This window comes from Hippopotamus amphibius, chromosome 3 (genome assembly GCF_030028045.1).
Source record: "Hippopotamus amphibius kiboko isolate mHipAmp2 chromosome 3, mHipAmp2.hap2, whole genome shotgun sequence".
Taxonomy (NCBI): Eukaryota; Metazoa; Chordata; class Mammalia; order Artiodactyla; family Hippopotamidae; genus Hippopotamus; species Hippopotamus amphibius.
The window spans coordinates 121,418,651-121,490,739 of NC_080188.1; the positions used below are offsets into that span (position 1 = coordinate 121,418,651).

General features: G+C 41.8%; 1 protein-coding gene and 2 pseudogenes across 1 annotated transcript in view; all 3 read left to right on the plus strand.

Moving 5' to 3' along the window:
• Window positions 1-4,893: 4,893 nt before the first annotated feature.
• LOC130848348 (pregnancy-associated glycoprotein 2-like) lies at window positions 4,894-39,113 on the plus strand (annotated as a pseudogene).
• Window positions 39,114-51,123: 12,010 nt separating this feature from the next.
• On the plus strand, window positions 51,124-52,071 carry LOC130848769 (dystrobrevin beta-like; annotated as a pseudogene).
• Window positions 52,072-69,906: 17,835 nt separating this feature from the next.
• LOC130849973 (pregnancy-associated glycoprotein 2-like) overlaps window positions 69,907-72,089 on the plus strand; it is an 8,598-nt gene continuing 6,415 nt past the window's right edge. The window contains exons 1-2 of the mRNA XM_057729247.1: window positions 69,907-69,965; window positions 71,057-71,207. Of these exons, the coding sequence (XP_057585230.1) occupies window positions 69,913-69,965; window positions 71,057-71,207 (204 nt within the window). The 5' untranslated portion in view covers window positions 69,907-69,912. The remainder of the gene's footprint in view (window positions 69,966-71,056; window positions 71,208-72,089) is intronic.

Genomic DNA, 72,089 nt, shown 5'->3' on the forward strand with positions numbered 1-72,089 from the left:
AGTTGCCCTATGCCTTATTCAAAGCTCCCCTGTGGATGGGCACTTCAGGTATGTTTATAATCATTGGCTTTTACAAACAATGTTGCAGTGAATACCTTTTCTGTATGTCTTTTTGTATTTTTGCCAGTGTATCTTTGGTAAAAATCCCTAGAAGTAGAATGCCTCAGCTAAGTGGTTTTTGTGTATGTCATTTTCTAGGTGCTGTCAAATCCACTCCATAGGGATTGAACCACCAAAACTGAACCTTAGCAATGTGAAAAAATGAGTGGAGGATGCAGCACCCCGTCTATCACCTGCCTGGTAATTAGACCAGTCTCTCATTGTTCTATCCAAGGGACAGGCCCGGATAGATCACATGCAGGAACACCCAGGCCCTGGGAATCCTGGAAGGAGTTATGAAACTCCATTGTCTTTATTTTGGCTGGAATTAAGAGTTTAACAGGTAGCTTGTTCTTCTCAGGCTGAGCAGGAGCTCTGAGTGGTTTTTGTGTCTTTTTTGAGAGATAAGACACTGAAAGATTATTTCTTTCCATTTTTGGTTTCATAGAGAAAATATTTCATGGCATGGATTCTATTGGGGAATTATACCAGATGCCAGCAAGTGAACATTGTTCAATTCAATGGTTTCTAAGACGCTGGTGATTTTTCTTTACAAATGGAAGGAAAATTAATATGCTTAAGTTGCATTCAGTCTCCATTCAACGAACATGAATTGAACCCTCTCTGTCTCCTCTCTATTCCCACTTCTAGAACAGAAATAAACACCTGCACACCCTGCAGACTGACTCCAGTACACTGTTGTTTTAGGTTTGGCTCACACTACATTTTGTGAAGAAGAAAAAAATACCTGATAATATTTAAAATCAGGATATTTTACATAAATATCCAGACTTCTGTGTTCTCTTGAAAACTTGGCCAACCAGGCTGCTTTCCACCATGGTAGTCACTGGTTGCAGCTAAGCAAGGCTTCCCCCACTTATAGAGTATGTGCTGCCTGCCCCATATCCATGATGCCTGCCCAGCCCTTCCATTCATTTATTTTGCCTCCTGGGCCATGAATTTGTGAAAACTGCCCTAGGCTATTGTCTCCCTGAAGACAAGGACCACCAATGTCTTACTTGACTTTAACTTTCCAGCATCAAACTCAGACCCTGGAACCCTGGATGTTCCATATATGTTTGTTGGATGATATGAAGTATCTTGCGGATGCATGCAGCACAGTTCTTCCAATAGTGAAATTCTACAATTGTAATACTACTCTAGCCTAGATTTTTTTTTAAAAGCTCTTTATTGGAATATATTTGCTTTACACTCTTGCACCAGTTTTTGAGGTACACCAAAGTGAATCAGCTGTATTTATACATATATCCCCATAATCCCTCCTTCCCATAACTCCCTCTCCCCCTTCCTGTCCTGGCCCTCTAAGGCATCTCCCATCGACAAGTTGATCTCCTTTTGTGGAACAGCAACTTCCCACTAGCTATCTATTTTACAGTTGGTAGTGTAAATACATCTATGCTACTCTCTCACTTCATCCAAGCTTCCCCTTCACCCCCCACCCCAGCCCTGTGTCCTCAAGTCCATTCTCTACTTCTGTATCTCCACTCTTGCCCTGTCACTGGGTTCATCAGTATCATTTCTTCAGATTCCATATATATGTGTTAGCATACGGTATTTGTTTTTCTCTTTCTGGCTTACTTCACTCTGTATCACAGACTCTAGGTCTATCCACCTCACTACATATACTTCAATTGCATTCCTTTCTATGGCTGAGTAATATTCCACTGTATATATGTGTCACAACTTCTTTATGCATTCATCTGTTGATGGGCATTTAGATTGCTTCCATGTCCTGGCTATTGTAAATAGTGCTGCAATGAACATTGTGGTACATGATTCTTTTTCAATTATGGTTTTCTCTCAGTATATGCCCAGTAGTGGGAATACTGTGTCATATGGTAGTTCCATTTTTATTTTTTTAAGGAATCTCCAAACTGTTTTCCATAGTGGCTGTACCAGCTTACATTCCCACCAACCAGTGCAGGAGAGTTCCCTTTTCTCCACACCCTCTCCAACATTTATTGTTTCTAGATGTTTTGATGATGGCCATTCTGACCGATGTGAGGTGATACCTCATTCTGGCTTCGACTTGCATTTCTCTTATGATTAGTGATGTTGAGCATCTTTTCATGTGTTTCTTAGCCATCTGCATGTCTTCTTTGGAGAAATCTCTATTTAGGTCTTCCACCTATTTGTGGATTGGGTTATTTGTTTTTTTGGTACTAAGCTGCATGAGCTGCTTGTATATTTTGGAGGTTAATCCTTTGTCCATTATTTCATTGGCAAGTATTTTCTCTCATTCTGAGGGTTGTCTTCTTGTTTGTTTATGGTTTCTTTCACTGTGCAAAAGCTTTTAAATTTCATTAGGTCCCATTTGTATATTCTTGATTTTATTTCCATTATTCTAGGAGGTGGGTCAAAAAGGATCTTGCTTTGATGGATGTCATAGAGTGTTCTGCCTATGTTTTCCTCCAGGAATTTTATAGTGTCTGGTCTTACATTTAGATCTTTAATCCATTTCGAGTTTATTTTTGTGTATGGTATTAGGAAGTGTTGTAGTTTCATTCTTTTACACATTGCTGTCCAATTGTCTCAGCATCACTTATTGAAGAGGCTGTCTTTTTTCCCGTTGTATTTTCTTGCCTCCTTTGTCAAAGATAAGCTGCCCATATGTGCTTGGGTTTATCTCTGAGTTCTCTATTCTGTTCCATTGACCTTCCTTTCTATTTTTGTGCCAGTACCACACTGTCTTGATCATTGTAGCCTTATAGTATAGTTTGAAGTCAGGAAGCCTAATTCGACCAACTCCGTCTTTCCTTGTCAAGATTGCTTTGGCCATTTGGGGTCTTTTGTGTTTCCATACAAATCGTAAGATTTCTTGTTCTAGTTCTGTGAAAAATACCATTGGTAATTTGATAGGGATTGCGTTGAATCTGTAAGTCGCTTTGGGTAGGATAGTCATTTTCACAATGTTGCTTCTTCCAATCCAAGAACATGCTATGTCCCTCCATCTCTATCGTTTTTTATTTCTTTCATTAGTGTCTTATACTTTTCTGCATACATGTCTTTTGCCTCCTTAGGTTTATTCCTACTTATTGTATTCTTTTTGTTGCAATGGTAAATGGGAGTGTTTCCTTGAGTTCTCTTTCTGCTATTTCATTGTTAGTGTATAAGAATGCAATAGAGGTCTGTGCATTCATTTTATACCGTGCTACTTTACAAAATTCATCAATTAGCACCAGCAGTTTGTTGATAGCTTCTTTAGGGATTTTTATGTATGAAATCATGTCATCTGCAAAGAGTGACAGGTGTCCTTCTTCTTTTCTAAATTTGATTCCTTTTATTTCATTTTTTTCTCAGATCACATGCAGGAACACTCAGGCCATGGAAATCCTGGAAGGAGGCATAAAACTCCATTGTCTTTACATTGGCTGAAATAACACTTTAACAGATAGCTTCTTCATCTCAGGCTGAGCTGAAGCTCTGAGTGGTCCTTTCTATCTCTTTTGAGAGATAAGACACTGAACAATTATTTCTATGTTTGGTTTGATACTTATAATATTTCAAGGCATGGATCTTTTTAGGGAATTATATTAGATGCTCAGCAAGTGGACATTGTTGAATTCATTGGTTTATATGATGCTGATGATTTTTCTTTACAAATGGAAGGGAAATTAACATGCTTAAGTTGCATTGTCTCTTATTCATACAACAAAGATGAATAGAACCCTCTCTCTGTCCCCTCTCTACTCCCACCTCTAGGGCAGAAATGAAAACTTGCACAGCCGACAGGGTGAATCCAGTATGCACATGTTTCAGGTTTGGCTCACACTATGTTTTGTGAGAAAGAAAAAAAAACACATGCTACCATTTAAAATCAGCGATTTTACATAAATATCCAGACTTCTGACTTATCTTAAAAATGGGGCCATCTAGACTGCTTTCCAGCATGGCAGTCATTAGTTGGAGCTAAACAGAGGTTGTCCCCCAGTAGGGCATGTGTTGCCCACCCCATGTCCATGACGCCCTCCCAGCTCTTGCATTCATTTATCTTACCTCTTGGGGCATGAGTTTGTGAGAACTGCCCTAGACAGTTATCTCACTGAAGATAAGGACCACCTGTGTCTTACTCGACTTTAATCTTCCAGTATCTAACCCATACCCCAGCACACTGGGTGCACCGCAAATATTTGTCAGATAATATGAAGTATCTTGTGGATGCTTGCATCACATTTCTTCCAGTAGTGAAATTCTGCAATTGTAATACTACTCTAGCTTAGATTTTTGATGCAGATTGGAATCATAAATGCCCCCAATCGGTGGTATCTGTCCCACTACATAAAGCCACACACTCATAGGTGACTGGGCTGCCCCTCAAGTCTTCACTTTGTCATTTGACCTCTTTTTTTCTAGAATCTCCTGTCAAATTGAGGACAGCAATGCACAACTCATGAATTTGCCAGGAAGACCACATGAGATCACAAATGTCAAGCATAGACCCCAGTGTTTACTTTTATCACATTATTGCCGGTGTCTTATCTTCAATTTGGCAAGAGTCTTCCCACTCTTAGTTAGTCCATGTGGTCCAGTTTGGTTTTTCAGCAAAGCCCCCAGGAAGAGATTACAGTACAAACCTATGTATTCTGAGAATTTTCTATGTACACACCCCTAGGACACCAGTGGAGGTAAAGATTTTATCGACAGTTTCATATTTCTTCTTAGATCCATTAGTGGCCAAAGGGTACAATTAGGGCAAGTCAGAGCATATATAACTAGCAGCATTTGGCCACCACTGCATGCTCTTTCCTGAGTAACTGCAGCCAGAAAAGAAACATGAAGTGCCTTGGAATCTTCGGGCTGGTGGCCTTCTCAGAATGCCTAGTCATGTAAGTATGGGGATTGTAAGTGGCATCACCTCACTTTCTGTGGCATTTCTTGTCCTCTTATTCTTCCAGCCATCACAGTTAGAAGGAAATATAATCATTCCCTGATAGTCTTCAAGTTCAACTCACAGTTATTGATGAGTACCTTGCCATGGGCACCGAGGAGCCCAAGAATCTTAGGGTTGGCTTGCAGGTTGCACAACTCTGGGGTTCAGTCAAATCACAACCTACTTGAAAATGGCACTCCTTGGAATTGTTCAGTGCACAACACCTGCAACTCTAAGTGTGGTCCAATAGAAGAGCACTTCTCCTGTGATTGCTTTTACATCTTCTCTCTGCTCTCTCTCCGTTTCTGTGTGAATGTGTCTGTCCTTCATTTCTGTATCTCTCTCTTTATCTCTCCATCTCTTTGGCTATCTCTGTGCATGCAGAAATCTCTGAGTTTTTTCCTTCATCTTTTGACTCTTCCTTCCTTCTCTAGCCTCTCCATTTCCTTTTTTATACCACATCTCCTGGGGTCCTCTCTCTACCTTCTCTTCTGCTTGGGCCCTGGAGAAAGATCAGGAAGGCTCCTTTTAGGCTGTTTTACCTCTAACAAGCAGGGTGACCGGAGCCAAGACAAAAACTCCCTGACTTTCAGTTTCTTCCCCTATAAAAAGACTTAGTGATCCCCCTTCTACCACCATCCCATAGCTTCTCTGAAAAAGATACAGTGGGTGGGCAATAGCAATGGTAATAGTTGTCACTGTTGAGACTTCCTACATATTACATCCATTATAACTATCATCTCACTTAATACCCACAATATCCTATATGGGTTTGGGGGTTATTATATTCCACCTTTTTTACCGATGGGGAAACTAAGACTCCAAATGCTCATTTGACTTAACTCACGATTACAGAACGCAACCTGTATTCAAACCCCTGCTCTTTGTAGTGCATCCCAATAATAAGACAATCATAAAAATGCTGTGTAAATACAGAGCACCATTACAATGCAAGATATGACAGTCACACAATAACATGGACCGATCACTGTAGCCCCTTCTTTGTTTCCTTTTCCCAATGCTCGATGAAAGAATCCCCTTAATGAAGATCAAGACCTTGGGAGAAACCCCCAGGGAGAAAATCCTGCTAACTCATTTCCTGGAGGAAAACACAGATGACTGGTCCCAGAATGCCACTGATGACCCCAAATTTTCTCTTCATCTCCTGAGGAACAGCCAGGATGTGAGTGTGTTGGGAGGATGGTGCTCCACAGCGCCCCCTGGTGCTCTGGCCTAGCACTGGGGTTCACTGGGAGGTACCAGGCTGCATGTTGGGGCTGGAGATCTTTCAGGAAGCAGACACAATGGGGAACAGGGCCCTCACTCCCAGAGGAGAAGGCACTCTCATCCTTGGCTCTTGATCTGTGGTGATTGGGCCCAGCAATGACCAGGTGAAAGGTAAACATCCGTTTCTGTGCCAAACATATGTCATTAGTTTGAGGGTGTTGTTCTTTCTGAACTAAGTGAGCCACAGAGCTACAGGTGAAAGGTGAGCCATGTCTGATCAAAAGATAAAGCCAACTGCACATCAAGTTTGAAATCCAAGGCAGGGGAAGATCAGCCTCCACAGATCGAATAAGGACACCAGAAAAAAGTTATTGAGCCCTATGGCCTGTGATGCCACAAAAATCTAACACTCTAGTTATTGTTATTGATTTTAAACAAGGTCTCGTCTCTCCTTCAAGGATGCATATGTCAACCCGAGATACAGGCAAAGAGTAAATACATGTCCAATAAAAGGGCCAACTGTGTGGTGTTGATAGGACATGGTCTAGTTTAGAGGAAGTGCCCTGGGTGACCTAAGAGGGCCACCTGGAGAAGGAAACACTTAGGCTGGGCCTTGAAGGGGAGACTGGAGAGCTCCTCAAATGAAGGCACCTGGATTTCCCTGGAGGTCCAGTGGTTAAGGCTCTGTGCTAATACTGCACTGACACAGGTGCCAACATTGGTTGGGGAAGTAAGATCACACATGGAAGAAAATAAAAAACAAATGCAGGCACCAGCCAGAGCAGAAACTGTGAAGGAGGATGTTTGGAAAGTGATTTCAGGAGACATACCACACCTGGAGGGGTAGAAGTCTGGGAATTGGGGGTGGCCCAGGCAGTCAGGCCTGCCCTAACTACTCCTTCTTGGCCCCATAGCTGATCTACTTCGGAAACATTACCATTGGAACGCCCCCTCAGCATTTCAAGGTCGTCTTTGACACCGGGTCATCTAATTTGTGGGTGTCCTCCATATACTGCTCAAGTCCCATTTGCCGTGAGTACCTGACCTGCTCTCCTGCTCTCACCCATCTTATACTCACTCTCCCGCCCACCATTCCTTGGCACCTAGGGACAATCATCTCTTGTGTGTGCAGGTGCAAAGAAGCTCTTCAACCCTCACTTGTCCACCACCTTCCAGAGCACATGCAGGGGCTTCGAATTGAAATATGGCTTTGGGAGGATTGTTGGATATCTTGGCTATGAAACCATTCGGGTAACTGGAAACCAGAAGCTGAGTCATGACTGGCCCTGGGAGTGACCACTGCTTCCAAAACACATGCAAGACCAACAAGGAGGGCCTGTCTTTCCCAACAGCTGCTAATGGCTGACCCTTGCCCTGCAAAACTTGTCCCTGGGGAGACAGGCTCCTGGCTGACACTCATATTCCCAGAATGGGTAACCCTGAGATTGGCTGGAGATGTGAATTTGCAGCACCTTTGCCCATGAGTAGCTCAAGGTTCATTTTGCTGGGAACAGGGAGAGAGGGAAGAAAAGCACCCACTTTTCTATTCTCACACTGTGCCAGGGACTTTCATGAGTACAACATGTTTAATCCTGCAACAACCCCACACAGCAAGTACTATGATTAGCTCCATTATACAGAAGAGGGAACTGAGGTGCCCACATCCAGGGCCTTGTAAAAGTCAGGCATCTGGTAAGAGGTGGAGCTGATCTGACCAGTCAGGATTCATGCAGGCATGGGCTATATGGGGAGAAAATAAAACTAATCTTGGGCTCTTGGAGGCAACCCAGGGCTTCAGGCATCTGGGCAGGGAAAGCAGGAGACCACAGATGTGGGAGTGGCCTGATAAAATGGATCCCACTCTAGGGGGCTTTTGAGAGTCCAATAAAATCTATGGTCTGTCTCCTCAAACAGTCTGAGTACTCTCTCTCTCTGTGTCTCTCTGCCTCTCTCTCTCTCTGTATCTCTCTCTCTCTCTAAGGTAAATACATCCCCAAAAGCATATTTTCCAGACAGAATTTTCATAAGAACCTTGGTAGTAACACAGCATAATGGGTTTCTGTGTTCCTGGGTAGATGCAGAATCCCCAGTGCATTGCAATAAATTCAGCCCATTTCTGTCATCTGATCACAGTGATGCCTAAGACAGAGATACGTTGCTCTCCACTCATTTTGTCAAGTGGAAACCATTTGGTCCTGTCCTGAGTCTCAGTTTCCCTACTTGTACAAAAGACATGAGTCCAATTTGACTCACTTCTGATGGTGTGTATAGGAGGATCAGGTGTTGGTTAAAATCTACAGCCTTGCACAAATGGAACATGAATTCCTGTCCTAATTTTGTCTAAACATCTGAGGTCAACTCAGGGCACAGCCAGGCCTCAGGTCTTCTCTGCATGCATCATGGCATCTGCACCCCAGACCAGGCCCAACCCCACATCCCAAATTTTACGTGGGAACCCTCTCCTCTCCCACAGATCGGGAACCTTGTCGACCTGGGCCAGGTATTTGGCCTGAGCGAGAAGGAGGTTGGGTTTGATGATGCACCCTTTGATGGCATCCTGGGCCTGGGTTACCCCAGCCTCGCCTTTAAAGGGACCACCCCTGTCTTCGACAACCTGAAGACACAAGGCATCATTTCTCAGGCTGTCTTTGCCTTCTACTTGAGCAAGTAAGTCTCACCTGGACAAGCACGCTCTGTAAATCAGCTGTAAGATCTTCTCAGTTGCATGAAAAATTATAGACTTTATGATCCAGAAGTTTCCTGAGATACTGTCTAGACCAGCATGACTATGGCCCCTGGGCCACATCTGTTCCCACCCCTCCCACGGGTTTGTATAAATAAAGTTTTATGGGAACACAGCCATGCTCATGGGCTCAAGGGCAATGGCTTGGTCCACGATGGGGAGGCAAGAAGAAGAGCAATGGAAGGTGTCAGGATACAGGTTGGAGGAAAAAGCAACAGGATTTGCTGATGAATTTGATATGAAAGGAAGGAGATGGATGGCCATAATGTTTACTTCCTCAGTAGCATTTAACCAGGAGCCCAGGACACAATTGACAGAAGCCAGTGGAAAATAAAAATGTGTGGTCTCCTGTAAAAAAGTATTAGGAATTACAAGACAGGGATAGCAAAGTGTGCGGCCCTGCAGAGTGTGAGTCCCATGAATGGCACAGGTCAAGGCCCATGAAGCCAATCCTGAGTTATCCTGAACCCATGCCCTTAGTGCTTTATGGACTTGGCTTTTCTGAAAAATGACAGGCTACACAAATGGGAGGCCAGAGCCCTCCAGATCGGTGTCCTCTGAAGGTATCTCTGAGGATTATGGTTGCTGGAGATGACAAGTCCCTCTTCAGAAGGGTGAGTGGTCGGAGCTCAGGCAGGCTGCCAAGTTTTGAACCTCTTCTGTGCCATTCATTAGTGAGTGACCTGCCTTGTGGGGTAATCAATAGCTCCATGTCTCAATATCTGCATCTGTAAAATGGGGACCATACTAGTGCCTCTGATAGGTGGATAAGAACAGCCCTCAGACAGTGAGTGGCATTATTCTCTGACAAAGAGCCGTCCCTCTTCCTTCTCTCCCCAGCCAGAAGCAGAATGGCAGTGTGGTGATGTTTGGTGGGGTGGACCACAGCTACCACAAAGGAGAGCTCAAGTGGATACCAGTGTCAAGAACCCAATTCTGGCAGATAACCATGAACCGGTAAGCTTCTCCCTCTAAGGGTCACCCCAAGTTTAATTCCCACATGTGCAGACGGACACATGCAGACACAAACAAATGTATGCAAAGACACAGTCACACACACAGACACATAGGCTACACCCACAAAGACACACATATAAACAAACACAAAGACATATATAAACACACACATTGGCACACCTATCAACATGCACAGGAACACAGATGCACACCCAAACACACACACACAGACAAACAGCCACAAACAGACACAGACAGAGACACACAGATACACAAACACACAGATACACACATGACCCATGGGCTCATATCACCTCAGATCTCCCACCTATGACTATAACTAGCTTCTTGAACAGGGTCCTGAGAGGTATGTGCAGCCCGAAGAGGGCTTCACCCACTGCACTTTGAGGCAGGTGGCATGGTTTGAGGACCATAAAGTGCAACGAAAAGAGGATCAGGGAGAAATTCCCCAGCATAAACAGTGTTGTCATAGGATGGCCAATTGTCCAGGGCTACGCAGAACCAAGGGAGTTCATATTACACAGAACAGCTAGCTTAAAAACAGGGAAATTCATGGACAAACTGGGAAAACTGGTCTCCTTAGGGAGAAGCTTGCCAGCACTGATGAGATGTTGGCTGCCTTCTTGGGACCTGAAAGCAACTCATACAAAGAAACATGCCCCCTACACATTGCCACCCACACCCATATCCCGGGCACAGAGTGGGGCAGGGGCTGTGATAGAGAGAATCAGGAAGCTGGGATCCAGGAGTAGCCTGAGAACAAGGGACAATAACTGATGGGATTCTGTGTGACACCCTCACACAAAAGCTTACATGTGCTTTGGAGGCCCACTGGGCTAGCTTGGACATCGCCTGCCTGGTAGTCTCAGTGTCTCAGCTGGGGAGAGGGCATTGGGGGGAACCAACCTCTCCCAGGGCAGCCTGTTTTTCCCTCCTCTACACTATGAGCATCTGTTGCTCCAGAGAACATTCATCTTCACTGTGTGGGGTGACACATTATTGTTCAGACACCAGACACAGGGCTCTGGTTATTCCTCATTCATTTCTTCACTCATTCATTCATTCACTACACAAACAAGCATTGTGCATGCACTGTGTGCTGGGCACTTGAGGGTGGCACTGCAGATACAATTTGCCCTCACATCTAGTAAGGCAGATATACATGAAACGAGTCACATACATAATGAATTACCACATTGGTACATGCTACAAATAAGGTAGAGTCTACACAGAGTGACCCAGGCAGGAGTCTGATCTAATCTGGGGGAAGACATCCCTCAATAAGTGACATTTATTCTGGAACATGGAAGAGAAGAAAAAAATAGCTAGGTAAAGTGTATCGGGGTCTTTTAGAAAGGGCAACCAGCACATGTCAAGGTCCTGAGTAAAAAAAAGAGCTTGGTGCATTCAAGATTCAAAGGAAGTCAAAGAAGGTGACATGACCAGAGCAAAGGAAAACAGTCAGAGCAGGAGCTGAAGGGTTGTTCTGGAGACAGTTGTGTGTGGGGTGGGGTGGCAGTTGTGGTGGGAAATTTCAGAGTGATCCTGGTGCCCACTTTTTCCCACTCTCTCTCAGCATTACCATGAACGGGATGGTTGTTGGTTGTTTCAATGGCTGCCAGGCCATACTGGATACCGGGACCTCGATGCTGCTTGGCCCACCTAGACTGGTCACCAACATCCACAGTCTCATCAATGCCACATGTTCCGGTCGAGAGGTGAAGGGACATGCCACAGGGTCACTCTGGGACTCTCCACATACCAGGGATCAGCTGGGCCAACCTCTCTCCACTTTCTCTAACAGTACGTGGTTCCATGTAGCTCCATCACACAACTGCCTACCTTCAGCCTCAACATCAACGGCAATGAATATCCAGTGCCTCCTCAAGCCTACATCCAGAAGGTGAGGGGCCAACCCTGGGGGCTGGTTCTCAAATCTGGGACTGGCAGGAACCCTTTGGCTGCTGCTGGGAGGAGGGGAACATCTGCAGGGGAAGCCGCACCCCTGCAGATGCTGCTGAGCCCCTGTAGTTGGTCCAGTGCCTCCCACAAAACTAACCACTTGAGAGCAGAGGGCAGTCTGGTACATCCATCATTCTGGGATAAATGGAGACATCACCCTGTGCTGGCATGGTGTGAGGCACAAGGAGAGGGGAACACTAAGGGCCTCTGCCCTCAGAGATCCTCAGTTCCATCAGAGCCCTCAGATGAATGAACACAGAAAGTCAGCTCAACAATCCCTGAAACAGACCCAGGGGCAAGTGGGGTTGGCAGGTTACAGTCTCAGTGTGTTTTCCCACCATAATGATGAACAGTCCCCCTTCCCATCTGGAAAGTGTCCTGGTGGATGATCAATTACATGATTCCCCTAGACCTCAGCTGTGACTTCTGCTTGCAAAGCCCTAATTCACCATCTGTGAGCTGGGCTTCCAGAGCTCTCTATGGGGAAGTTGGAAGCTCAAATGTGAGTAAGAGGTGCCCAGTGACTGAAAAAGCCCCAGGACGTGGTTGAGGGTTTATGTCAGCTCCTTGTGGGAGTTCAGAGGAGGCTGATGGGCTCAAAGAAGGTTTTGAGGAAGACATGGAAGTCAGTAATTTGAATCCCCCAGCCTCATGGAGGCATGAGGAGGCCTGCTTGGGTTGAGACAAATCTACACTAGACTCCACGCAAATAGAACCTTCGGGTGATGTGTGAAGCAGTGCAGCATCCAGATTAGGGGAAATGAGGGCTACAAACAAGGGGAGCACCAGGGTGAGTTTCCCAACCCAACCTGGAGTGGCCAGGGAAGGAGAGCATGGGTCCGGAAGGCTTCTTAGAGGGGCTGAGCACAGTTTTAAAGAAAATGTTGTGGAAAGAGGCGGAAGAAAAGGCATTCTCTGCAGAGAAAACAGAGAGCATGGGTCAAAAGAAAAGAAACAAGAGAACGATGAGACAGTCTTAATTTTTTTGCACTGTTTTGAAATACAGTTGATTTACAATGTTGAGTTACTTTCTGCTGTACAGCAAAATGATTCAGTTACAGATATATATAAAGATATATAAATATACATATATTGATATACATTCATTTACCTATGCATTTCCATTACGGTTTGTCACGGGATATTGAATATATTTCCCTTTGCTATACAGGAGGACTTTTTGTTTATCCACCCTCGATATAGTAGCTTACATCTGCTAATCCAAAACTCCAATCCTTCCCTCCCCTACCCCTCACCTTCAGGGCAAACACATGTCTTGGCTATTCTTGTTCTTGGATGGGCACCACCCTTCCTCAGTTTCGAAGAGAGCTACTTGGTTCTAACTAAAAAAGGGACATAAAACTAAGAAGTTGTCACCGCTGAATAATCAGGGGGGTGGCAGGTAAGGACTAAGGCTGACTGGGGTGTATTGTCATCTCCCCCAGAATCACCGAGGCCGCTGCCTCAGCACCTTTCGAAGCGAAACATACAGCTCAAAGGAATTGGAGACCTGGACCCTTGGTGCCGTCTTCCTGAGGTTGTATTTCTCAGTTTATGATCGGGAAAACAACAGGATTGGCCTGGCTCCTGCAGCGTAAATGCTGGGGCTGCTTCAGGGATCAATAATGCCCACTTCAAATGCACATTCATTCACACGTAAGGCCCTCCTGCCCAGGGATGGTGGTGGACTGTGTTTGGTGTTCTACAAAGCCCTATTCCCAGTAAAGAATAAAGGATTCCATTCCCAATGCTGCTTATACGAATGGTTGCCTCACTTTGGGTTAGGGAGATGCTTAATAATCGGGCAGGATCTAGAACCTCGTGTGAACCACTAGTGAGAGGAGCCCAACTCCAACTGCCTTCAAGGAAAGGGGAGACTTACTGGAAGGATACTGGGGATCCAGGACACAGAAACCAGAGCAGATCCACACATCTCAGTGACTGGACCCAATAAATCAGAAGCCATCAGCTCACTCTTTCTCTCCCTCCCCATTTCCCTTCTCTCATCTTTGATTCTCTTAGCCTGATAGCTTTCCTCCTTCAGGCTTCTACAAATATGTATCCAAGGGGCCTAACCCATAAGGAAAGAAGCTAAGAAAACATCAGGGTACCAGGGAAGGCTCTGATTGATCCACATCAAACCGCGTGTCCAGCCCTAGAAAAACCATTATGGCCGGGGGCATGGAGTAATATAATTGGCTTTACTTGGTTAATTGTCCATGACCACCATGATTGTCAGTTTCCTCTGGCATCATGGGAATGGAGGTTGGAAGAGGCAGCCCCAAAGGAAGTGGCAGGGGAATGTGTCACACCATGGAGACATGGTGTTGGCACAACCACTCCATCATATCCTCACTTATAGAGATAATAAGGGGTAATAAAAATAGGTTCTATTCTTCCCATCTCAGAGAACCTTTGGCAGTGGGATTCTCCTCTAGGGGGTTTCTGGGTGAGACCCTTCAACCTGAGATAGTTCCCTTTGTCCCCACACCCCACGCTCCAGCTCTCTGCCACCCACTCCTGCAGTGTCCTTTCTAATCCCACTTCACATGTGACAGACCATGTGAATCCCTGAACCAGCCCCACCCCTCCAGGCCCTGGGATGCCCCTTCCCTTTGCCTCCAATGCTACAGGGGAGGATTCCACTCATGTGAAGGGGTCACAGTGTGCACAAAGCCTTCAGCCTTTCTGAGCATCCTCTGGGGCAGAGCTACAAATCATCTGGAACAAGCTGTCATGATTTTGGCACATTTGGAGTAGAATCATCACTTCTTCACTCCTGGAGACTGCACCCAGAAGCCCAGGCTGTGGATAGCAAGGGTCAGAAGTGGAGGGAGACCCAGATGAGAGAAGGAGCAGGAAAGAATACATAAGGTGGAAAACGCACCCCAATGTAATGCATAATATGAACCTTTACTCACGCAAGACCAACATCAGTGAAAGGGACATCTCCCATCCTTCCTCTTCTTTTGATTCAAAACAAATTGCCTGAACACCTACTATGTGCTATGTACTGTGGTGCACCCCAGGGATAGAGGGTTGTTTAGGAACCCACCACTGGTTGAGGGACACAGATAATGAGACAACCCCCAATGAGGAGGGCCAGATGGATAAAGAGAGAGGTGTCTGTAGGAGGCCAGAGGAGTGAGGGCCTTCCTCTTCAGGGAGCCAGGGAAAGCTTGGTTTGAGTGAGGGGGGCATTGACTTCAGTCTTGCCATCCCACCCTGAGACACAGCCCTCTGCCCTGCAGTTCCCATGTGTGTGCAGATCTGCCCTGTGTCCACAATTACATGTGCCTCATCCCTTTGGGATGGCACTGGATTGTGATCAGCTTGAAGGCAGTGACAGAGGACCAGTAGCAGAGCTTATAAAGGGAGGAAAGGTGAGAGCACAACTGGTAATTTTTAATAGTAAATATCATGATCTGGGCTTGATGGAGACTCATGTGAACAGTTACTCAAACTCATTTTCCAAGTGCTCTTCATGGAACCATAAGCCATGTCTCTGTGTTGGTAAGAAACCACCAATAAGAGTATAAGTAATAGCTCTGGTTAATTACATATGCCATGTCACTGTCTCCTCATGAGCCTCTGCAGGAGATGAAGGAAGTCTCCTCCAAACTTCTGGCCCCAGGACTGGTGACAGGCACATAGTAGGCCCTCAATAAATACATGTTGAATAATTGAATGGATGGATTCATAGATGCTTCCACTAGAACACACTGCTGTATCCCTCTGGGGAGGCATATGGTGTCAGTATGGATTACTGCCATAATATCAACCAGAGAAAGTCAGACTTTGCTTCCCTACATGAGCCTAGGGCTGAGGCTAGATCTGTGTCTGTTAATGATCCCACTGTTCCTGAGACTCTGTATTTGTAGCTCATGCTAGCAACATTAGGATAAATTCTGATATTCATCGAATTTTGTTTTTTCTTTTTTTTTTTTTTTTTTTTGGCCACAGCACAATGTGGAATCTAATTTAACTGACAGGGGTCAAACCCACTTCCCCTGCATGCAAAGTGATGATTCTTCACTCCTGAACCACCAGGGAAGTTCCAAAGTCTGATATTCAAAGTAACAATCTTCCCCCATCTTCCACTTTTATCCTTTACCCATTGCAGAACAGAGACATGTATAGCCACTAGTGAGAGAAAAGGTAGGAGAAAAAAAGAAAAAAACAAACATAGATCACAACACTTCTTGACAGAGTGTAAACTGGTACAGTCTTCCTGGAGATGACTCCTTAATATATGGATGGTCTTTGTCTCAGCAATTTTGCTACTGAGGTTTATGCTAAAGCAATGATCAGAAGCACATAAAGACATAAATAAGCAAGGATAGAGTCATCAGTGTCTCTTAAAAAATGGAAAATCTGGGACATCCAAAAGCCCATTAAACATAAAGTTTCCACAGCATAGATAGGTCATCATGCAGACAACTGCCTTCAAATTGTGTTTGAGGAGAATATTTAATGTGAGGAGAAATTGTTCCAATATGACATTGAGAGAAAAGAACAGAATACAAAACAGCATGATCCCAGGTTTGCTAAGCACATGGAAGACAGTGCAGGATACTTACCAGGCATGTATATCCTGGAGCTTTTCTGCCTGGGTTCAGATCCCACCTCTGACACCTACCAGTCATAAGACTTTCATAAGTTCATTTCTGGACATCAGTTTCCTATTCTGTAAACTTGAGATATGAATAGTTCATCCCTCACTAATCATCAGGAAAATGCAAATCAAATGACAATAAGACACCATCTCACACCCATTAGGATGGTCATTATCAAAAACCAAAAGATAACAAGTGTTGACGGGGATGTGGAGCCCTGTACACTGTTGGTGGGGATGTAAAATGGTGTAGCCCCTGGAGAACATAATGGAGATTCCTAAACAATGTAAAAAGACAATTCCGATTTGATCCAGCAACCCCACTTCTGGATATGTATTCCAAAAAATTAAAATCATGATCTAAAAGGGATATTTGTCCTGTGATGTACGTGATCACATCATTCACATTACCCAAGATGTAGAAACAACTTTGATCTATCAACAGTTGAATGGATAATAAAAAGAGGTAGAGACATACAAAGAAATATCATTCGGACATTTTTAAGAAAAAAATTATACATTTATTTGGCTTGCTGGGTTATAATTGCACAACATTGGCTCTTCAGTTGCTGCAGGCAGGATCCTTAGCTGTGCCATGTGGACTATAAGTTGTGACATGTGTGATCTACTTCCCTGGCCAGGGAGGGAAACCAGATCCCCTACATTGGGAGCACGGAGTCTTCTCCACTGCGCCACCAGGAAAGTCCCAGTCACAGCTGTTTATATATCTAATTTCTTTCAACCAATTTAATGTGCTGCTAAAACTGAAACCATGCACCTCAAATTAGGACTGAACCCAGGGGGCTGGGAATCAAACCCAGTGCAAATCCAAATTCTTCCAACTGAGATCACACACCTGGTTTCAGGACTGAATGAAGCTCAGGTTCTTGATATCTCATCACAGAAAGAATTCGGTGAGAGACAAACTGATAGGTAAGAAGTGGATTTATTTACACAGAAATACACTCCACAGTCTATGGGCCATCTCAGAAGGTGAGAGGGGCATCAGGGTATGGGGTTGTCAGTTTTTATAGGGGTGGGTAATTTCATAGAATAATATGTGGGAGGAGTATTCCAGCTATTTCAGGAAGGGGCGATGATATCCAGGAATTGGGCCACCACCCACTTTTTGATCCTTATGATTGTGTGACTGAGGCTTAAGGTCTAGAGGAAATCTACTTTTGCAATATCTTGGACCCATTTGGCTCTACTCAGCTTGTGTCATGTCCTCTGGCTATGTCATTATTTCAAAAGTTGTGCCCAGCCCTATTCCCTCCTCTTTCATTCCCCTCTCAGAGATGTTACTCCCATATTCTTTTCTTTTAATTAATTAATTAATTTATTTATTTACTTACTTACTTATTGGCTACACAGGGTCTCTGTTGGTGTGAGCAGACTTTCTATATTTGTGGGAGTGGGGGCTACACTTTGTTGGAGTGCACAGGCTTTCATTGCAGTAGTTTCCATTGTTGCAGAGCACAGACACTAGGCACAAGTGGTTCAGTAATTTTGGCAAATGGCTTAGTAGTTGTGGCTCATGGGCTCTAGAGCAGACTCAGTAATTGTGGCACATGAACTTTGTTGCTCCACAGCATGTGGGATCTTCCCATACCAGTGATCAAATCCATGTCACCAGCATTGGCAGGTGGACTCAACTTCTGGGCCACAAGGGAAGTCCCTACTCCCATATTCTTATGGGAAGCAGAAGGGCAATGATCCATCCCCTGTAACTATTTCAAGGCTGAGTAGGGGCATTGACCATGCCTGTCAGGGAGTAAAAATCTCTAGATGCCTGATCTAGGGGCCCCCAGGGCAGGACAGCTCCTTGTTTGAAGTCAGTATATGCTGGAATCCTCACATAGCCCTCATCTTGTTGTGGAACTGTTGTAATTACTTCCATAGCCATCTATGAATCTCCTTGATGAAGAAGCACTTTTTCTACCAGCATCAGAGTACAGAAATATCTATAAATGAAAGAATATTTAAAAGGTATGGTTAAACATCTCATTACACTATATTCAATAAACTTGTTAACAATAACCAGAATTATGATATCTCATCGCATCATATGAACTAACCTACCAAATAATCCTAGTTACATATTTCTCTTTAAGATGACTCAGGGGCCCTCTGAGGCATCCCACAGTTAGCTGGAAATCAAGAGAAACTTAATTAAAATTGATATTTGTGAAGTTTGTCAAAAGCTTTTAAAACACTTGGTCAAATATGTTCACGGTTCACTATGAGACAATACTTACTCTGTAACCAAAGTTACAAAAGACCTCAAAAGAAAATTCAGATCAATTAAAGGCAAAGACACTCATACTAGATGTTTTTTTTTTTTTTTTTTTTTTTTATTATTTTATTTTATTTTTTTGGGGGTACACCAGGTTCAATCAATTGTTTTTATACACATATCCCCATATTCCCTCCCTTCCTTGACGCCCCCCCCTCGATTCCCCCCCACCCTCCCTGCCCCAGTCCTCTAAGGCATCTTCCATCCTCGAGTTGGACTCCCTTTGTTATACAACAACTTCTCACTGACTATTTTACAGTTGGTAGTATATATATGTCTGTACTACTCTCCCGCTTCTTCTCAGTTTCCCCTTCACCCCCCGCCCCCTCCCATACCTCGAGTTCTCCAGTCCATTCTCTGTATCTGCTTCCCTGTTCTTGTCACTGAGTTCATCAGTACCATTTTTAGATTCCGTATATGTGAGTTAGCATACAATATTTGTCTTTCTCTTTCTGACTTACTTCACTCTGTATGACAGATTGTAGTTCTATCCACCTCATTACATATAGCTCCATCTCATCCCTTTTTATAGCTGAGTAATATTCCATTGTATATATATGCCACATCTTCTGTATCCATTCATTTGTTGATGGGCATTTAGGTTGCTTCCATGTCCTGGCTATTGTAAAGAGTGCTGCAATAAACATGATGGTACAAGTTTCTTTTGGGATTATGGTTTTCTTTGGGTATATGCCCAGGAGTGGGATTACTGGATCATATGGTAGTTCTATTTGTAGTTTTTTAAGGAACCTCCAAATTGTTTTCCATAGTGGCTGTACCAACTTACAGTCCCACCAACAGTGCAGGAGAGTTCCCTTTTCTCCACACCCTCTCCAACATTTGTTGTTTCCAGACTTTGTGATGATGGCCATTCTGATTGGTGTGAGGTGATACCTCATTGTGGCTTTGACTTGCATTTCTCTGATGATGAGTGATGTTGAGCATCTTTTCATGTGTTTGTTGGCCATATGTATGTCTTCTTTGGAGAAATGTCTATTTAGGTCTTCTGCCCATTTGTGGATTGGGTTATTTGCTTTTTTGGTATGAAGCTGCATGAGCTGCTTGTATATTTTGGAGGTTAATCCTTTGTCCGTTGTTTCATAGGCAACTATTTTTTCCCATTCTGAGGGTTGCCTTTTAGTCTTGTTTATGGTTTCTTTTGCTGTGCAAAAGCTTTTAAGTTTCATGAGGTCCCATTCGTTTATTCTTGATTTTATTTCCATGATTCTAGGAGGTGGGTCAAAAAGGATGTTGCTTTGATGTATGTCAAAGAGTGTTCTGCCTATGTTTTCCTCTAGGAGTTTGATAGTGTCTGGCCTTACATGTAGGTCTTTAATCCATTTGGAGTTTATTTTTGTGTATGGTGTTAGGGAGTGTTCTAATTTCATTCTTTTACATGTTGCTGTCCAATTTTCCCAGCACCACTTATTGAAGAGGCTGTCTTTTTTCCATTGTATACTCGTGCCTCCTTTGTCAAAGATAAGGTGCCCATATGTGTTTGGGCTTACTTCTGAGTTCTCTATTCTGTTCCATTGATCTTCCTTTCTATTTTTGTGCCAGTACCATACTGTCTTGATCACTATGGCCTTGTAGTATAGTTTGAAGTCAGGAAGCCTGATTCCACCAACTCCATTTTTCCTTCTCAAGATTGCTTTGGCTATTCGGGGTCTTTTGCGTTTCCATACAAATCGTAAGATTTCTTGCTCTAGTTCTGTGAAAAATGCCATTGGTAATCTGATCGGGATTGCATTAAATCTGTAAATTGCTTTGGGTAGTACAGTCATTTTCACGATGTTGATTCTTCCAATCCAGGAACATGGTATATCCCTCCATCTGTTTATGTCATCTTTGATTTCTTTCATCAATGTCTTAAAGTTTTCTGCATACAGATCTTTTGCCTCCTTAGGCAGGTTTATTCCTAGGTATTTTATTCTTTTGGTTGCAATGGTGAATGGGAGAGTTTCCTTAATTTCTCTTTCTGCTCTTCCGTTGTTAGTGTATAGGAATGCAAGAGATTTCTGTGCATTAATTTTGTATCCTGCTACTTTACTAAACTCATCAATGAGTGCTAGCAGTTTTCTGGTAGAGTCTTTAGGGTTTTCTATATATAGTATCATGTCATCTGCAAAGAGTGATAATTTTACTTCTTCTTTTCCAATTTGGATTCCTTTAATTTCTTTTTCTTCTCTGATTGCTGTGGCTAACACTTCCAAAACTATGTTGAATAACAGTGGTGAGAGTGGACACCCTTGTCTTGTTCCTGTTCTTAGAGGGAATTCTTCCAGTTTTTCTCCATTGAGAACAATGTTGGCTTTTGGTTTGTCATATATGGCTTTTATGATGCTGAGGTAATTTCCTTCTATGCCCATTTTCTGGAGAGCTTTTATCATAAATGGATGTTGAACTTTGTCAAAAGCTTTTTCTGCATCTATTGAAATGATCATATGGTTTTTATCCTTCAATTTGTTGATATGATGTATCACGTTGATTGATTTGCGTATATTGAAGAATCCTTGCATCCCAGGGATAAACCCCACTTGATCGTGGTGTATGATTTTTTTAATGTGCTGTTGCAGTCTGTTCGCTAGTATTTTGTTGAGGATTTTTGCATCTATATTCATCAGTGATATTGGTCTGTAGTTTTCTTTTTTTGTGACATCTTTGCCTGGTTTTGGTATCAGGGTGATGGTAGCCTCATAGAATGAGTTTGGGAGTGCTCCGCCTTCTGCAATATTTTGGAAGAGTTTGAGAAGGATAGGTGTTAACTCTTCTCGAAATGTTTGATAGAATTCGCCTGTGAATCCATCTGGTCCTGGGCTTTTGTGTGTTGGGAGATTTTTAATCACTGCCTCAATTTCTGTACTTGTGATTGGTCTGTTCATGGTTTCTATTTCTTCCTGGTTCAGTCTTGGAAGATTGTATTTTTCTAAGAATGTATCCATTTCTTCCAGGTTATCCAATTGATTGGCATATAGTTGCTTGTAGTAGTCTCTCATGATGTTTTGTATTTCTGAGGTGTCCGTTGTGACTTCTCCTTTTTCATTTCTAATTCTGTTGATTTGCATCTTCTCCCTTTTTTTCTTGATGAGTCTGGCTAATGGTTTATCCATTTTGTTAATCTTCTCAAAGAACCAGCTTTTAGTTTTATTTATTTTTCTTATGGTTTCTTTCCTTTCTTTTTCATTTATTTCTGCTCTGATCTTTACGATTTCTTTCCTTCTGCTCATTTTGGGGTTTCTTTGTTCTTCTTTCTCTAGTTGTTTGAGGTGTAAGGTTAGGTTGTTTATTCGATCATTTTCTTGTTTCTTAAGGTAGGACTGTATTGCTATAAACTTCCCTCTTAGAACTGCTTTTGCTGCGTCCCATAGGTTTTGGGTTGTTGTGTTTTCGTTGTCATTTGTTTCTAGATACTTTTTGATTTCCTCTTTGATTTCTGTAGTGATTCCTTGGTTGTTTAATAGTGAATTGTTTAGCCTCCATGTGTTTGTATTTTTTGCAGTTTTTTTCCTGTAATTGATATCTAGTCTCATGGCGTTGTGGTCTGAGAAGATGCTTGATATGATTTCAATTTTCTTGAATTTGCTGAGGTTTGATTTGTGACCCAAGATGTGATCTATCCTGGAAAATGTTCCGTGTGCACTTGAGAAGAAAGTGTAGTCTGTCTTTTTTGGATGGAATGTCCTATAAATATCAATTAAGTCGAGATGGTCTAATGTGTCATTTAAAGCTTGTGTGTCTTTATTTATTTTCTGTTTGGATGATCTGTCCATTGATGTAAGTGGGGTGTTCAAGTCTCCCACTATAATTGTGTTACTGTCGATGTCCCCTTTTATAGCTGTTAGCATTTGCCTTATGTATTGAGGTGCTCCTATGTTGGGGGCATAGATATTTACCATTGTGATATGTTCTTCTTGGATGGATCCCTTGATCATTATGTAGTGCCCTTCCTTGTCTCTTTTAATAGTCTTTACTTTCAGGTCTAATTTGTCTGATATGAGTATTGCTACTCCAGCTTTCTTTTGACTTCCATTTGCGTGGAATATCTTTTTCCATCCCTTTACTTTCAGTCTATATGTATCCCTTGGTCTGAAGTGGGTTTCTTGTAGGCAGCATATAGAAGGGTCTTGTTTTTGTATCCATTCAGCCAGTCTGTGTCTTTTGGTTGGAGCATTTAGTCCATTTACATTTAAAGTGATTATTGACATGTGTGTTCCAATGACCATTTTCTGAATTGTTTTGGGTTTGTATTTGTAGGTGTTTTCCTTTTCTTGTGTTTCCTACTTAGAGAAGTTCCTTTAGCACTTGTTGTAAGGCTGGTTTGGTGGTGCTGAATTCTCTTAACTTTTGCTTGTCTGGAAAGCTTTTGATTTCTCCCTCAAATCTGAATGAGATTCTTGCTGGGTAAAGTATTCTTGGCTGTAGGTTTCTCTCTTTCAGGACTTTCAGTATATCCTGCCATTGCCTTCTGGCCTGCAGAGTTTCTGTAGAAAGGTCAGCTGTTATCCTGATGGGTTTTCCCTTATATGTTGTTTGTTGCTTTTCTCTTGCTGCTTTTAACATTTTTTCTTTGTGTTGAATTGTCGTTAGTTTGATTAATATGTGTCTTGGTGTATTTCTCCTTGGGTTTATTCTGTATGGGACTCTCTGTGCTTCTTGGACTTGGTTCATTATTTCCTTTCCCATGTTGGGGAAGTTTTCCACTAGAACCTCTTCAAATATTTTCTCAGACCCTTTCTTGTTTTCTTCTTCTTCTGGGATGCCTATAATTCGAATGTTGGTACGTTTAAGGTTATCACTGAGGTCTCTGAGGCTGTCTTCTAGTCTTTTTATTTTTTTATCTTTTTCCTGCTCTGTGGCGTTTATTTCTTCCATTCTATCTTCCAACTCACTTATTCGTTCTTCTGCCTCAGTCATTCTGCTGGTTAGAGCATCTAGAGTATTTTTAATTTCAGTTATTTTGTTATCCATTGCTGTTTGTTTTTCTGAGTTCTTATGAACTGTTTCTTGTACTTTCTCTATTTTGGTATCGAGATTTTGTATCATTTTTACTATCATTACTCTAAATTCTTTTTCAGGCATTTTTCCTATTTCCTCCTCATTTATTTGGTCTTGTGGGTTTTTTTCCTGCTCCTTTGCCTGCATGGTGTTTCTTTGTTTCCTCATGGTTGTCCAAGCTTTTGGGGTTGCTTGTCCTGGTGATAGAGGTGTTTATAGAAGACTGTCCAAGCCTCAGACTAATGTCCAAGTATTGGATTAAACGAATATTCAGTCAGGCTGAGTGAATTAAGTCTCTCTCCCAGACACAGCATTCGTCAGCAACAACACACTTCAGGCTTGCCTGAACTCTGCTCATAGGTGGCAATCCTGCACATTGTCATCAAAACTAGAATGGCTTTTAGGTAGATTCAAAGCCTCTCTCTCCTGGTATCTGAGTTCAACTGCGGCCTCTCCTGAGCTCTTCCACAGCGAGGACTCTCCTCCTTGCCAGTGTGTTTCAGAACAACACAGAAAGCATCTGCTTCTAGGCCTCAGAAACGCTCGATTTTGAAGACGCTCCTGAAGAACCCTCGGAGGAGCCGTCTGGGCCACGTGCAGACACCGGAGGGCTCAGCAGTTCTCCCGCGCTGGCCTCCTGAGGCGAGCGAGGCGGGCGTCCTTGCAGCCCTGCTTCCTCCGGGCCGCACGCGCTCTCTGCACCGCCCCGCCGGGTCCTCCCTTAGCGCGCGGCCGACACGGGCCGCTCGGGGCGTCGCGTCCCACCGCGCGTGGCCCGCGGGCCTTAGGGCGGCCGGCTCCTCCTCAGACCTGGCTCAGGGCCGCGTCTGCTCTGGGAGAGGCCGGGGCGCTTTTCCTACGCCCCCATCCTTCACCCCGACGCCTGAAGGGACCCTCCCCTCCCCATACTAGATGTTATTAAAAGCTGTATTTCAACAACACTTTCGAGGGAGAAACTAAACTCAATGTTCACTCACATGCTTCCAACAAAATCCATTTACCAAAGTAAATTTACTCCAATGTTAGCAAATCTTGATCATGCACAACTCTTTTCATTACTATTTTCCTCATTCCTTGCACCTTCTTTTACTGAACACATACATCTTACTTTCCTTAAAAGGTGTTTTTTTTTTTTCCATAAAGAGTTACTTTCTGGTAACCAATTAACAACAGAATAAGGTTTTATTTGACCTCTAGTAAAGCTAGGTACAACAAAATTATTATACTCAACATGGACAATTCTAAAGAACACTATATTAATCAAACCAACAAGTTTAAGCCACCTTCTATACTAGATATCTCTTTAGTTCTGAATATTTTCCAGATGATATGAACCTAAAATACGTTCTGACCAGATTATTTTCCATTTCTGAGTATATAAGCACTTAATTTCCTTTGTGTCAATTAAACAGAACTGCTTTCCCAATTGATTGTTGGCAATACCATGCAGTTATGACACACACATAGGTACATATGAACACATAAACACAAACAAACCCTGAGGCCTCTGAGTTCCCATTTGAAAATTTCAATCCTGAGTCAGGTACAATATAAAACCTACCAGCTACAAGAAGTTGGATTCAAATTGGGCTTCTGGCAGATGGAACAAATCAACGTCAACTATCTAGATGGCTACACCCTTTTTACTAGTGTTTACAAAAAAGACACCTAGGATTTCTACTTATCCTGGCCAAGTCAAGTTCTAAATGACTTTACCCTCTTTTTTAAAATTTGCATTGAAAAAGATGGCAGACACAACTATTGAGCCCATGTCTCACAACTACTGAAGCCCACATACCGAGTACCCATGTTCCACAACAAGAAAAGCAACCACAATGAGAAGCCCGCATACCACAATGAAGAGTAGCCCCCACTCGCCGCAACAATGAATACCCAATATAGCCAATAAATAAATTAATTAGTTAATTAATTACTTTTAAAAATCTCAGCCCAATCTTTTGACAAATAATGTTATAAAAATTATTTTACTATATTCACTTATTACATGACCAAATGATTTTTGTTTTTCTTCATAACCCTATTTCTATGTACATGGACACTTCTTTTGGATTGAATCATTATAATACTAATTAACTAATATTGCATATATTGGTTTACTTTAAAATCTTCAAAAAACTATGAGTAGCTCAGGGCAGAATCACATTTTGTCTTTGTGCTGAATCATTTCTTCAGTCAGTAACTAATTCAAAGTCTGGCTTATAATGAGCAGTCATCAGGTAGATAATAAATAAGGAAGTAATAAGCATATGCACACTGAAAAGAAAATAAGATGGCAGACATAAGGGTTCTGAGAAGATCTAATAGGACATTTGCATCTCAAAGTTACAAGCCACTTCCTCCTAGTTTGACTTTGTTTCCCCTTTGTTAATACTTACAAGTCTCTTGAATTCCCCCGTAGTGCAATGGTTAAGAATCTGCCTGCCAATGCAGGGGACAAGGGTTTGAGCCCTGGTCCAGAAAGATCATACGTAATGGGGAGCAACTAAGCCCATGCACCGCAACTACTGAGCCTGTGCTCTACAGCCTGTAAGCAACAACTACTGAGCCCATGTGCCACAACTACTGAAGGCCACCCATCTAGAGTCCATACTCCACAAAAAGAGAAGGCACCACACTGAGACACTTGCACACCACAATGAAGCATAGCCCCCACTCACCACAACTAGAGAAAACCCATGTGCAGCAACAGAGACCCAATGTAGCCAATAAAGAGATAAATAAATTTATTTATTTAAGAGAAACTACTGACAAACCTTTTAAGATAAATAGGGAAGGTTTGAAGTGACGTCAAATGATTGGTGGGCTTTGGATTACATTTGGAGACACACATCTGGTCCTGTAAAGACTACAATTGCAAAAGAAAGACAGTTTGTTTTCTTTTTCAAAGAATTCGGTGGTTACATCAATGATATTGAAAGCCTTACATACCCATTCACCTATGTGGGAAAGTTTCACTTTTCTTCATTTAGTTTTAGGGACAAGGCCTCTTCCAAAATTCCTATCAGGCCCTGAATATCAGATATGGTCAGCTTAGTCAGACCAGTGGCCTCTTATTTTGGTAATTTATTTACAAACATATTTGAGGATCTTACCTATGTTTAAGAGATCTGTACCTTGAAATGTGGGGAGAATAGTGCACCTGCAAAGAGCATGGAAGCTTCGTATCCTATCCCACATATTTTCTTTATGCATCTCTTAAATCTGGCTGTTCCTGAGTTATATCCTTGGGTAATAAATCAGTATTCTACTGCATCAGGAATACACGAAAAGATGCAATAATTCCCACAGAAAAGTGGCTGAACACAAGCAGAAGACCTTGGACACCAGAAAGGACGGCAAAGATCCCAACATAATGCGGTAGGACAGAGGGGAAAAAACAAAAGGTGAAAGAGGAGGAGAAGAAAGGATAGGGACAAGTCTTACACCCTGGGGTGGGGGAAGTTGAAACAGAGGAGAGATTGCTGAATTCGGGGAAACCCCCCTTATCTGACAGGGAAACATCCTCTCCAATGGGAAATTCGATTCTTTCAGAAGGGAGGCATTTGGGACTGTCCAAAGATGGTGAGGTGGCTGATCTTTGGCAGACAGGAAAGAATGAGAAACACACAGAGTGTCCATACCATGGCTTTTCATGTCACAGACTGAGACGTGGGTTCACATTTGTACAGGGGATTTGGGGGTTGGAATGTGTGAAATGGAGAACTTGTTCAGGGTGAGAAAAGTTGTTGGCTGTGGGAACACGTACTGAGGGGACAGGAGGGAAGAAATCTGCAGCAGAGAATGCCCACTGAAGAAAGCTGGATGGCCATGGTGGTGGCGCGCTACTGCTGACCCACATGCAGGGGAGAGGAGCCACTTTTGTAGCCTCTCTTTTGGTACCTGCAACAAACAAAGGGAGGCCCCATCTGGGCCTGGTTATCACAGTCAACAAGGGATAGAAAAAGCCCTCTACTGGGGCTGGTTTGGTGTGCCTGCAGCCAAGAGCCAGAAGAAGTCCACAGAGAAAGATATCTCTGGAGACATTCTTATTACACTCAAGCCCACCAGTTACCCTCTGCAATTGGTGCTGCTGCTGCCTGGGCTCCCAGGAACCAAGCTGGGTACTACTGCTGACTCACACACAGGGGAAGGAACTACTGTTATAGCCTCTCTTTTGGCACCTGCGATGAACACAGGGAGTTCCCCTCTGAGCCTGGCTGTCGCAGTTGACAAGGCATAGAAAAAAGCCCCTGGGAGATGGCTGGCCTGGTGTGCCTGCTACCGAGTGCCAGAAGAAGGTTACAGAGAAGGACATCTCTGGAGACATTTCTATTACACCCAAGCCCACTAGCTTCCCTCTGCAGTTAGCACTGCCTGCACCACCAGGACTCCCGAGACCCAGGCAGGGCACCACTGCTGGCTCACACGCAGGGGAAGGAGCCAATATTTTACCCTCTCTCTCCCCACACACCAGTGTCTACAGACAGGCAATAAAGGAAGCTCTGCTGGTTGCAAAGTAATACAAAAAGCACCCAAGGGCTGCCCATCAGGTGCCTTGCACCAGGCACCAATAAAGAATCACAATAACACCAGAATTCCTATACCCATGGCCACCCACATCCCTGCACATTCAACATCATCCCTGGGGCTCCCAGAATCCAAGCAAGGAACTACTGTTAAGTCACATGCAGGGAGTGGAGCCACTATCAAAGCCTCCCTCTCCCCACACATCTGCATCTGCAGATGAACAATAAAGTAAACCCTCACTGAAGTAGAACCAAGGAACTTCAAGGCAGCCTCAGGACCACATTCTGAGAGTTAGACAACATGCAGAAGCAAGGACAATACCAAAGCTGAGAAAACTCAAACTTGGAAGGCAGCAGAGGATATTTCAATGTAGATAGGGATCTGAGATATCACCGGGGCTTACACTGCCAGATAATGTGGCCCCAATTGGTGGCTGGCTACATCCCCAGCTCTTGCCCTGGGTCAACATGGCTCTGGCGCCCTCATTTTCTCTCCTTGTTAAGAGAGATGGCTGCTGGCTATGATGTTCCTGCGAGGATCGGTCCCTTCACAGAGCTGGACAAGGTCCCTGAAAAGGAACCCAACACAGCACAGCTCCTCAATTGGATCATGGTCTTAAATCAGAGATCCCATCACAGAACCAAATGTGAGAGAAAACCGGATGTGTTCAAAGCCTGCTTTATTTATCCTCCCTGGCTTCTCAAGACATCAGAAAACAGAGACTTGACAATATAAGCTCTCAATTAAGAAAGAAATCTTGAGGGAAAAAAAATGGCAGTGAAATAGAAGGACATGGAAGGCATCTCTCTCCACAGATATATCAGGAATACATCAAAAGGTACAAAAATTCCCACAGGAAATTGGCTGAACACTAGCAGAAGACCTTGGACACCAGAAAGGACCGCAAAGATCCCAACATAACTGGGACAAGAGACCTCTGCAGTATGGATCCCTCAACCAGAAGTCAAGTCAGATGCTTGGGGGAAGAAGCACAGAGTCCAGGATGCTAGACCACTAGAGGGTCCACAGCCACATGGAAGATTACCCACAGAGAATTCTCACAGAGGCCTCTCTCAGACTCTAAGATGCAGATTTGTCTGACTGCCAGCAACTGCCAATGCTGGATACCTGACACCAAACTACAAACAAGACAGGCACACAAATCTACCCATCAGCACACAGACTACCTAAAGCCATATTAAGCTCACAGATACTCTAAAACACACTATCTACACAGCCATGCTAATCAGAGGGAAAAGGCTCAGATCCACACACCAGAAAACAGGCACCAAACCCTCCCATCAAGAAGCCTATTCAAGACACTGGACCAACCCCACCACAGAGGTCAGAGAACAGAAGCAAGAGGAATTACTACTAGGCAGCATAGGGAAAGGAGACAGCAAATACTATAAATTAGACAAGATGAGAAAACAAAGAAACACCTTGCAGGCAAAGGAGCAAGATAAATATCCAGAAGACCAAATATATGAAGAGGAAATAGGAAAATTGCCTGAAAAGGAATTCAGAGTAATGATAGTAAAGATGATCCAAAATCTCAAAAACAAAATAGAGAAAATACAAGAAATATTTAATAAGGACCTAGAAGAACTGAAGAGCAAACAAACAGTAATGAACAACACAATAACTAAAATTGAAAATACTGCAGATGGTATAAACAGCAGAATAACTGAGGCAGAAGAACAAGTAAGTGAGTTGGAAGATAGAATGGTAGAAATAACTGCCACAGAGCAGGAAAAATAAAAAAGAATAAAAAGAATGGGAGAAAATCTCAGAGACCTCGGTGACAACACTAAGCACAGCAATATTCGAATCACAGGCATCCCAGAAGAAGAATAAAAAGAGAAAGTGTCTGACAGAGTATTTCAAGATGTTATAGTTGAAAATTTTCCCAACATGGTAAGGAAATAATTAATCAAGTCCAAGAAGCACAGAGAGTCCCATACAGAGCAAACCAAAGGAGAAACACACCAAGGCACATGTTAATCAAACTAATGAAAACTAAACACAAAGAAAAAATATTAAAAGCAGCAAGAGAAAAGCAACAAATAACATATAAGGGAAAACCCATAAGGATAACAGCTGACCTTTCTGCAGGAACTCTGCAGGCCAGAAGGGAGTAGCAGGATATACTTAAAGTATTGAGAGAGAAAAACTTACAGCCAAGAATACTCTACCCAGCAAAAATCTCATAAAGATTTGACAGAGAAATAAAAAGCTTTACAGACAAGCAAAATTCAGAGAATCAACCACCACTAAACCAGCCTTACAACAATTGCTAAAGGACCTGCTTGAGACAGGAAACACAAGAGAAGGAAAAGACTTACAAAAAGAAACCCAAAACAATTAAGAATATGGTAATAGGAACATACATGTCAATAATGACCTTAAATGTAAGTGGATTAAATGCTCCAACCAAAAGACACAGACTGGTAGAATGGATATAAAAACAAGACCCTTATATATGCTGTCTGCAAGAAATCCACTTCAGACCTGGGGGCACATACAGACTGATACGGGGATGGAAAAAGATAGTCCATACAAATGGAAGTCAAAAGAAACCTGGAGTGGCAATACTCCTATCAGAAAAAAATTAGACTTTAAAGTAAACACTATTACAAGAGACAAGGAAGACACTACATAATGATAAGGGGATCAAACCAAAAATAAGATTTAACAATTGCAAATATCTATGCACCCAACATAGGAGCACCTCAATACATAAGGCAAATGTTAACAGCCATAAAAGGAGAAATTGAAAGTAACACAATAATAGTAGGAGAGATTAACACCCCACTTACATCAATGGGCAGATCATCCAAAGAGAAAACAAATAAGGAAACACAAGCTTTAAATGACATATTGGACCATCTCGACTTAAATGATATTTATAAGACATTCCATCCAAAAACTACAAAATAAATTTTCTTTTCAAGTGCACATGGAACATTCTCCAGGATAGATCATATCTTGATCAAATTAAGCCTTGGTAAAATCAAGAAAATTGAAATCATATCAAGCACCTTCTCCAACCACAATGCCATGAGATTAGATACCAATTACGGAAAAAAAACTGTAAAAAGTATAAACACATGGAGGACAAACAGTACATTATTAATCAACCAAGAAATCACTGAAGAAATCAAAGAGGAAATCTAAAAATACCGAGAAACAAATGATAATGGTAGCACAACAACCCAAAACCTATGGGACGCAGCAAAAGCATTTCTAAGAGGGAAGTTTATACCAATAAAATCCTACCTCAAGAAACAAGAGAAATCTCAAATAAACCACCTAACCTTACACTTAAAACAATTAGAGAAAGAAGAACAAAAGAAACCCCAGAGTGAGCAGAAGGAAAGAAATCATAAAGATCACATCAGAAAAAAACCAAAAAGAAATGAAGGAAACAATAGCAAAGATCGAAAAAACTAAAAGCTGGTTCTTTGAGAAGATAAACAAAATTGATAATCCATTAGCCAGGCTAACCAGAAAAAAAGGGAGAAGACACAAATCAACAGAAATAGAAATGAAAAAGAAGAAATAACAACAGACACCACGGAAATACAAAAGATCATGGGAGAATACTACAAGCAACTATATGCCAATAAGTAGGATAACCTGGAAGAAATGGATAAATTCTTAGAAAAGTATAATCTTCCAAGACAGAACCAGGAAGAAATGGAAAATATGAACACACCAATCACAAGTACGGAAATTGAGGCTGTGATCAAAAATCTCCCAACAAACAAAAGCTCAGGGCCAGATGGTTTCACAGGCAAATTCTATCAAACATTTTGAGAAGAGCTAACACCTATTCTTCTCAAACTTTTCCAAAATATAGCAAAAGAAGGAACACTCCCAAATTCATTCTACAAGGCCACTATCACCCTGATACCAAAACCAGGCAAAGATGTCACACAAAAAAAGAAATTACAGGCCAGTATCACTGATGAATATAGAGGCAAAAATTCTCAACAAAATACTAGCAAACAGAATCCAACAGCACAATAAAAAGCTCATACACCACAATCAAACTAAGGTTTATCCCTGGAATGCAAGAATTCTTCATTATACGCAAATGAATCAGTGATACATCATATTAACAAATTGAAGGATAGAAAACATGTGCTGATCTCAATACCTGCAGAAAAGCTTTTGACAAAATTCAACAACCATTTATGATAAAAACTCTCCAGAAAGTGGGCATAGAAGGAAATTACCTCAACATGATAAAAGCCATTTATGACAAACAAACAGCCAACATCATTCTTAATGGTGAAAAACTGAATGCATTCCATCTAAGAACAGAAACAAGACAAGGATGCCTACTCTCAACACTATTATTCAACATAATTCTGGAAGTTTTAGCCACAGCAATCAGAGAAGAAAATGAAATAGAAGGAATCCAAATTGTAAAAGAAGTAAAATTGTCACTCTTTGCAGATGACATGATATTATACATAGAAAACCCTAAAGACGCTACCAGAAAACTGCTCCCACTCATCAATGAATTTACTAAAGTAGCAGGATACAAAATTAAAGCACAGAAATCTCTTGCATTCCTATACACTAACAATGAAAGTGCAGAAAGAGAAATTAAGGAAACACTCCCATTTACCATCGCAACATAAAGAATAAAATCCTTAGGAATAAACTGGCCTAAAGGGGCAAAAGCCCTGTATGCAAAAAACTCTAAGACACTGATGAAAGAAATCAAGAGAATACAGAGAGATGGAGGGACATACCATGTTCTTGGATTGAAAGAATCAACATTGTGAAAATGACTATGCTACTCAAAACAATTTACAGATTCAATGCAATCTCTATCAAATTACAATGGCATTTTTCACAGAACTAGAACAAGAAATCTTATGATTTGTATGGAAACACAAAAGAACCCAAATAGACAAAGCAATCTTGAGAAGGAAAGACGGGGTTGGTGGAATCAGGCTTTCTGAGTTCAAGCAATACTACAAGTCTACAGTGATCAAGACAGTATGGTACTGGCACAAAAACTGAAATATACATCAGTGGAACAGGATAGAAAGAGCAGAGATAAACTATGGTCAACTAATCTATGACAAAGGAGCCAAGGATATACAGTGGAGAAAAGGCAGCCTCTTCAATAAGTGGTGCTGGGAAAACTGGACAGCTACATGTAAAAGAATGAAGTTAGAACACTCCTTAACACCATACATGAAAATAAACTCAAAATGGATAAAAGACCTAAATGTAAGGCCAGATACTATAAAACTCCTAGAGGAAAACATAGGAAGAACAGCCTTCAATGAAAATAATAGAAAGATCTTTTTTGATCCACCCCCTAGAGTAATGGAAATAAAAACAAAAATAAATAAGTGGGACCTAATGAAATTCCAGAGCTTCTGCACAGCAAAGGAAAATATAAGCAAGACAAAAAGACAACGCTCAGAATTGGAGAAAATATTTGCAAATGAATCAACAGACAAAGGATTGATCTCCAAAATATATAAACAGTTCATGCAGCTCAATATCAAAAACACAAACACCCAAGCAAAAAATGGGCAGAAGACCTAAATAGGCATTTCTCCAAAGATATACAGATGGCCAAGAAGCACATGAAAAGCTGCTCAACATCACTAATTATTAGAGAAATGCAAATCAAAACTACTATGAGGTATCACCTCACACTGGTTAGAATGGGCATCATAAGAAAATCTACAAACAGTAAATGCTGGAGAGGGCGTGGAGAAAAGGGAACGCTCTTGCACTGTTGGTGGGAATGTAAATTGATACAGCCATTATGGAGAACAGTATGGAGTTTCCTTGAAAAACTAAAAATTGAGTTACCATATGACCCAGCAATCCCACTGCTGGGTGTATACCCAGAGAACTCCATAATTCAAAAAGACACATGCATTCCAATGTTCACTGCAGCACTATTCACAATAGCCAGGACATGGAAGAAACATAAATGCCCATCAACAGATGAATGGATAAAAAAGATGTGGCACATATGTGCAATGGAATATTACTCAGCTTCAAAAAGCAATGAAACTGGGACATTCTTAGAGACATGGATTGACATAGAGACTGTCATACAGAGTGAAGTGAGTCAGAAAGAGAAAAACAAATATCATATATTAACATATATATGCGGACTATAGAAAAATGTACAAATCAACCAGTCTGCAAGGCAGAAATAGAGACACAGATGTAGAGAACAAACATATGGACACCAAGTGGGGAAAGCATGGAGGGTTAGGGGGGAAAGAATTTTGAGATCGGGATACCAAATTGTAAACTCTAAATATATGCAATTTATGGTCTGTTAACTCTATCTCAATAAAAGTTCTTAAAAAAAAAAAAAGAAGAAGTTTCCGGAGAGACTGTCTACCACCCCATAACTATGGCCATCGGGCCACATCTGGCCCTGCCACTGGTTTCTCTAAATAATATTTTATTAGAACACAACCATGCTCATGGGCTCAAGGGTAGCGGCTTGGTCCAGGGCTGAGAAGCAAGAAGGAGAGCAATGAAAGGTGTCAGGATACAGTTTGGAGGAAAAGTCAACAGGCTTTGCTGATGGATTTGATATGGCAGAAAGAAGAGGGATGGTGGGAATGTTTACTTCCTCACTAACATTTAACCAAGAGCCTAGGACCAGCTACAAAACTGACAGGAGCTCGTACAAAATGAACATGTAGGACCTGTTCAAAACGTATTAGGAATTTCCAGACAGGGATAGCAAAGGTGTGGGTCCCTCCTGAGAGTGGGGCCCCATGGATGGCACAGGTCACAGGCTCATGAAACCAACCCTGAGTTAGCCTGAATCCAATCCCTTAGTGTCATCCAGCCTTGGCTTTTCTGAAAAAGAAAAGGCTACACAAAGGAGAGGCCAGACCCCTCCAGCACGATGTCTCTGAAGGTATCTCTGAGCACTCTGGTTCCTGGAGAAGACCAGGCTCTCTTCAGAAAGGTGAGTGTTCGGAGCCTGGCCAGGCTGCCACGCTTCAAACATCTTCTGTCCCATTCATTAGTGGTTGACCGGCCTTGGTCAGATAATTAATCTCTCCATGCCTCAATATTCACATCTGTAAAATGAGGACCATATTAGTGCCTCCACTGGGTGGATAAGCACAGCCCTCAGACAGTGAGTGGCATTATTCTCTGACAAAGATTCCTCCCTCTTCCTTCTCTCCCCAGCCAGGAGGAGAATGGCAGTGTGGGAATGTTTGAAGGGATGGACCACAGCTACCACAGAGGATCGCTCAAGTGGATACCAGTGTCCCAAAACCACTTCTGGAAGATAACCATGAACCGGTAAGCTTCTCCCTCTAAGGGTCACCCCAAGTTTAACTCTGACAGGTGTACATGGACACATGCAGACATACACAAATGCACGCAAAGACACACAGTCACACAAAGAGACATACGATCCACGCACAAAGACACACATATAAACACACACAGAGATACATATAAACACACACATTGGCACACACACAGGAACACAGACATACACACAAACACACAGATACACACAGGACCTATTGGCTCATAATCAACCCAGGCCTCCTACCAACAGCCTAGACCAGTGTTCCGAACACGGTCCTGTGAAGTGTGGGCAGCCCGGAGAGGCCTACACCCACTGCGCTTTGAAGCAGGTGGCATGGTTTGAGAATCATTCAGTGAATAGACAAGAGGATCAGGGAGAAATTCACCAGCATAAACAGAGTTGTCATAAGATGAGCAACTCTCCATGGCTACCAGGGATGGAGGCAGTTCATATTACCCAAAACTGCTAGTTTCAAAACAGGTAAATCCTGGACAAACTGGAAAAACTGGTCTCCTAATAGAGAAGCTTGCAGGCAATGGAGAGAGGTGGGCTGCACGCTGGAGACCTGAAAGCCACTCATACAAAGAGACACTCCCCCTGCCCATTGCCACCCACCCCTATGTCCCGACACACAGCGAGGCAGGGGCTGTGACAGAAAGTATTAGGAAGCTGGTATCCAAGAGTGGCTTGAGAACAAGTGGAATAATTGATGGGATTCTGTGTGATACCCTCAGACAGAAGCTCACATGTCCTTTGGAGGCCCCCAGGGATAGATGTATCATTGCCTGGACAGTGGTCTCAGTGTCTGAGCCAAATGAGAGGGCCGTGCTGGGAAAAAAACTTTACCACAGCAGCCTGTTTTACCCTCCTCAACGCTGTGAGCATCTGCTTCCCCAGAGAGAGTTGATCGTCACTGTGTTGGTTGACACGTTACTGGTCAGACACCAGACACAGGACTCTGGTTATTCTTCACTCATTTATTCTCTCATTCACTCAACAAACAAACATTATGCATCCACTGTGTGCTGAGCACTACTTGTGCTGACCATACAAATTGCCCTTTCATCAGGTGAGGCAGATGTACATGAGATGAGTCACACACATAATGAACTACCACTTTGGTACTTGCTACAAATGAGGAAGAGTCTAGACAGAGTGACCAAGGCAGGAGCCTGATCTAGTCTGGGGGAAGGCTCCCATGAAAATGTAACATTTAAGCTGAAACCTGGCAAGGAGGATAAATTAGATAGACAAAGGGGATGGGGGGCTTTTAGGAAGAGCGACCAGCACATACCAAGACGCTGAGGCACAAAAGAGCCTGGTGCATTCAAGAATTGAAAGAAAGTCAAAGGAGATTACATGACCAGAGCAAAGGAAAGCAGAGTCAAGTCATGAGTTGAAGGGCTGTTCTGGAGAGAGTCAGTGAAGCAGCATTCATGGGAGGAGACTTCAGAGTGATCCTGGTGCCCATTTTCTCCCACTCTCTCTCAGAATCACCATGGACAGAATGGTTATTGGTTGTTTCAATGGCTGCCAAGCTATTCTGGGTACCGGGACCTCATTGCCGATTGGCCCAACTAGACTGGTAACCACCATCCAGAAGCTCATCAATAGCACACCTATGGGTCAAGAGGTGAAGGGACATGTCACAGGGTCACTCTGGGGCTCTTCACATACTAGGAATCAGCTGGGCCAACTCCTCTCTTCTTTCTCTAACAGTATGTGGTTCCATGTAGCTCTATCACTCAACTGCCTACCTTCACCCTCAACATCAATGGCAATGAATATCCAGTGCCCATTCCAGCCTACATCTGGAAAGTGAAGGGCCAACCCTGGGGACTTGTTCTCAAATCTGGGACTGGCAGGAATACTTGGGGTGAAGAGGCGACCCTCTACAGGGCAAACCACACCCCGGCAGATGCTGTTGAGCCCCTGTGGTTAGTCCAGTGCCTCCCACAAAACTAACCACTTGAGAATAGAGAGCAGTCTAGGACATCCGTCATCCTGGAATAAATAGAGACAGCACCCCATGCTGGCATGGTGCAAGGCACAAGGAGAGGGGAACATTAAGGACCTCTGCCCTCAAGGAGCTTCAGTCCACCAGCGCCCTCAGGTGGTTGAACACAGAAAGTCAGCTCAAGCAATCCCTGAAATAGGCCAAGTGACAAATGGGGCTGGCTTGGGACAGTCTCAGTGTGTTGTCCCACCATAATGATTAACAGTTCCCTTCCTATATCAAAAGAGTCCTGGTTGGATGATCAATTACCTGGTTCCCCTAGTCCTCAGCTGAAACTTCCCCTTGCTGAGCCCCAGTTCCACCTCTGTGAGTTGGGCTACCAGACATCTTGGTGTTGAGGTTGGATGCTCATGTGAGTAAAGGGTACACAGTGACTGCACAGCCCTGGCACAGGGTTGAGGCTTGATGTCACCTCTCTATGGGAGTACAAAAGAGGCTAAAGGGTGCAAAGAGGGGCTTTAAGGAAGACAGGAAATTTCAGAAATCCAAAACCCCCAGGCTCATAGAGGCATGAGGAGGCCTGCTTGGGTTGAGGCAAATCTACACTGGACTCCCTGCAAATGGCACCCTGGGGGCTGTGCCAGGTGTTGCCAGGTGCAGATTAGGGGTGGTGAAGGCGACAGACAAGAGGAGTAAAAGGGTAAGTCACCCAACCCAACCTGGACTGGCCAGGGAGGGTGAGCATGGGTCCAGGAAGTCTTCCTACAGGGGCAGAGCACAGGCTAAAGATCAGGTTGTGGGGAAGAGAGAAAAGAAAAGGCATTCACTACAGAGAAAACCAGGAGCATGGATCAGAAGGAAAGAATAGGGGAACTAGGAGCCATTCTTCTTTTTTTGGTTTTTATTTGATTGTATTGAAGTATTGTTGAGTTACTTTGTGCTGTACAGCAAAGTGACTCAGTTATACACGTGTGTGTGTGTATATATATACATATACTTTTTTCTCTTCTTTTCCATTATGATTTCTCAAGGGATATTGAATATATTTCCATGTGCTATACAGGAGGACTTGTTTATCCATCCTCTATATACTAGCTTTCATCTGCTAATCCCATACTACAATCCTTCCCTTCCCCACCCCCATCCTTCAGTGCAAACACATGTCTTGGCCATTCTTGTTCTTCAAAGGGCATCCCCCTTCCTCATCTGCTGAGAGCCACTTGATTCTTACTAAAGAAGAGACAAAAACCAAGAAGATGCCAGCTCTGGATACTGATGGGGGTGGCAGGTAAGGGCTCAGGCTGACTGGGGTGTATTTTCAACTCCCCCAGAGTCCTCAGGGCCACTGTCTCATTGTCTTTCAAGGGATCACAGAGCACAGGAAGCAGCAGGAGAACTGGATCCTGGGGCATGTCTTCCTGAGGGTGTATTTCTCCATTTATGATCATGGAAACAACAGGATTGGCCTGGCTCCTGCAGTGTAAATGCTGGGCCTGCTTCAGGAATCAATTAGGCTCACTCAAAACACGCCCTTTCTCAAACGTAGGGCACTCCCACCCAGCAATGGTGGTGGAATGTGTGTGGTGCTCTGCAAAACCCTATTCTCAGTAAAGAATAAAGGATTCCATTCCCAATGGTGCTAATATGAATGTGTGCCTCTCTTTGGGTCGGGGAGGTGCTTCATAATCTGGCAGGATCTAGAACTTTGTCTGAACCACTAGTGAGAGCAGCCCAACTCCAACTGGCTTCAAGGAAATGGAGACTTATTGGAAGGATATTGGGGATCCAGGACATAGAAATCATAGTAGATCCAAAGAGGTCATTGATTGGATGCAAGAAATCAGAAGCCATCAACTCACTCTTTCTCCCCCTCACTCTTTCCATTCCTCATCTTTGATTCACTCAACCTGACAGCTTTCTTCCCCCAGGCTTCTATATGTATATCCCCAAGGGTCTAACATGTAAGGAAAGAAACTCAGAAAACATTAGGTTACCAGGGAGGGCTCTGATTGATCCACCTCAGATCATGTGTTCAGCCTTGGACCAAATATCCTGGCCAGGGTTTGCAGTATTATGATTGGTTTTACTTGGTTATTTCTCCCTGTCCCAGGTGACTGACAGTTTCCTCCAGCATCATGGGACTGGAACCTGGGAGAGGCAGCCAGAAAGAAAGTGGTAGGAGGATGCATTACACCATGGAAGATATGGTGACCGCACCACCAGCTCTACCACATCCTCACTTATCCGGATAATAAGGGTTAATAAACATACTTTCAATTATTCCCATCTCAGGAAATCTTTGACAGTGGCCTGCTTGATGGGAGTTCTGGGTGAGGCCTTTCACCCTGAGATAGTTCCCCTTGTCCCCACACCCCAGTCACCAGCTCTCTGCCACCCACACCTGCAGTGTCCTTTACAGTCCCACTTTCCAAGAGATAGACCATGTGAATCCCTGAGCTAACCCCATACCTCCAGCGCCCAGAATGATCCTTCCCTTGGCCTCCAAAACTGTTAGGGAAGATGCCACTCACGTGAAGGGAGACCCAGGTGCACAAAGCCTTCAGCCTTTCTGAGCCACCCACAGGGGCAGAGCTACAAACCATTTGGATCAAGCAGACATGGTTTGGCACATCTGGAGTCGAAGCATCACTTCTGTCCACATGAAGACCCTAGGAGGAGGCCCAGGCTGGTGATAGCAAGGGTGAGAGGTGGAGGGAGACCAGATGAGAGAAGGAGCAGGAAAGAATACATCAGGTGGAAAACACACCCCAACACAATGCATAGTATGGGCCCTTACTCTGGCAAGACCAACATCAGGGAAAGGGAAGTCCCACTTCCATCATTTTCTTTTCATTGTGAACAAACTCACAGAGCACCGTCTCTGTGTGACATGCTGTGGTGGACCCCAGGGATAGAGGGCTGGGATATGATAGGCTTGGGGCAGTGAAAGAGGACCAGTTGCAGAGCTGATAAACAGAGGAAAGGTGAGAGAAGAACAGTTTTTTGTTTGTTTGTTTTTAATGGTAGAGATAATGATCAGGGCTTAATGGAGACTCAGGTGAACAGTTTCTCAAACTTGTTTTCCAAGTGCTCTTCATGGAACCATAAGCAATGTCTCCCTGTTGGGGAGAAACCACCAATAAGAGTAAGAGTAATAACTCTGGTTAATTACATACACCATTTCACTGTCTCCCCATGATCACCTGCAGGGCACAACCCCCTAATAGAGATGAAGGAAGTCTCCTCCACACTTCTGGCCCCAGGACTGTTGACAGGCACATAGTAGGCCTTCAATAAGTACATGCTGAATAATTAAATGGATGAATCCATAGATACTTCCACTAGAACACACTGCTGCATTCCTCGTGGGCTTCATATGGTGTCAGCATGACTTATTGGATAATATCAACCAGAAAAATCAGGCTTTGCTTCCCTAAATGAGCCTAAGGCTGAGGTTGGGGCTGTGTCTGTTAATGAGTCCTCTGTTCCTGAGACACTATATTTGTAGCCTGTGCTGCCAACATGAAGATAAACTCTAAAGTTTTTCAAAAATTTTCTTTTTTTGGCCACACCACACAGTATGTGGAATCTCAGTTAACTGACCAGGGGTCAAACCCACTTCCCCTGCATTAGAGGCATGTATAATTGACCACTGGACAACCAAGAATGTCCCAAAGTCTGATCTTCAAAGCAACAATCTTCCCCCACCTTCCTCTTTTATCCTTTACCCATTGCAGACCAGAGAGATGTATAGCCACCAGTGAGAGAAAAGGTAGGAAAAAAACAGGAAAAGAGATAGATCACAACACTTCTTGAAACTGTGTAAATTGGTACAATCTTTATGGTGATGACTTGTTCTTAAAATATGTATGGTCTTTGTCCCAGGAATTTTGCTCCTAAGGCTTATTGTAAAGTGATGATCAGAAGCACCCAAAGACACAAAAAAGCAAGGGTGTAGTCCTCAGAATCTCTTTCAAAAGGGAAAATCATGGAATCCCAAGACACATTAAACATGAAGTGTCCATAGCACAGACAGCCATCATGCAGACAACCTCCTTCAAATTGTGTTTTAGGAGAATATTTAATGAGGAGAAATCATCCCAATATGACATTCAGGGAAAAGAACTGCATAGAAAAGAGCACAATCCCAGTTCTGTTAAGTACATGGAAGTCAGTGCAGCACACTTGCCAGGCATGTACATCCTGTAGCTTTTCTACCTGGGTTCAAATCCCACCTCTGACACCTACCAGTCATAGGACCTTCATAAGTTCATTTCTGGACATCAGTTTCCTGTTCTGTAAATTTGAGATCAAGGAAAGCTCCTCCCTCACTAGTCATCAGGAAAATGCAAATCAAATGACAGTAAGACACCATCTCACATCCATTAGGATGGTCGATATCAAAAAACAAAAGATAACAAGTGTTGAGGAGGCTGTGGAACCCTGTACACGATTGATGGGGTTGTAAAATGGTGTAGCCCTGGAGAACATAATGGGGATTCCTCAAGAAATTACAAAGAGTATTTATATTTGATCCAGCAATTCCACTTCTGGATATTTCCCAGAAAATTAAAATCATGATCTCAAATGGATATATGTGCTGTCGTGTACCTTGCAGCATAATTCACAATAGGCAGGATGTAGAAAAAAAAATAGATTCATCAGTGGTTGAATGGATATAGAAAATATGGTTGAGATGTACAAAGGAATATCATTCAGGCTTTTTTAAGAAAAAATGTATACATTTATTTGGCTTTGCCAGGTCAAAGATGCACCGCATGGGATCTTCAGTTGTGGCATGCAGGATCCTTAGTTCCTACATGCGAACTATTAGTTGTGGCATGTGGGATCTTCTTCCCTACTCAAGGATTAAACCCAGGCCCCCTGCATTGTGAGCATGGAGTCTTCTCCACTGCACCACCAGGAAAGTCCCAGTCATGGCTGTTTATATGTTTAATTTCTTTCAATCAATTTGATGTGATGCTAAAACTGACAACATACACCTCAGATTAACACTTAAACCCAGGTGCCTGGGACTCAAATCCAGCCCACACCCAAGGTCTTTCAACTGAGATCACACACATGGTTTCAGGGCTTTATTAAGCCCAAGTTTTTGATATCTCATCGCAGAATGTATTCAGTGAGAGACAAACTGATAGGTAAGAAGTGGATTTATTTACACAGAAACACACTCCACAGACAGTGGCGGGCCATCTCAGAGGTTGAGAAAGGAACCATAGTATGGGGTTGTTAGTTTTTATAGGGGTGGGTTATTTCATAGGCTACTGAAAGGGTGGGATATTCCAGCTCTTTCAGCACGGGGTGGGGATTTCCAGGAATTGAACACCACCCACATTTTTTATCTATTAGAATATAATTGCTTTACACTCTTGTACCAGTTTTTGAGGTACACCAAAGTCAATCAGATGTTTTTATATACACATATCCCCATATTCCCTCCCTTCCTCAACTCCCCCCCACCCTCCCCATCCCACCCCTCTAAGGCATCATCCATCATCAAGTTGATCTCCCTTTGTTATACAGCAACTTCCCACTGGCTATCTATTTTACAGTTGGTAGTATATATATGTCTATGCTACTCTCTCACTTCGTCCCAGCTTCCCATTAACCCCCACCACCACAACTTCGTGTACTCCAGTCCATTCTCTGCATCTGCATCCTTGTTCTTGTCTTGTCACTGGGTTCATCAGTACCATTTTTTTTTTTTAGATTCCGTATATATGAGTCAGCATACAATATTTGTTTTTCTCTTTCTGGCTTACTTCACTCTTTATGACAGTCTCTAAGTCTATCCACCTCATTATATATAGCTCCAACTCATTCCTTTTTATAGCTGAGTAATATTCCATTGTATATATATATATGCCACATCTTCTTTATCCATTCATTTGCTGATGGGCATTTAGGTTGCTTCCATGTCCTGGCTATTGTAAATAGTGCTGCAATAAACAATATGGTACATGTTTCTTTTTGGATTATGGTTTGCTCTGGGTATATGCCCAGGAGTGGGATTACTGGATCATATGGTAGTTCTATTTTTAGTTGTTTAAGGAACCTCCAAACTGTTTTCCACAGTGGCTGTACCAACTTACATTCCCATCAACAGTGCAGGAGAGTTCCCTTTTCTCCACACCCTCTCCAACATTTGTTCTTTCTAGATTTTTTGATGATGGCCATTCTGACCAGTGGGAGGTGATACCTCATTGTGGCTTTGACTTGTATTTCTCTGATGATTAGTGATGTTGGGCATTTTTTCATGTGTTTGTTGGCCATCTGTATGTCTTCTTTGGAGAAATATCTATTTAGGTCTTTCACCCATTTGTAGATTGGGTGATTTGCCTTTTTGGTATTAAGCTGCTTGTATATTTTGGAGATTAATCCTTCATCCATTGTTTTGTTGGCAACTATTTTTTCCCATTCTGAGGGTTGCCTTGTTGTCTTCTTTATGGTTTCTTTCACTGTGCAAAAGCTTTTAAGTTTCATTAGATCCCATTTGTTTATTCTTGATTTTATTTCCATGATTCTAGGAGGTGGCTTAAAAAGGATCTTACTTTGATGTATGTCATAGAGTGTTCTGCCTATGTTTTCCTCTAGGAGTTTTATAGTGTCTGGCCTTACATTTAGGTCTTTAATCCATTTTCAGTTTATGTTTGTGTATGGTGTTAGGAAGTGTTCTAATTTCATTCTTTTACCTGTAGCTGTTCAATGTTCCCAGCACCATTTACTGAAGAGGCTGTCTTTTTTCCATTGTATATTCTTGCCTCCTTTGTCAAAGGTAAGGTGCCCATATATGCTTGGGCTTACCTCTGAGTTCTCTATTCTGTTCCATTGATCTTCCTTTCTATTTTTGTGCCAGTACCATACTGTCTTGATCACTATGGCCTGTTGCATATTTTGAAATCGGGAAGTCTAATTCCACCAACTCCATTTTTCCTTCTTAAGATTGCTTTGGCTATTCGAGGTCGTTTGCGTTTCCATACAAATTTTAAGATTTCTTGCTCTAGTTCTGTGAAAAATGCCATTTGTAATTTGATACGGATAGCATTGAATCTGTAAATTGCATTGGGTAGTAGAGCCATTTTCACAATGTTGATTCTTCCAATCCAAGAATATGGTTTGTCCATTAATCTGTTTGTGTCATCTTTGATTTCTTACATCAGTGTCTTAAAGTTTTCTGCATACAGATCTTTTGTCTCTTTAGGCATATTTATTCCTAGGTATTTTATTCTTCTTGTTGCAATGGTATACGGGAGAGTTTCCTTAATTTCTCTTTCTGCACTTTTGTTGTTAGTGTATAGGGATGCAAGAGATTTCTGTGCATTAATTTTGTATCCTGCTACTTTACTAAATTCATCAATTAGTGCTAGCAGTTAGCTGGTAGAGCCTTTCGGGTTTTCTATGTATAATATCATATCATCTGCAAAGAGTGACATTTTTACTTCTTCTTTTCCAATTTGGATTCCTTTTATTTCATTTTCTTCTCTGATTGCTGTGGCTAAAACTTCCAAAACTATGTTGAGTAATAATGGTGAGAGTGGACACCCTTGTCTTGTTCCTGTTCTAAGAGGGAATTCTTTCAATTTTTCCCCATTTAGAATGATGCTGGCTTTTGGTTTGTCATATATGGTTTTTATTATGTTGAGATAATTTCCTTCTGTGCCCATCTTCTGGAGAGTTTTTATTATAAAGGGATGTTGATTTTTGTTAAAAGCTTTTCCTGCATCTATTGAGATTATCATATGGTTTTTATCCTTCAATTTGTTGATATGATGTATCATGTTGATTGATTTGCATGTATGGAAGAATCCTTGCGTCCCAGGGATAAATCCCACTTGATCATGTGGTATGATTTTTTTAATGTGCTGCTGGATTCTATTAGCTACTATTTTGTTGAGGATTTTTGCATCTATATTCATCTGCGATATTGGTCTGTAATTTTCTTTTTTTGTGACATCTTTGCCTGGCTTTGGTATCAGGGTGATGGTGGCCTCGTAGAATGAGTGTGGGAGTGTTCCTACTTCTGCTATATTTTGGAAGAGTTTGAGAAGGATAGGTGTTAGCTCTTCTCTAAATGTTTGATAGAACTCACCTGTGAATGCATCTGGCCCTGGGCTTTTGTTTGTTGGGAGATTTTTAATCATAGCTTCAATTTCTGAACTTGTGATTGCTCTGTTCATAGTTTCTATTTCTTCCTGGTTCAGACTTGGAAGATTGTATTTTTCTAAGAATGTATCCATTTCTTCCAGGTTATCCAATTGATTGGCATATAGTTGCTTGTGGTAGTCTCTCTTGATCTTTTGTATTTCTCTAGTGTCGTTTGTTACTTCTCCTTTTTCATTTCTAATTCTGTTGATTTGCATCTTCTCCCTTTTTTTCCTGATGAGTCTGGCTAATGGTTTATCAATTTTGTTTATCTTCTAAAACAACCAGATTTTAGTTTCATTAATTTTTGCTACTGCTTCCTTCCTTTTTTTTTTTTTTTTTTCTGCTCTGATCTTTATGATTTCTTTCCTTCTGCTCACTTTGGGGTTTCATGGTTCTTCTTTTTCTAATTGTTTTAGGTGTAAGGTTAGCTTGTTTATTCGATATTTTTCTCATTTCTTCAGATAGAAATGTATTGCTATAAACTTCCCTCGTAGAACTGCTTTTGCTGCGACCCATAGGTTTTGGGTTGTTGTGTTTCCATTGTCATTTGTTTCTAGAGATTTTTTGATTTCCTCTTTTATTTCTTTAATGATTTCTTGGTTGTTTAATAGTCTATTGTTTAGCCTCCGTGTGTTTGTATTTTTTGGAGTTTTTTTTTCCTGTAATTGTATCTAGTCTCATGGTGTTGTGGTGAGAGAGGATGCTTGATATGATTTCAATTTTCTTGAAAATACTGATGCTTGATCTGTGACCCAAGGTGTGATCTATCCTGGAAAACGTTCCGTGTGCACTTGAGAAGAAAGTGCATTCTGTATTTTTTTTGGATGGAATGTCCTATAAATATCAATTATGTTGAGATGGTCTAATGTGTCATTTATAGCTTATGTGTCTTTATTTTCTGTTGGGATTATCTGTCCGTTGATGTAAGTGGGGTGTTCAAGTCTCCCACTATTATTATGCTACTGTTGATTTCCCCTTTTATGGCTGTTAGCATTTGCCTTATTTATTAAGGTGCTCCTATTTTGGGTGTATAGATATTTACCATTGTGATATGTTCTTCTTGGATGTATCCCTTGATCATTATGGAGTGTCCTTCCTTGTCTCTTGTAATAGACTTTAAAGTCTAATTTGTCTGATATGAGTATTGCTACTCCAGCTTTCTTTTGACTTCCATTTGCATGGAATATCTTTTTCCATCCCTTTCCTTTCAGTTTATATGTATCCCTTGGTCTGAAGTGGGTTTATTGTAAGCAGCATATAGAAGGGTCTTGTTTATGGATCCATTCAGCCAGTCTGTGTCTTTTGGTTGGCGCAACTAATCCATTTACATTTAAGGTGATTATTGACATGTGTGTTCCTATTACCATTTTCTGAATTGTTTTGGGTTTGTTTTTGTAGGTGTTTCCCTTCTCTTGTGTTTCCTACTTAGAGAAGTTCCTTTAGCAATTGTTGTAAGGCTGGTTTAGTGGTGGTGGATTCTCTTAACTTTTGCTTGTATGTAAAGCCTTTGATTTCTCCATCGAATCTGAATGAGATTCTTGCTGGGTAGAGTATTCTTGGCTGTAGGTTTTTCTCTCTCAGAACTTTCTGAATACCCTGCTACTCCCTTCTGGCCTGCAGAGTTTCTGTATAAAGGTCAGCTGTTTTCCTTATTGGTTTTCCCTTATATGTTATTTGTTGCTTTTCTCTTGCTGCTTTTAATATTTTTCTTTGTGTTTAATTGTCGTTGGCTTCATTAATATATGCCTTGGTGTATTTCTCCTTGGGTTTATTCTGTATGGGACTCTCTGTGCTTCTTGGACTTGGTTAATTATTTCTGTTCCCATGTTGGTGAAGTTATCCATTATAACCGCTTTAAATATTTTCTCAGACTCTTTCTGTTTTTCTTCTTCTTCTGGGATGCCTATGATTCTAATGTTTCTGTGCTTAATGTTACCACTGAGGTCTCTGAAACTGTCCTCTATTCTTTTTATTCTTTTTTCTTTTTCCTGCTCTGTGGCTGTTATTTCCCCTATTCTATCTTCCAACTCACTTATTTGTTCTTCTGCCTCAGTTATTCTGCTAGTTTTACCATCTAGACTATTTTTAATTTCAGTTATTTTGTTGTCCATTGCTGTTTGTTTGTTCTTTAGTTCTTCTGAGTCCTAATTAACTGTTTCTTGTATTATCTGTATTTTGTTATTGAGATTTTCTATCATTTTTACTATCATTAATCTGAATTATTTTTCAGGCATTTTTCCTATTTCCACTTCATTTATTTGCTCTTGTGGGTTTTTTTCCTGTTCCTTTGCCTGCATGGTGTTTCTTTGTTTTCTCATGGTAGTCCAAACTTAAGGGGTTGCTTATCCCAGCAATAGAGGGGTTTCAAGAAGACTGTCCAAGCCCCAGACTAATGGCAGAATGTTGAATTAAACAAATACTAAGTCTAGGAAACACATACATGTATAAGACACACAATTACTAAATCCAATAGAACATAAGGCACTAGGAAAACCTGACAGAAGAACCCCAGTATGTTATCAGACATTCAAAGAAGAAACCAAAAGAAATTCAAAACCAAAACAGAACAAAACAGAAACAAAAGCAAAAACAAACAAATGAGCAAACAAATAACACCACACACACACAAACACAAATCCAGGAAGATTTTGAAAGTTAGGATCAAGTATAAAAAAGAGCTAGAGTACCACCAGACAGACTGGAGATTCTCAGAAAGAAAATACATAATTATACTAAGAACTAAGATAAAGACAATAACCTAATAATAAATACCAAAGTGGTGTGTCATCTGGAGAATAAAGCAAGGAGACTGAGCAGATAGTTAATGTTGCTTATAAGTATATTAAGATAAAATAAACTAAAAAAGCATAGAAGACAGGGCAACAGAAGAGTGTAGTGTGACTGGAAATATGAAAATAAAAAGAAAGAAATAGAAATGTATAAAAGATAGAGATGAAAAGAACGTAGGACAGATATATATTTCACACTAAAAAAAACTTAGCTAGAAATAGAAGTATATAAAAAGGCTAAAAATAAAAATAGAATAAAAAATATGTTATAAAACTTGTAGATCCCTTAGGACTAAGATTGTGATTAATAAAGGAAAAGAAAAAAAGAAAAAAGTAGAACTGACCCCAGAATGGACCAATTCAATAGAATTAATACTAATATTTCTGTTTCCTTGGAGTCTCTGCTGTAAGTGTTCCTCTACCCGCCTTGGGTTTTTTGTATTATTCTGCAACCATCAGAGCTTCCTTTATTGTTTGTCTGTAAGCGCTGGTGTGTGGGGAGGGAGAGGGTAAAATAGTGGCTCCTTTCCCTGGGTGTGAGTGAGCAGTGGTGCACTGTCTGGGTCACGTCGTTTCAGTCGGGCGTGGAGGTGCCTGTTGCAGAGGAATGCAGGTGGATCAGGTGTAAACAGAATGTCTCAGAATTGGTTGGGCTCTCTCTGGGCTTTTTTCTCTCAGCTGCCCATGCTCTAAGCCAGCCCCTCCCGGGGGCCTGAGGACCTTTGTTATCCCTGAGTGCCTTAGCTTGGCCCACAGGGGTCCCTCCTCTGCCCATTGCAGGCATCAAAAGAGAGAGAGAGAGAGGCTATGTCCACAGCTCCTCCCCCCTTCCTGTGAGCCAGGAGCATCCAGCTGTTATCATGGCCAGGCAGCTCTCAGGGGCAGGCACTCCTTGCTGCGGACCTCTTCCCTCCTGTCCTCTCGGTTCATCTCCCCACTGCCAACAATGTTTCTCACCCTGAACCAGTTTTCCAGTTCCCACGCTCCCGCTCCCATACCCCCTGTTCAGCTCTGAATCGATGTCTCACTCCGGGAATGCTTAGGTGTGGTGCGGACCCTCTGTGTGTTTCTCACTCCCTCCCATCTGCCACAGCTCGGCCGCTTCACCCTCTTTGAGCCGTCATAAATGCCTCCCTATAGGTTATGTTGGGATCCTTGCCATCCTTTCTGGTGTCTGAGGTCATCTGCTGGTGTTCAGTTGGTTCTTTGTGGGAATTACTGTGTCTTTTGGTGCATTCCCATGCATCTGTGGAGAGGGATGTATTCCATGTCCCTCTACATCACTGACATTTTTCTCCCCAGTGCCCACATTTTGATCCTTATGTTTGTATTCCTGAGGCTTAAGGTCTAGTGGAAATCGACGTGTCCACCATCTTGGACCCATTTGGCTCTCCTCAATTTATGTGATATCTTCTGGCTACATGGTTCTTTCAAGGTTGTGCCCTGCCCCATTCCCTCCTTTTCCATCACTCCCTCAACAATTTTACTCCCATACTCTTTTTTTTAATACATTTATTTTTTTTTATCTCTGGGCTGTGTTTGGGTCTCTGTTGGTGCACATGGGCTTTCACAGGTTGTGGTGAGCAGAAGCTACACTTCGTTGTGGTACACAGGCTCTTATTGCAGTGGTTTCCCTTATTGTGCAATATGGGCTCTAAGCACGTGGGCTTCAATATATTTGGCAAATGGCTCAGTAGTTTTGCCTCATGGGGTCTATAGCACAGGTTCAGTAGTTGTGGCACATGGGCTCAGTTGCTCCACTGCATGTGTGATCTTCCAGGACCAGGGATCAAACCTGTGTCCCCTGTAATGGAAGGCAGTTTCTTAACCTCTGGGCCATGAGAGAAGTCCCTACTCCCGTATTCTTATGGCAAGAAGGCAATGATCCATCCCCTGCAACTCTTTCAAGGCAGAATATGACCATTGAACCTAACTCTCAGGGAGTAAAAATCTCTGGATGCCTGACCTAGGAGCCCCCAGGGCAGGACAGCCCCTTGTTTTAAGTCACTATATGCTGGAATCCTCACATAGCCATCCTCCTGTTGTGGGACTGTTGTAGTTTCTTCCACAGCCTGTCTATGAATCTCCTTGATGAAGAAGCACTTTTCCTACCAGCATCAGAGTACAAAAATATCAATAAATGACAGAAGACTTAAAAGGTGCAGTTAAGCATCTCATTAGAGTATAATCAATAGACTTGTTTACAATAACCAGGCTATGAACGATTACACTTAACATACCAAATAATCCTAGTTAAATATTTTTCTTTAAGATGCCTCAGGGGCCCTCTGAAGTACCCTACAGTTAGCTGGAAATCAAAAGAAACAATTAAAATTTGATATTTGCAGGCACCCTCTCACCCCCGCACCTTGGGCAGGCTTGCTACATGCCAGGCCACCTGAGAACGTTCACTGAGGGGGCTGCTCAGGGACCGGCGTGGGTGCCACCACTGCCTCAGCCACGAGGGCTGGGCTGGAGGAGGCAGAGGAGGCTGTGGCCCCCAGAGACCTTCTTGCTGCCCCCAGCTCCAGCTGGGAGGATGATTCAGGAAACAGGGAACAAGCAGAAGACCATGGCAGAGAAGAGGCAGCTGTTCATAGACATGTGTGCTCAGAATTTTGATGTCATATGACTATCAACTTACAGAACAGCTTGCAAATTGTGATTTGTATGATAAAGAAGCAACCTCCATCTTGTTGATATCTGGAACATGAAGGAAGCCTTCTGAGACAGTGGCCTTAATACACAGGACCACACCACTGAGATCAGTGTCTCCCACCTTGAGACCGTCCTCTCATTCATCTACTACCAGCTGAACAAGTGCCTTCCTTCTACTCATCAGATCAGTGTGGAATAGTCCATTAGCCTGCTCCTCAACTTTATGATTGCTGCATATAACAGTGAGGCCTGAGGCAAGTTAACAGCATTTTCAGTTAGAGCTATGTTAGCAACTATGTTTTGTGGAAGAATGCTGGACAAATTGAGATCTGTTTTCTCCCAGATGTCAGATTTGGAATGATAGTTAGCAAGTTTGACCAGTATCTGAAGGAAGTTCTGGAGCTCCCAACAGCTGTTTTTGAATGGGCCATCTTTTCGTTACACAGAGCACTCAGTCCACACCTGTTTTCCACAACATAAAAAGATAATGCTAAATATGTTTTTAGACCCAATGATGGCCAATCTTCCTCCCCAGTGCCTTGTCTGGATACATTTCATGCATAGGCTTTCCCATGTTGAGAATGTCTTCCACCCCGTAGAGTGCTCCTACTGATGGTGTGAGAGTATCATGGGCTTCTGCTACTGATGCCAGAAGTGCCACAAATACCAGCTCTACCAAAATTGCTTTTGGTGTGGCCATGCCAGTGGTCCTCACAACAACCAACTCCAGATGAAGGAGCATTGCTCTTGGGTAACTGCCTTGTGTCTCAGCCTGTGTCCCCAACGGTTTTCTGTTTCATCTGCAACAGCACTAGGGCCACTTTCCTGACAGATGCCTACTAAATAAGGATGTGGTATCAAAAAATATTGACCCACCATAAAAAGGAATGAAATTGAACTATATGTCATGAGGTGGATAGACTTAGAGTCTGTCATACAAAGTGAAGTAAGCCAGAAAGAGAAAAACAAATACTGTATGCTAACACATATATATGGAATCTGAGGAAATGGTACTGATGAAACCAGTGACAGGCAAGAGTGGAGATACAGAAGTAGAGAATGGACTTGAGGACACAGGGCTGGGATGAGGGGCAAAGGGGAAGTTGGGACGAGGTGAGAGAGTAGCATATTTACACTACCAGCTGTAAAATAGATAGCTAGTGGGAAGTTGCTGTATAACAAAAAGACATCAACTTCATGGGAGATGCCTTGGAGGGCCAGGACGGGGAGGGTGGGGGGGAGTCACAGGAGGGAGGGGATATGAGGATATGTGTGTAGATGCAGCTGATTCACTTTGGTGTAACTCAGAGATGGGTACAAAAGCGTAAAGCAAATATATTCCAATAAAGAGTTTAAAAAAAAATATTGACCTTTACATCTATGATGGGGGTTGCAGATATGTTGTGCTTTATCACTTGATTTTTTTTCTTTAAGAATATTTATTGAGATACAATTGACATACAATAATCTGCATATATTTAAAGTGTAAAAAAAGTGATATTTGTGAAGTTTGTCAAAAGGTTTTAAAACACTTGGTCAAGTAAGATCATTGGTCACTGTGAGACAATACTTATTCCTTAACCAAAGTGACAAAAGATCTCAAAAGCAAATACACATCATTTAAAGGCAAATACACTCATACTATCTGTTATTAAAAGCAGCATTTCAAGAAAACGTTGAAGGGAGAAACCAAATTCAATCCTGGTCCAGCTCAAACCCAAGAAAATCCAATTTCCAAGGAAATTTACTCCAATCTTAGAAAATCCTGATTATGCACTACACTTTCCAGTACATTTTTTCTCATTCTTATCACCTTCTTTTACTGAAAAAATATATCTTATTTTCCTTAAAAGTTTCTTTTTTCATATACTGTACTTGTCTGGTTGACAAATTTAAAGCAGAATAAGGTTTTATTTGGCCTCTAGTAAAGGTAGGTACAAGAAAATTATGATACACAATACAGATGACTCTACAGTCACATTGATATTACTCACACCAACAAGTTTAAGCCACTTTCAAAACCAGATATCACTTTAGTACTGAATATTTTCCAGATGACATGAACCTGAAATACATTTCGACCAGATTATGTTCTATTTCTGAGTATTTGTATAAGCACTGAGTTTCCTTTAAGTCAATTAAGTAGAGCTCTTTTACCAATTAATTTTTCACAATACCATACATCTATGACACACACATAGATACATACGAACACACAAACACAAACACTGAGGCCTCAGAGTTCCCATTTGAAAATTTCAGTCCTGAGTCAGGTACAGCATAAAACCTATCAGTTACAAGAAGCTGAATTCAAATTGGCTTCTGGCAGATGGAACAAATCAAGGTCACCTATCTAGATGGCTAAACCCTTTTTACTAGTGTTTACAGAAAAGACACTTAGGATTTCTACTTTTCTTTGACAAGTCAAGTTCTAAATGACTTTACCCTCTGTTTTAAATTTTGCTTTTAAAATGATGGCAGACAGAAGGGCTCCTCAGAAGACCTTTGGGACATATGTAGCTCAAAGGTACAACCCAGATCTTCCAAGTTTGACTTTGTTTCCTCTTTGTTTAATGCAAGCCTCTTGAATTCCCTGGTGGTGCAGTGATTAAGAATTTGCCTGCCAATGCAAGGGACACAGGTTTGAGTCCTGGTCCAGTAAGATCCTACGAATGACAGGGCAATTAAGGCCATGCACCACAACTACTGAGCCTGTGCTCTACAGCCAGTGAGTCACAATTACTGAGCCCACGTGCCGCAAGTACTGAAGCTCACTCTTGGAGAGCCCGGCGTCCACAAAAAAAGAAACCACCGCGCTGAGAAGTCCGCGCACTGTAATGAAGAGTAGGCCCTGCTCAGCAAAACTAAACAAAGCCTGTGGGCAGCGACAAAGGCCCAATAAAGCTAATAACTTGATAAATAAATTTGTTTATTTAAGAAAAATACTTGCAGGCCTCTTAAGAGAAATACGGAAGGTTTGATGAGCGGTCAAAGGATTGTTCGACTTTGGATGACTTTTGGAGCCACATATCTGGTCTTGTAAAGACTACATTTGCAACACAAGGACAGTTTTGTTTTTATTTTTTTTCAAAGCATTGGGTAGTTACCTCAATGATATTGAAAGCCTGACATACCCATTCACCTATGTTGGAATGCTTACTTGTCCACATTTGGCTTTGGGGAGAAGGCCTCTTCCAAAATTCCTATCAGGCCCTGAATATCAGATATGGGTAGCTTTGTGAGACCACTGACCTCCTATGTGGTAATGTATTTACAAATATTTTTGAGGATGTTCCCTAGGTTTAAGAAATCTGTACCTTATATTTAGACACCATACAGTGTCTATGACTCTTTTTACTTAATAATCACTGTATGGATATCCTTGGCCAAGACCGGAACCTTGATATTCCACATTCCAGGGTCATTACTAAGGCTGCTATTTTAGCTTCACATTTTATCCATTCTTTTTGCTTTTTGTTAGAACCATTTGGTGATGAGGGTGTTTCCCCTGCCCCTCAAGAAACACAGTGGCCCCAAACGTATTTAATAAATCTCTTCCCATTAAAGGGATGGGACCTTCAAGCACAAACAGAAAGGAACATAAAAACAGCTGGCCATTGATCTGGCACAAAAGGGGTTCCAGGAAAGTATCCCCTGTCTCTTCCCTACAACCCCATTGTGTTTTCCTTATGACAGCTAAGGTTTCAAATCCTTTGGGTTAAGACTGAGAAGGTTGCACCAATGTCTATGAGACATTCTATCAAGTGACCCACCGCAAAAATGTCCACCGGAGGCTCAACATTAGTTATATACATGGAAGCTCTAGTCAGAGCCACTTTTGGCCATGGGTCACCACAGTCTTCTGATTGCAAAACCATGAATGGCCAAGGGGCCTTTGTCACTCTCTGGTCTCTTGGGCATTCCCTCTTCCAATCCCTGGCTGTTGCCAAAGAGCACATGGATCCCAATCCTCCCTTAGTGTCTCTTTTGTCCACACAGGGTTCACTGGCCTTGTATGGGTACCTGTAGACATTCTGGTCTGCCAGGGCAACACTGGCCCTGAAAAGCCAGCTTTCCCTTTGGTGGATTTTGAGCGGACAAAGCCACAGCCATCATTTGGGCCATTTGCATATTTCTCTGGCTATATTCAAACTTTTGCACCATATCCCTGTAACTGAAAACCAAATTAGCCATTTGGAACAAATTGTTCAAAAGATCTGAGGACTAGCTGTTGTTTCTTGAATTTTGCACCTGAAGTTTGGGGCACACTGGGTTAGGAAAGGCATAGCTAAGAGGGCCTGAACCTCAAGGGAGGAGGGATCAACTATTACTCAGGATCCATGGCCCTGTAGGGTGTGTCAGGTGAACTGTCCTCCTATCCTTTCTGGAGTTATCCCTCTGAGCTACACATGCCTTAAATTCTTTCAGGGATCCATTGCCTAGATACAAGGCCACGAAAAATTGAACATAGGGTACTCAACTCCAATTTAAATTTGTTAATTCATATTGTGGCCAAACATGATGACATCACCAGCTAAGATCTTTCCTTTGAATTCCTGTTATCCAAGTCTTTCCCAATCCCGGGGTATATGGCCCAGAGCAGTACTAGTTGGGTTTTATGCAGCCTGGCCCACTTCAGACAAGCTTGAAGTGACATCACCAACTCCGAGGTATCAAAATTCCCCTCTAAAGTCACAATTAACCACACAATATGGTCAAGCTTGGCACTTACAATTTTAGATACTATTCCTTCCAAGGTAATGTCCCAACCAGGTGTTAGTGCCAAAAAACTCACAAAGAAATGGAACAGGAGATGTCCCCAATGGTGTTAATGATGAGCAGGAGTTAGTCTAGCTCTAGGTTGGGAATAAAGAGTCAGCACTTGTGAGGGTCAGAGTGAGGGGAGTAAAAGCAATTAAAAGTATATGGTGGTGGTCACACAGGTCTTCTGAGGTTAAGAGAAGTATGGAAGAAAGAAAAAAAGGAAGAAAAAAGAAAGAAAAAGAAAGAAAGAGCAAAAGAGAAAGAGCGAAAGAGTGAAAGAAAGAAAGAAAGAAAGAAAGAAAGAAAGAAAGAAAGAAAGAAAGAAGGAAGGAAAGGAAGAAGGAAGGAAGGAAGAAGGAAGGAAGGAAGGAAGGAAGGAAGGAAGGAAAGAAAGAAAGAAAAAGAAAGAGAGAGAGAAAGGAAGGAAGGAAGGAAAGAAAGAAAAAGAAAGTGAGAGAGAAAGAAAGAAAGAAAGAAAGAAAGAAAGAAAGAAAGAAAGAAAGGAAGGAAGGAAGGAAGGAAGGAGGAAGGAAGAAAGGAAGGAAAGAAAGAAAAAGAAAGAAAGAGAGAAAGAAAAAGAAAGAAAGAAAGAAAGAAAGAAAGAAAGAAAGAAAGAAAGAAAGAAAGGAAGGAAGGAAAGAAAGAAAAAGAAAGAGAGAGAAAGAAAAAGAAAGAAAGAAAGAAAGAGGGAAAGAAAGAAAGGAGGGAGGGAGGGAGGGAGGAAGGAAGGAAAGAAAGAAAAAGAAAGAAAGAGAGAGAGAAAGAAAAAGAAAGAAAGAGAAAGGAAGGAAGGAAGGAAGGAAGGAAGGAAGGAAGGAAGGAAGGAAAGAAAAAGAAAGAGAGAGAAAGAAAAAGAAAGAAAGAAAGAGAAAGAAAGAAAGAAAGAAAGAAAGAAAGAAAGAAAGAAAGAAAGAAAGAAAGAAAGAAAGAAAGAAAGAAAGAAAGAAAGAAAGAAAGAAAAAAGAAAGGAAGGAAGGAAGGAAGGAAGGAAGAAAAAAAGAAACAAACAGAAAAAAAGAAATATTGCAAGAATGAATAAGCATGTAAGAATGTAGGAGAAAAACCTAAGAGTCAAGCAGAAGAGTATACACATTACCAATTTTCTCCTGGACCTGCTGTTGAATGTGTACACTCATGAGGGTTGACACATCAGTCAAACATGAGCACACAATGGCAAAGCATCCTTCCCAGCATACCTGGCATGCGACGTACTAAGGTATGAGATAGATGGACTCCAGGCCAGGTATTTACAGCTGTCCCCCTTTTTACATCTCATGAGGCAGAGAAGAAGGTGAGCTCGAGGCCAGACATTCATACCAGCCCCCTGCTTACACTTTCTGAGGCAAGAGACAAATGGGCTCCAGACCTACATATTTATGACCAGATTCCTGTCTATATTTTTTATATCTGCCCTTCGATTTAAGAAACAACAACAGGAATAAGGTAAATAACTGAATATTAGACACTTTTCTGGCATTGGCAGAGAGGGGCTAAACCCTGTTCGGAGATCAAGAAGTGATACACTCTACGTCCTTGAGACAAGGGAGACAGTACACATGCAGAGAAAGGCTCCATGGTGGTCAAAAGGCTCCACCCCATAATAAGTCATGATAAGGCTTTCCCATAGGCCTTTGGGTTGAAATCCATCTTGGAAAAAATGTGTGCACGAGTGATGGGGAGAGTCCTGGCTAGTCAAGTGTGAAGAAATAAACCAGAGATTTGGCCAAAGTAAAACAAATACCAGAAAGCTGCCATATATAAATGACTTAACCACCTCTTACTTTCTTTTTTAAAGATCTTTATTGGAATATAATTGCTTTACAATGCTGTACCAGATTTTGCTGTACACCGAAGTGAATCATCCGTATTTATACTTCTATCCACATATCCCCTCCCTCCTATGACTCCTTCTGCTGCTCCCTATCATACCCCTCTAACTCATCTCCCATCATCAAGTTGATCTCCATGTATTATGCAGCAGTTTCATACTAGCCATCTATTTTATATTTGGTAGTCTATATATGTCAATGCTACTCTCTCCTTTTGTAGCAGCCTCCCTTTTGCCCCCCACCCCATATCCCCAAGTCCATTTGCTACATCTGCATCTTAATTTTGCCCTATCACTGGATTCATCAGCACCATTTCTTTAAGATTCCATATATATGAGTTAGCATACAGTATTTGTATTTTCTCTCTGACTTACTTCCATCCCTATGACAGACTCTAGGTCCTTCCACCTCCCTAAAAATAACTCAGTTTCATTCCTTTCTATGGCTGAGTAATATCACACCATATCTTCTTTATCCATTCATCTGTTGATGGGCATTTAGGTTGCTTCCATGTCCTGGTTATTATAAATAGTGCTGTAATGAACATTGAAATTCATGTTTCTTTTTGGATTATGGTTTTCTCAGGATATATGCCCAGGAGTAGGATTACTGGGTCATATGGTACTTTTGTTTTTAGTGTTTCAAGGAGCATCCATACTGTTTTCCATCGTGGCTATACCAATTTACATTCCCACCAACAGTGCAGGAGGCTTCCATTTTCTCCACACCCTCTCCAGCATTTATTGTTTCTAGATTTTTTTGATGATGGGCATTCAGACGGGTGTAAGGTGATACCTCATTATGGCTTTGACTTTCATTTCTCTAATGATTAGTGATGTTGAGCATCTTTTCATGTGTTTTTTGGCCATCTGCATGTCTTCTATGGAGAAATGTCTATTTAGGTCTTCTGCCCATTTGTGGATAGGGTTATTTGCTCTTTTATTATTAAGCTGCATGAGCTGATTGTATATTTTGGAAATTAATCTTTAGCCAGTTGCTTCCTTGGCAAATATATTCTCTCATTCTGAGAGTTGTCTTCCTCTCTTGTTTATGATTTCTTTTGCTGTCCAAAAGCTTCTAAGTTTCATTAGGTCCCATTTGTTTATTCTTGGTTTTATTTCCATTATTCTAGGAGGTGGATCCCAAAGGATCTTGCTGTGATTTATGCCATAGAGTGTTCTGCCTATGTTTGCTTCTAAGAGTTTTAAAGTTTCTGGCCTTAGATTTAGGTCCTTAATCCATTTTCAGTTTATGTTTGTGTATGGTGTTCAGAATTGTTCTAAGTTCATTCTTTTACAAGTAGCTGTCCAATTTTCCCAGCACCACTTATTGAAGAGGCTGTCTTTTTTCCATTTTATTTCTGCCTCTTTAGGTGCCCATATGTGTGTGGGTTTATCTCTGGGCTCTCTATTCTGCTCCATCGATCTATATTTGTGTTTTTGTGCCAGTAACATACTGTCCTGATCACTAGAGCCTTGTAGTATAGCTTCAAGTCAAGGAGCCTGATTCCTCCAGCTCCAGCTTTCCCTTTCAAGGTTGCTTTGGCTATTCAGGGTCTTTTGTGTTTCCATACAAATCATAAAGTTTGTTGTTTTAGTTCTGTGAAAAATGCCATTGGCAATTTCATAGGGATTGCATTGAATCTGTAATTTGCTTTGGGTAGGAGAGTCATTTTCACAATGTTGCTACTTCCAATCCAAGAACATGCTTTATCTCTCTATCTATTTGCATCATCTTTGAATTCTTTCATCAATGTCTTATAATTTTCTGCATACACATCTTTTGCTCTTTAGACAGGTTTACTCCTACACATTTTACTCTTTCGGTTGCTATGGTAAATGGGATTGTTTCCTTCATTTCTCTTTCTGATCTCTCATTGTTAGTGTATGGGAATGCAAGTGATTTCTCTGCATTCATTTTGTATCCTGCTACTTTGCTAAATACAGCAATTAGTGCTAGCAGTGTTCTGGAAGCTTCTTCAGAGTTTTCTATGTATAGTATCATTTCATCTGCAAATAGTCACAATTTTACTTCTTCTTTTCTAACATTGATTCCTTTAATTTCCCTTTCTTCTCTGATTGCTGTGGCTAAAACTTCCAGAACTATGTTGAATACTAGTGGTGACAGTGGGCACCCTTGTCTTGTTCCTCTTCTTAGAGGGAATGTTGTCACTTTTAACCATTTAGAATGATGGTGGCTGTTGGTTTGTCATACCTGGCTTTTATTATGTTGATGTAACTTCCTTCCATACCCACTTTCTGGAGAGTTTTTATCATAAAAATTTGTTGAATTTTGTCAAAAGCTTTTTCTGCATCTATTGAGATAATCGTATGGTTTTTAACCTTCAGTTTCTTAATATGATATATCACATTGATTGATTTGTGTATATTGAAGAAGCCTTGCATTCCAGTGATAAACACCACTTGATCATGGTGTATGATCTTGTTAATGTGCTGTTGGATTCTGTTTCCTAGGATTTTGTTGAGGATTTTTGCATCTATATTCATCAGGGATATTGGCCTATAATTTTCTTTCTGTCTAAATTACAACTCCCAGCATGCGCCGCGCCCAAACAGTTATTCTTCATCAGCAAGCAATGCTTGGGGAGCCCGAACTCAGTGCCTGCCGCTGTCTGCTACCAATTCCACCCTGCTATGCACCACACGTTACTTCTCCAGGAAGAAAAATTACCTCCCAGGGACCCTATTGCCTCCCAGGGTCTTTCTCCCCAAGCAGCCTGCCAGGCGCGCACCCTGACTTTCACATTTTTTAAAACTGTGATTTTCTAACATACTCTGCTCAGGAAACAAGTTGACTTTTTCACTTAAGCCTTATGTCTCCTTCAATTGTACCTTAGAGGCCGAAAAAACAGGGCAATGGATTTGGAGTTCCTCTGCTGATTAAACTCCCACCTGACTCTGTGTCCAAAGATCCTCTATGGGAATATTCCCATCTCTCAGCCCTCAAATCCTAATTCCCGTGGCACTTTCCATTGTGGTGAACTCCAGCTCCTCCAGGAGCTCTGCCTTCCCTCCAGGCCTTAACAGTCTATAGTCTGTAACAGACTACCTATTGGGCTGGCCACTTCCAAGCAGCCAACATTCTAGGATTTATAGATGCTCAGTCTCCGGTAATACACTCCAGTGCAGTAAGCTCTATAGACAGTGATCCCTCTTAAGAATATTGCTGGCAACTGCTCTGCCCTGGTTCAAAAGCATTCTATGTCCCTGCTGGGTTGGGTGCCTTGGCTTAGGCTTCAATGTGGGTCAGAGATGTCTGGTCAGGATTCAGTGGGCAAATATGCCTAAAACCCCATCAGGTTTGAAGGGAATTAAGGGGTTGCCCCACATCCATTCAGGCACCAGCCTTCTAGTAAACATTTGTAGGATGCTGGATTCCTTTCTAGGAGCACTGTCATGTTCTTGGTTGCAGATTAGTTGACATGCAGGGATCCCCTATCTAAGCCAGCTGGACTGAGAAAACAAAAACAAAAACAAAAACAAAAAAAACATAGATTCAACTGAGTCACTGCCTAGCCTTTATTTACTTTGAAGGATGGAAAACTGGCCTGAAAATGGGTCTCTTTCAGTCAGACCTTCATTGCCACAGGATGGAAAAATGGACTGAGGTTCTCTTTTGCTCAGGACTTTCTCCTATAACCAAAAGCCTAAGGAATGCAAAAAAATCTCCTAACATTCTAAAGAATCCCCTTCTAACTTTGCCCAATGCCCAGTGGTGGGGACCCAGCTTCCCCAACTCCTGAAATTTCTCTTACTCATTCAGGTTCTTCTGATCCAACAAAGATCCCACCTCCCCAGAGGGAAAATCCCTGCTGGGACAACATTTTATCGGCCAGGCTGCCCCTGTTATCACAGCCAATTATTGTACTAGCTGATTAATATTTTAGCTATGAAACCATGACTACAGAAAAAAAATGGATGACTTTTAATACTGTGGACTATTAAATATTAAATTAAATAATTAAAACATACATTTAATTAAATATTCAATCTAAATATTCTTTAGATGCCATAGAAAAATTGTTTAAGATAAAATTTTTTTACATGACAAAACTGATTCCTTTTGCATATTCAGTTAAGAACAGCTTACATGTTAAAGTATCTTTTTCAGAATTCTGACCATGACAGAACCAAAATATGCCTAGGATAAAGCTTAAAGTTAACTCTCATCAGGCTCTTGAGATACAATCACAGCCCACTTTCCCTGAGACTTCACCCTTGGGTTAATTAATACAACTTCAAGCCAAGAAAAAGAAAATGGGGGGAAGAGAGGGGGCCAAGAAGCATTTTAAATCTCTAGCAGAAACTATGAGATCTCTGTCTTTATGGGTATATGTGTATGTCTCAGTATGAGTCTTTGTCTTTGGATAATATTGCTGAGGTTAATTTGTAAATGAGCTCTATTTAATTGGCTTAAAAAAAGTAAGCACTTACTAATCAAACAGCTCTAAATACAACAGAAATTAAGCTGAATAAATTTCAGGTTGACAGAAACTGGGAAATATTCAATACTAAATTAATACCTCGTATTTATTTTTTGTTAATCAAATTAATATAGACATGTTTTTAAAGTCATCAGCATTACGTATAACACTTTTATTGTGCCTAGGTTTAATATAAGCTATCTGTAGCAAATTTGTCAGCAAAAGAACATAGTTCCATGTAAAGAAATTTTCAGGGAAAAATTGCAAATGAGAAAAGCAGCTTAGGGGAAATTTTTAGGAAAAAAACAAGATACTAAAATGTTAGTTACTGAATATTGGCTTCCATTTACACACAAACAAAAGGTTTAAAACTATTAATAAATGTGTTTGGTGCCACACTGAGATGTTTTCTTCTATGTGACTGAGTGTTTTAAACCCTTTTGATATTGTATGGTAATTGTTTGCTAATGTGCATATTCCAGAAATTATATGGAGTTTCTAAAATTCAGAGATGTCCCATTAAAATGTTATCAGTCACAGTTGTAGTTATTATCTAAAAATGTTGTATGTCCCAAGAGTAACCAAGTTACTTCATCAACTGCATTTCAATCAGATTTTAAATACACCTTCTTATGGCTTTGATCAGTATAGGGAGCTATGGTTTCAATCTGATGCCTCTGCAAAGACACCACCTTTTCAAGATCTATAAAAATAATTTTCTAAGATTAAATTCCAGTGAATTCTGTAAATGCATATGTTATTAACAGCACACTGGTACAAGACTGGAGTTTGGCTGTCACTCTCTGTTAAGAAAACAAAGTTTTCTTGAAATTCTGCTTTTGATAACAGACTGTGTCAATTACCAAGCCTTTAAGTGATTTATATTTGCTTTTAAGATCTTTTGTTACTTTGGTTGAGTGAATAAATAGAATTTCAATGATTTATGAAGGCTATGGAATGTGTAGATAAAGTTCATTCTGCTTCTACAAAAATGAACCCCTCATTGTCAGAGTTTTGCCATTCTGATGTCCTTAAAGCATGACAACAGTCTACTCCTAAATCAGGGAATTGAACATGAGTCAACATAGGCTGTAAAGTAAACAGTTAGGGCAATGGGAAATCCAGGAAAGCTGTTTGGTTTTTCCTGGCTCCCTGAAAAACATCATTTTTTTAAAACAATTTTATGAGTTAAAGCCTTTTATGGCTACAGGGCTGATGCACACACAATGAAAAAAGAAATATGGTTAAAACTGTGTTTTCCCCTTAGGGTATGCCTTTTACAATCTCCCGTGATCAAGGCACCCACTTCCCTGGACTCAAACACAACAAAAGTTAATTACATGGCATTAAGCAAACTGCTAACTATGAGATAATTTTTATGAATGTTGTCTGGCATATTGCCGGCTTTTCATCATTGTTTTTATCAGATATATAAAAGCTCTTCACCTCAAGCTACTTATGGTTTACAAGTTGGTAATTCACACCTGTGGGTAAAATTAAAACATTAAATTTTCTCTTGATGTGCACCCTCCTGAGATTAAAACCTCTTAGTTTTTCAGCAGCTTTATCAGCTCCTCTGTGCTGAGAACAATTAAAGCATACTAAGGATCAGTCTAGTTACACTACAAGATTGGGCTTAGTGCCTTATGAACAATAACCATATACAATTTCCCAGAAAAATAAGGATTACTACAGAAGAGACAAGTCAGATAACATGGGTATATACTAGGTTGCACCTGATGGAATTTCTTGACTTAAATTCTTATGAGCTCACGAATACTGCTAGCTATATTATTTTCTAGATCTCCTATTTCAAGAAATTGTTGTTTCTTGCACTACAAAATGTATGATTAAGCCTCTAATAAAATAAGGATATAGTTCCATGTGATATCAGTGATGGTAACAGTGTAACTCTAGATATGAAAAGAGGCAACAAGGCGGAAAATTTTCCTAGACCATAAAAGGCAAAACAGCTTGTCCAGAGGTTTTTGGCTACTGCTGGCAGGGCCAAGTCAAGGAACAGCACATTAAGTGATCTTCAATGAAATTTCACTATACAGAGGAATGAGCCTTCTTTGTACCATGGGATGAAATGGTCATGAAATGCCCCCAATATATGGGTAAACTTGTGACCATGAAGGGGCCCTGCCAATTGGAAACTGACACTTGCCATCCACCTCTACAAGGACTAAATCACGGCCCCTTCAGCTGCTGACTTTTAACACCCCCTGACAGGAGTTCAGTGTAGAAATCAAAAAGGAGGCACTCTATGCTCTGCAAAAACCTGGAAGAACAGGACTCTGAATAGTTAGATACTTTCAGAAAAAGATTTTATGAGCTCAAATTCTTGCATCTTCTCATACACAGAATAATACTAGAATCATTAGCAGTAATATCCGCTTTGGCTATTAATGAAATAATTTTCAGAGCAATATAACCTGTAATCTATGTGTTCATACCACACCAAAGGTTAAAACCTACTCAGATGAAACTAGACAACTGGCTACCTGGCTACATGTTTCCCCAAAGTGCCAGGTCCAGATTAGGTTTCAGGCTTATTCTCTGAAAAACAAAAAAGAAAAATTAGATCTATCTTGTTTATTAATGTTCAGGTGGTCACTCCTCCAACTACTTCAAACTGGGTCTGTTATACCTATATCAATTATACTTGGCTAATATAACAATACATCAAAAATCTATATGACCATGACAAATGGCTCCATTCATTTGTACAGCATATCCCAACCTTTACTACTCCTGCTTGCACCCCTGTTTACAATATGTATTTTTTACTTTACTGATCTTTGGCCCCTACATTCTTAATCTACTTGTCTAGTTAGTTCTTTCTAATGACACAATGGGTTCAAAGACCAGATGATGGTGATGCAGAGATTCCAGCCACTCCTCGGAACAGATCCTCCTGAGAAAACAACAAAAGCCACCCTGGGCCAATTAATAAGACAGAATGACAGCTCTGTAACTACAGCTAGGTCAGTTCTACAAGCCCCATGCCAGCATGAAGAAGCTGCAGAAGACAGACCTTCACTCTTCATGATCCTCATAAAGATTTATTGGGCTTCTTATCTCTCGGGGGAATTTGAAGTAGGTCATAGATGGGCTCCATGTGATGTAGTTAGTACTGGCCTGCCATTTACATTTCATGTGGCAGAGAAGAAGATGAGCTCCATGCTGGGCATTCAATACCAGTCCCTACTTTACATGTCCTGAGGCAAGTGGCAAATGGGCTCCAGGACTACATACTGATGACTGGACTCCTGTCTATATTTCAATACCTGCACTTCAATATAAAAAAAAGAAACAGGAATAGGGTAAATAACTGAACATTTGACACTTTTATGGCAGGGACAGGGAGCGGCTAAATCCTGTTAAGATACCAAGAGGTCATACACTCCCCATCCTTGGGACAAGAGAAACATCACACATGCACAGAAAGGCTCCTTGGAGGTCAACAAGGAGAGGACACCACCCCATAATATGTCATGGAAATGTTTTCCCATAGGCCTCTGGGCTGAAATCCATCTTGGAAAAACATTGTGCATGAAAGATGGGGAGGGATCTGGGACAGGTCAGGTGTGAAGAAAGAAACCAGATAATTGGGGACATCCTGGTGGTACAGTGGTTAAGAATTCACCTCCCAAAGCAGACAATAAATGAATGAATTGAAAAAAAGAAACCAGATAATTGGCCAAAAAGTAAGAAAAGAACAACTGCCCTATATAAATGCCTTAACCACCTCTTTACTGCACTCCTCCTCGTTAAGGAGGATGCCCACATCTTTTCTCTCCGGGTGTGCATCTCTGCCTTGCTTCTGTCTCAACAAATTGTTTCTCTGTGTGCTCTCCCACCTGTTTTTATGCTATGTCTCTAATAATAAATTTTGTACCTGCTTTTACAATTTTAGCCTCTGTGAGAAATACATTTTTCAGTGGTGGGCAATAGCCAGGGAAAAATAGCTTTTAGCTTCTAGCTTCTAGCCTTGCTGGTGTGGTGGCCAGGACCCCTGGTTTACACCCAGGCTACCCAGGTTGAAATCCTGAGCAGGGAATTAACAACTTGCTTCACACACCAATCACTGATACCTCTCTGAAGTCAGAATCACAGGCATTTTTAGGGCCAAAACCTAACTCTTCAGATTCTCTTACCTTATCACTGTCACTTCATGGTTGCCAACTAAAACTCTACCTGTCAGATTGGAACTTGAACCCACATGCCAGGACATGGGCCCAGCCAGAACCCTGATGGGACTTGAACCCATGTAGCCAGGACTTGAACCCAGACAAAACCCAGTGGTCCAAGTGAGATCACACACCTGATTTCAACACTAAGGAAGCTCAGATTCTTGATGTCTCATCACAGAAATAATTCAGTGAGAGAAAAACTGATAGGTAAGAAGTGGATATATTTAGACAAAACCACACTTCACAGACACACTGTGGGCCATCTCAGAAGGTGAGTAAGACACCCGGGTATGGGGTTGTCAGTTTTTACAGGGGTAGGTACTTTCATAGGCTGATGAGTGGGAGGAGTATTCCAGCTATTTCACAAAGTGTCTGGCATTAACAAGAATAGGGCTACAACCCACTCTTTGAACCTTATGCTTGTATTACTAAGGCTCAGGTTCTAGTGGAAGTCAACTTGTCTACCATCTTAGACTCATTTCATTCTACTCAGTTTCTGTAATGTCCTCAGGCTATGTCATTCTTTCTAAGGTTGTGCCCTGCCCTCTTCCCTCCTGTTTCAAACCTGTCCCACTTTTGGCCTCTTCATATGGATTCTTAAACTTTTTGTCTGGCCTCCAGTGGTCTTTGAAGGTCCTTGACTTTCTGGTCCTTCAAGATTCCCAGGCTTCCCTTATACATTTCTTGACCCAGCCCTGAAATCAGACGTCATCAAGAATCTCTGGATCCTCTGGTGGGAAATGGTATTTAGAGGCCACAAGATAGGCCTCAGGATACTCACTGTTATCGAGTTGCCATTGCTTCTGGGCTTTTAGTAGTCAGAGCCAAGAACTACATATTTTTCTAAAAAAAAGAAAAAGAAAAATATTCATTGGTACAAAACAAATGTATAATTCCAATTAAGATTTTAAGACCACAGGGATTTACCTAAGCTTTTTGGCTGTACACTTAAATCTCTTTTGTCTCTTCAAATGAAAGTGTTCCTTCATAACAACCTGAGGGTTAATTACTTACTTTCTTTAACTTGCATGCACATAGTTGCAATACTTTCAAAACAAGAGGAAAAATATCACCAAAAATAAGGTGTTGGATACTGTTGCTGATTTCTTTGGATTTTTCTTAATTTTGTTTTTGAGGGAGAGTGTTGTGTCTGTTTGTTTGTCTTTGTCCCTAGAAGATATCACACTCTGAATGTAGAATAAAAATTCTGCAATTTAAAGCTACTTAAGTAATGTTTTGTTCTCTGCGACTATATCACCAACTTAATATAATTAGGTTCATTTGTCTTAGTTCTCAAGTTCCACAGATGTTTATTTACCTGTTTTTGATTCTGGAACACATTTACATGGTTGCAAAGTCAAACTATAAAACAAGATAAATCTCACTTCTGCCCTGTCCCACACCCATAACTTACAATTTTTATTAGCTTTTGATTTATTCTTCCACTCTTTCTTATTGAAAATAGACATATATGTATATGGAAAAGCAACAAACTCTAAGCACCATTCTGGTTCCTCTTTTTCAAAACTAAACAGTGTACCCTGAAGATCTCACCCATTCCATGCCTCCCTCCATCCCCAATATACCCAATTGTTCAGCTGCCCTATGCCTTATTCAAAGCTCCCCAGTGGATGGGCACTTCAGGTATGTTTCTAATCATTGGGTTTTACAAACAATGTTGCAGTGAATACCTTGTGCATATGTTGCTGTGTATTTTTGTCAGTGTATTCTTGTGAGAAATCCCTAGAAGTAGAATGGCTGAGTTAAATGCTTTTTGTGTGTGTCATTTGCTAGGTGCTGTCAAATCCCTTCCATAGGCATTGAACCACCAAAACCGAACTTTAACAATGTGCAAAAATGAGTAGTAAGGTGCAGCACCCCATGTATCCCCTACCTGGTGACCAGGCCAGATTCCTTTTGTTCTACCTGAGGGACAGGCCTGAATACATCACACGCAGGAATACCTGGGCCCTGGAAATCCTGGAAGGAGCCATAAAACTCCATTGTCTTGACGTTGGCTGGAATAACACTTTAACAGGTAGCTTGTTCATCTTAGGCAGAACAGAAGCTCTGAGTGCTTTTTTCTATCTCTTTTGAGAGAGAAGATACAGAATAATTATTGCTTTCTGTATTTGGCTTGGTAGGAAAAATATTTCAAGGCATGGCTCTCATTGGGGAATGATATTAGATGCTCAGCAAGTGGACACTATTCATTTCATTGGTTTATATGACACTGGTGATTTTCCTTTACAAATGGAAGGGAAATTAACATGCTTAAGTTGCATTGTCTCTTATTCATACAACAAAGATGAATAGAACCCTCTCTCTGTCCCCTCTCTACTCCAGCCTCTAGGGCAGAAATAAAAACCTTCACAGCTGACAGGCTGAATCCAGAACACACTTGTTTTAAGTTTGGCTCACACTATGCTTTGTGAGAAAGAAAAAAAAAATACACGATAACATTTAAAATCAGGGGATTTTACATAAATATCCAGACTTCTGACTTCTCTTGAAATCGTGGCCAACCAGACTGCTTTCCAGCATGGCAGTCGTTGGCTGGAGCTAAGTAGAAGCTGCCCCCAAGGGTAGGGCATGTGCTGCCTGCCCCATGTCCATGATGCCCTCCCAGCCCTTCCATTCAATTATATTGCCTCTTGGGCCATGTGTTTGTGAGAACTACCCTAGACTGTTATCTCCCTGAAGATAAGGACCAGCTCTGTCTTATTCGACTTTAATTTTCTAGCATCTAACTCAGATCCCAGCACACAGGGTGCTCCGTATACGTTTGTTAATGATATGAAGTATCTTGTGGATACACGCATCACATTTCTTCCAGTAGTGAAATTCTGCAGTTGTAATACAACTCTACCCTAGATTTTTGATACAGATTGGCATCATAAGTGCCCCCGATCTGTGCCATCTCTCCCACTACCTAAAGCCACTCACTCGTAGGCCACTGGGCTGCCTCTCAAGACTTCACTTTGCCATTTGACCTCTTTTCCTTCTAGCACCTCTTGTCAAACTGAGGACAGCAATGCACATCTCATTGAATTTGCTAGGAAGACCACATGAGATAAAAAATGTCATGCATGGCCCCTAGGGTTTACTTTTATCCTGTTATTTACTACCCGTGTCTTATCTTCAAATAGGCAAGATTCTTCTCACTCTTAGTTAATCCATGTGGTTCAGTTTGGTTTTGCACCAAAGCCCCAAGGAAGAGATTACATTAGAAACATCTGTGTTCTGAGAATGTTCTAGGTGCACACCCCTAGGACACCAATGGAGGTAAAGATTTTATCAATAGGTTCATGTTGGTTCTCAGATCCATTGGTGGCTCAAAGGGGGTAATTAGGGCAGGTCAGAGCATATATATCTAGGAGCTCTTGGCCACCACTGCATGTTCTTTCTTGAATAATTGCAGCCGGGGAAGAAGTATGAACTGGCTTGGGATCCTCGTGCTGGTGGCCTTCTCAGAGTGCCTAGTCATGTAAGTATGGGGACTGTACGTGGCATCATCTCACTTTCTGTGGTTTTTCTTGTGCTCTTATTCTTCCCTCCATCAAAGTTAGAAGGAAACGTAATTGTTCCCTGACAGTCTTAAAGTTCAACTCACACTTATTAATGAGTACCTTGCCATGGGCACTGAGCAGCCAAAGGATTTTGGGGTCAGCCTGCAGGGTTGGACAACTCTGGGCGTGCAGTCACATCACAACCTACGTGAAAATGGCACTCCTTGGAATTGTCAGTGCACAACACCTGCAACTGTAAGTGTGGTCCAATGGAAGAGCACTTCTCCTGTGTTTTCTTCTAGGTCTTCTCTCTGATCTATCTCCATTTCTTTGTGAATATGTCTGTGTCTTCATCTCTGTTTCTGTTTTTTATCTCTCCATCTAATTGGCTGTCTCTGTGTATGCAGAAATCTCTGAGTTTTTTCTTCATCTTTTGACTCTTCTTTCCTTCTCTAACCTCTTCATTTCCTTATTTATACCACATCTCCTGACATCCTTTCTCATGCCTCTCTTCTGCTTGGGCCCTGGAGAAAGATCAGGAAGGCTACTTCGAGGCTGTTTTACCTCTAACAAGCAGGGTGACCACAGCCAAGTCAGAAACTCCCTGCATTTCAGTTTCCTCCCCTGTAAAAAAGATTTAATGATCTCCCTTCTACCTCCTTCCCAGAGCTTCCTTCAAAAAGGTACAGTGGGATGGCAATAGCAATGGTAATGGCTGTCCTTGTTGAGACTTCCTACATTTCAGGTACTTTATTTCCATCATCTCACTTCATACCAACAACATTCTATATACAGGAATGGGGTTATTACATTCCACCTCTTTACCGATGGGGAAACTGAGACTCCAAATGCTCATTTGGCTTAACTCAAGATTACAGAATGGAAATGGTATTCAAACCAAAGTCTTAGCCCTGCTCTTTGCAGTGTGTCCCGATAATAACAAGACAATCATAAAAATGCTGGGTAAATACACAGCACCATTACAATGCAAGATATGACAGTCATACAATAACATGGACAGATCATTGCTGCCTCTTCTTTGTTTCCTTTTCCCAATGGTCACTGAAAGAATCCCCTTAACGAAGATGAAGATCTTGCGAGAAACCCTCAGGGAGAAAAACCTGCTGACAAGTGTCCTGGAGCAGAACACAGAAGTACGGTCCCAGAATGTCACTGATGACCCCAAATTTTCTCTTCATCCCCTGAGGAACAGCCAGGATGTGAGTGTGTGGGGAGGATGCTGCTCCACAGTGCCCCCTGGTGCTCTGGCCTAGCACTGGGGTTCATTTGGAGAGACCAGGCTGGATGTTGGGGCTGGGGCTCTTGGAGGAAGCAGACACTCTGGGGAACAGGGACCCCATTCCAAGAGAAGAAGGCACTCTCATCCTCAGCTCTTGGTCTGTGGATACTGGGCCCAGAAATGACCAGGTGGCCGGAAAACATCCATTTGTGTTCCAAAGACATGTCATTAGGGTGAGGGAGATTGTCCTTTATGAACTATGTGAGCCACAGGGTTACAGGTGAAAAGCAAGCCATGTCTGATCAAAAGATAAAGCCAACTGCACATCAAGTTTGAAACCCCAGGCAGAGGAAGGTCAGCCCTCTGCAGATCCAAGAAGGACACCAGAAAAAATGTCACTGAGCCCTACGGCCTGTGACGACACAGAAATCTGACACTCTGGTTATTGTTATTGACTTTAAAAAAGGCCTTGTCACTCTTTCAAGAATGCATAGGCCAGCCTGAGGGATAGTCAAAGAGTAAACACATGTCCAATAAAAGGGCCAACTGTGTGGTGTTGATAGGACATGGTCTGAGTTTAGAGGAAGTGCCCTGGGTGACCTAAGTGCGTCACCTGGAGAGGAAAACACTCAGACTGGACCTTAAAGGAGATGCTGGAGAGCTTCTCAAAAGAAGGCTCCTGGACTTCCCTGGAGGTGCAGTGGTTGAGACTCTGTGCTAATACTGCACTGACACAGGTTTGATCCCTGGTCAGAGAAGTGAGATCACATATGGAAAAATAAAAATAAAATCCAGGCACCAGTCTGAGCAGAAGCTGTGAAGGAGGGCGTTTGGAAAGTGATTTCAAGAGACATGGGACACC